Here is a 72,089-nt window from a genome sequence, read left to right on the forward strand (position 1 = left end):
TTCTCTGTGTGTAGTTCTGGCTGTCCTGGAACTCATTCCATAGACCAGGCTGGCCTCAGTCTCACAGAGATCCACCTGTCTCTGTCTCCTGGGTGCTGGGACTAAAAGCATGTGCCACCACTGCCTGGCCAGTTCTCTTCTTGAGAAAACAAAACTTCCAGATAGGCAAGATGAAATGGGGTAAGAACTATTCAAAAACAACACTGGTGTACTCTGTTTAAATCATTCAATATATAGGCTGGAGCCTGAACCTAAAACAGATTTAAGGATGACAGAATTTGTGAAAGAATCTGTCTCATATGTACATAAATTATGGAAATTGTCTGCCTTCTTTGGGCCTTAGACCCAGTTGACTGTTTGCTTTAGTAATACCTTCTCCTCTTCTCAAAACATGCTAAGTGATTCTTTTAACTAGGAAGGCATATTATGTTGGCAACAAGTTCATTTCTTGGCAAGCACACCATACATCTCCCACCTCTAATATTCCAAGGTTTTCAAATACACTTGGGCTTCATGTTCACAATGTCATACACAGCCAACTTGACCCTGCTGCTCATTGCTTTACCTCAGCAAGGTTCCTGTCTGGATTAGTGCAAGCCTCCAATACTGTTTCATACATGCCTCTTATATTTCTATAAATCCAGATAACTACATGATCTACAGCCTTTCAGTAACATTTCTTCCAGCTAGACCCACTTTCCAAAGGCTCTACAACCTCCCAAACAGAAACTAATTGTAATCAAGTGCTTAAAAACATGAACCAGTAGCAGTTCATATCTAAGCCATACAATCGCATAGAAATGTCTTCTTTTAAAATCCCTATGATTTCATTATGTACAGCTTCAACTCTCAAAGGCAAAATGAGCAATTCCACTGCAGAGAGAGTTCTAAATAATCGATTAATTAGGGAAATCTCTCATTTGGTTAGTCTCCTTTGGGTAAGAATGTTGGGATTCTTGAACATAGTGAAGTTTCTTCCATTTCATGTTAAATTTATTAAGTACTTTACTTAATCAATGTTCTGTGGCTCTGAAGAGACACCATGACCATGGTAACTCTTAAAAGGAAAGCATCTAACTTGGGCTTGATTATAATCCAAAAGTTTAGTCCTTTGTCATCATGGTGGCAAACATGATGACACTTAGGCTGAGACAGTGCTGTAGAGTAGCTTTGAGTTCTACATCTGGATCTACAGGCAGGAGGCAGAAGAGACACTTGATCTGACTTGAGATTTGAAACCCAAAGCCTACACCCTGTGACACATTTCTTCCCCAAGGTCACACCTATTCCAATCAGGCCACACCTCTAATCCCTGTTAAGTAGCATCATTCCCTAATAGCCAAGCTATAGCGGGAAATTACCAATATGGAGTCAGGTAGAAATATAAGGGTATTTAATAGGGAAAAGCCTTACTTACAGAGCGACCTAGCCAGCTGGTGGGTCAGCAGCCTGTACAGCAAGTACCAAAGAGAAACCGAAACCGCAAATGCAGTCACCCTACGTCACTCTGACCTCACAAGCCTGGTCAGGCACATCTGTAGCCAGACCCTAAGAAGGCGCGGCTAGAGCTTCCCCTACACCAAGCCTTCAAAAACACAAGCCTATGGGGGCCATTCTTACTCAAACCACCACAGTATATATTTAAAAGTACAATTACATCTATACATGAAAATAATTCCCCCTACTAAAAGTCAGAGGCAAGGACACTTTATGCCCAATAGACTTGACCTTAATGCCTTTTAGGGAAAATTGCTGTGTTCAGTTGACTTTTCATAAAAAGCCATTCCTCGTGCTTTATCAGCTTTTGACAATAGGCCCTTATGGGCCTGAGTGATCTCAAATTGATTAATGATGCACTGAAGTACATTAATGAATAATGAAGCATTTAAATTTTATTTCCTTTTTAATTCATTTAACTGAAGTCAATTTAACAGCATCAACACTCCTCCTGAACATATTTGAAGGCATATTACATCAAGGTTACATTCATTTATGTTTCAATTCATCTATAGTTTATTCATTGTATTAATGTATTCACTGAAGTGAATTTTACCATGTAGCCATTTCAGAAGTCAATTATTTTACTGTGCTCTCAGTGTAGTGAATCAAGGTTTCAGCAGTCATTGGTACAGAGTGAAAACACAGTTATCACTTCTGAAATCAGCCACACACAAGAATTTTAATGGAGTTTTCAGATAACAAAATATATTTTGAGAGTAATCTAGGTCTCTTATGGGTTTTGTTTGTTTGTTTGTTTGTTTGTTTGAGACAAGATCTCACTTGTTGCCCTGGCCTTTGGGGATTCACTGTGTAGCTGAGGCAGGCCTTGAAATTCTGGCAATTCACCTGCTTCTGCCTCCAAGTATGGGATTACAAAATCATGCCAGATCATTCTTTCTATGTATTGCCTTTGATGCCCACTGTCACTTCTCTCCTGTCTGAGACATTCATTCTTTTTTTATTATTTATTTACAATGCTGCTGGCCAATTAACTAGGATATCTTACTTGCTAGCTTAGTCTTAAGTATCAACCATAAAGGCTTATCTTATCAGATGCCAGCTGCAGGTGTCTACTCTTGCTGGGATCACATGGCAGCTCTGTAGAGAGGAGAGCAAGAGGAAGAGGAGGAGCAAGAGCAAGAGGATGACTTCCTATTTGTCCATGCTTATATATGAGTCTGCCTGCTATGTCACTTCCTGCCTGTATCATAAAAATTCTTTTTACTGCATCTCCCAGAATCCTCCTAGACTCTAGTCCCACCTAACTTTCTGCCTCATTGGCCAAACAGTGCTTTATTCAACAATCAATAAGATAAACATACACAGAAGGACATTCCCCATCATTTCCTCTTTTCTGTCTAAATAAAATGAAGGGTAACTTATAATGGAAGAAAACTAACCATAACTATCTCCATCAAAGACCACAGAAGGATAATATATAAACTCTAGAATTGACAGAGACATCTCGATACCTGGACAGTCACCCAAAGTTCCTCTGTAACATTGGGGCATCCATCTTCAGCCCATAGGCCACAGTGTATCTGGCACACTTCTCCATTTTAGCAGGAACCCTTCAGGACTGTTCATCTTGTTTTGCAAGTTCAGCAGTCACTTTCTTGTGGGTCCTACATGTCCAGTTTATACAGCAACAAACAGTCCAGGCAAGAGCAGTTTCTTGCCCAAATGGCTAATCTTGTCATGATGAAAGCAAACTCCATAATGAGTTTATTCAATGCCCATCTTCCTGGCAATTGGTGTGCCAGGATCAGTTGTGTATCACTATCATGAAAAAACCTAAACCATTTAAATGCTATATATTCTGTAGGTCTTTGAAAGGTTTGAAGAATATCCAACTCAAGTACATCTCTGTATATCTAGGAAACCTAACTAACATAACTGCAGGTTGTGACTATTATAGGTGACTATATAATCTGTATTTAATTGTTCATATCACAAAATTGACCTTAAATTTGTATCAATAAATGAAAATCCATACCAATGTAAAGTATTCATCTCCATATCCTATTTCCCCTTTTTTCCTTTAAAAGAAAATTGACTGTTATGTCCCGCGCGCTCTGTATTTCTCGCCAGCAAGAAATCATACGCAGGACACTCGGATCCTTCTGCAGGAAAGCTTTAATGCGTCTTGAGAGGAGAGCATAAGCTTACCAGAGCGGAGACCCTGAACCAAGAAGCCCGTCCCCTAATAAAGGAGGGCAACCGCCGCCTTGGACATGTCACCCCATGATTGGCTGCAGCTCATCCGGCCATATGACGCCACGGAATAGGCAGAGATCAAGGAATGGAAAATTACCCAGCACCTGCGCAATAATCTTGTTTACATTCGGTGCCTGCCGGATGCAGGCGCCATCTTGTAATGGAGAATGCAGGGACGGCTCCCTACAGACTGTGATCATTACCATTTATAACCAATCCCATTTAAATGAAAACAAACATTTATAAACAATATTTGGGAATTTGGGCGTCATTCATTCCAAACTGTTTCCTGCTGGTTAGGAGCTGATGTCCATAGCATGGAGATCATGATAAAACACAGAAATCTGGCCGCAGTCATCTATGGTTCCATCATCTCAGCTGTTTTGGATGTAGGATCAGTTGGGTCACTGCTTCAGGGGGTCTTGTTTGATCAAGCCATATTAGTTTGGAAGGAATCCACAGCTTTTCATTTTCTGTGAAAACACAAGAAATCTTTTCCCTAGTAGCCTGTCCTTAGACTCAAATTTTGAAGTCAAAGCATTTTTAAAATGTATAAGTTGGATTAATTTAGCAACACTTATAATCAAATGTATTTTAGCAGCTGTAGCTCTTTCCTCAGCAATCAAACAATTTAAAGACAACAATGTAGCATACAGTATCCACATTCTCTGTGTATTTTCCATCTTTACATGGCTATTTATTTATTTATTTTACTTTTATTTTTTTCCTTTTATGACACAGGGTTTCTCTGTGTAACTTTGGCTGCCCTTGAATTCACTGTACACTAGACTGACCTTGAAGTCACAGAGGTCTGCACAGCACAGAATGCCATCTTTGGAAAACATGCCCATAAGTGAACAAAACGACAGTGCAATATTTGCAAAACCAATGTACTTATACTACAGAGAAAACTAAATCCCATTCAGATTTAGTTGTAGTATGATGGTTTTCTTCCTACAACTATACGGTTCCTTGCATTACAGTAGTTGTATGTGTGTTCCTAGGTAAAGCTGGTTCATTAAAGCACAGTGAAAACATCAGTGCTTTTACAGCAGCAAGAACTTTGTTTTCCAAGAAAGGAAGTAACATGAGTTCATTTTTGAGCACAGCATAAGAACACTAGGGGTTGGGTAGGGTTAGAGTTTGAAGAACATGAGAGGAATAAATCATCAGAATATTAGTATAGGAGCCTTTAGCAGGACAGTCTTAATACACACACATACACACATGCACACACACACACACACACACACACACACACACACACACACACACACACACACACGGAGAACAAGTAGGCATGGCATATTTGCAAAAATTATTGTAGTCATACTTCAGAGAATCCTATATCTATTTTAGAGGGAAGTGACTGCTTTCCTCCTACTACTCTGAAGTTGCTTCATCACAACCGCTGTATTTATGTTCCTATGTAAATCAGCTTTGTTTTTTTAAAAAAGTGAAAACACTAGTACTATTCCAGGAGCAATAACTTTTTTCCAAGTGAACAGGAAACATGAATTTATTATTGGAGCACTGCACAAGGACATTAGGATGAAGGTTAGGTTTAGGGTTAGTGTTAGGGTTAGAAGAACATGAAAGGAATCAAAGATGCATGAAGGAATCCTTGACTTTGGCAGGACATTTTGTCATTTTAGGAAACACACTCATGAGTTAAGAGAACAAGTCACAGTGGCATATTTGCAAAGACCATTGCACTTAAACTGCAGAGAGCCCAGAATCCACTTCAGAGTGAAGTGCGCTATTTTCATTTTACAAAACTGAAATTGCTTGCATGAGAAGATCTGTGCCTACATTCCTAAGTAAAGGAGGTTTGTTTAAAAAGAAAGCAAAAATGAAAATGGCATTATTTTACAAGAACAAGAGCTGTGTTTCCAAAAAGAGCAGAGGACGTGAGTTTAATACTAGAACACTATACAAGGATAGAGTCAGGGTCAGTCAGGGTTAGAAGATCATGAGAAATAGGAGATCAAACATAAGAATTTGGAACTTCAGCATGACAGTCTCAATAAGCACATGCAGAAATGAAACAAACCAGAGTGGCACATTTGCAAAACCCTCATACTGCAGAGAATACTAAATCGTCTCACAGTGAATTCAAACTTGTTCCTCATATAAATCTGAAGATACACACATCAGAACAGCTGCTTATGTTCCTAGGTAAAGCACAGTTTTTAAAAATACAGTAAAACTGGAAGTACATTTATAAGAGCAAGACTTTTTTTTTCCCCAGAGAACAGGGACATGAGTTTTTTATTTGAGCCCACCACAAGGACATTAGGATTAAGGCTTATGTTGGTTTGGATTAGGTTAGAAGACATGAAAGGAATAAAACACCCATCATTAGAATGTGTAACTTTATGAGTCTTAAACATGGGAAGTAAACAAGTAATCAAGGCATATTTGCAAAAATCATTGTACTTCTACAGCATAGAATCCTAAATCCAATTTAGAGGGAAAATGACTATTTTTCCCCCCTACTACTCTGAAGTTGCTTGCATCAGAACATCTGTGTTTATGTTCCTATGTAAAGCACATTTAAAAAAAAAAAAAACATAGTGCAAATAGCAAGAATTTTGTTTTTGTTTTTTCCCAGAGAGCAGGGGCTATGAAGCAGGGCACAAGGGCATTAGGTAGAGGTAGGGTTAGAGTTAGGGATAGAGTTATTTTGAAGAAGTTAGGGTTGGTTTGAAAAGGTTTTTCATACATTAGTGTACATGTGGCTAAAACAGTATTCAATGGCATGTTTGTAAACCCAATGTACTGCTACTTTAGCAAACACAAATGGTTTGTAAAGGTGATCTCTTATGTCTCCATAGTTGCTTGCATCAGAAGAGCAGATGATAAAATCTGATGTAAACCGAATTTTTAGAAAACATTGAAAATGGTTGTATTTTACAAGCACAATAACTTTTTTCGGGGTTTTGTATTAGGGGAAGGGATCATAAAAAGGGGAAGGAGAAGGGGAGGGGTGAGACCAGCCTCCAGAGACAGGAGCAGCAGAAGAGAGGAGTGGTGACAATTTGCATGAAATCAGAACACAGTGCTTTATTGTTGTTGCATTTCATAAGGGCATTAGGGTGAAGTCGAACTTAGCTTTGGGGTTAGAACAAGAGAAGAACTTGAGAGATGAGTACAAGCGCTGTAACTTTAGCAACACAGTGACTTCATTAGAAACCACACACGTTTGACTAAAACACCACACGGTGTCACATGTGCAAAATAAAACAAACAAACAAACAAAAAACAATGAGCTTCTACTGCACTGAAAACTAAATGTTTAATACTGTTTGGAAAGAATTACTCAAACGTCTCTGAAGCTGCTTGCATGGGAAGAGCAGAGCATAAATTCCTAAGTGAAGTAAAAAAATAAAACAGTGAAAATGATAGCATTTTACAATAACAAGAATTTTGTTATAACAAAAAGGCGATTGGTGATTATTTACAAGAAGTCACAGCATCATTGTTGCTGTGAGTGAGAGTTTGGGTTAGGGTCAGAACAAGAAAGGAGCATGAGGGAAGAATATAAGAATTTGTAACTTTAGCAACATAGTGACACATTGAGAAACCACACTGACAATTGACTAAAACACCACAAGGGGTCCCACTTGCAAAAGCCATCATACTTCTACTGAAGCCAAAAAATACAACACACACACAAATACACACACACACACACACACACACACACGAATGGGCAAAAAAGTTGAGCCACAAATACAGGAAAAAAAATCATGCCAATAATATGGGCAGAAAAGCTGAGAGTTAAAATCTAGGCAAAAAGTCTCTACCCAACGCCTTTTGGCATATCCTGGAAAAATGCAAGGTGAGAAGGTAGGGTGAAAATGAAGGAGCAAAAATTTAGGAGAAAAATTAAATAATAAATTGGCCAAAAGCCCTGCATAAAACCAGGTGAAAATTTATGTAAAAATGCCAGGAGAAAAAAAAAAGGACAAAAAAAAATTCAGGCAAACAAAAATCAAGAAAAATAGCTGAGAATAACATCTAGGGAAAAGTCTGCTCTGAAAAAATCCTGCTAAAGAGGCCAGGTGAACATGCTGGGCAAAAAATTCAGGCCAAAAACAAGAAAAAAATCTGTGCTAAAAATATGGACACATCCATTGTGATCAAAGTCAAGATAAAAAGTATGGTACAAAGGCAGGATGAAAACTCCCCAAAAAAAAAAATGCAGAATGAAATCCTGTGTGTAAAAATCGGGTCAAATATGTAGCAGAACAATCCATGCAAAAATACAGTCATAAGAGCCTGGAGCAAAATCTTGGCCAAAAGTACAGCACAATGGTAGGTGAAATATCCTGCCAAAATACTGGGGGAAATTTCAGTACAAAAATTCAGGGGGCAAAAAATCCAGTTAATAAAATGTATAGCACAAAACAGAATGACAATCCTGTTAAAAATCCTAGGTGAAAAGGCTGGGCTAAAAGTCCAGGTCAAAAATTCAATCAAAATGTCTGGCCACTTAGGCCACCTGAAAAAACCTGGTAAAATACATTGTGAAAAATGTGGGCAAAAACAGCAGACCAAAATTAGAAAAATAGACCAGGCAAAAAAAAAAAAAAAAAAAAAAAAAAAAAAAAAAAAAAAAAAAAAAATACAGGCACAAAAGTTGTGATTAATGTCTAGGTGGAAAGTTCAACATAAAGCTTGGATGAAAAATAAAGTAAGAATTCTAGGTAAACAGACCGGCCATAAGGGTTCTGCCCACAATCCCGGAGGAAATTTCAGAGACAAGATATGGCCAGAAAAGCAGTGAACAAGGTCTTGAAGAAAAGTATAGCACAAAGGTTGGTGATAAACACAAGTAAAAATGCTGGTTGGAAAGGCCAGGACACCCGTGCCCTTCCCTCTGGCTTCACAGTACTAAAAAGGCAGCTGGCCCTGCCCCCAACTCTGGTGGAATTCCACCAGCTGGTCAGGACCCATGGTATCATTTCCTGTATACATCTACTCTCTGACTCACCTCCAGTCACAGAAATTGGATCTGTTCTCGGAAGAGCTTCTGCGGGAAGAAACTCTTCCTTAATATACTCTGAGATCTGCCATGGCAAAGAGCAAAGAATTAGCCTCCACTCTCATGTACCCCCTCCCATGCCTAGCCTGCATCGGGATACTCTCCACCAAGGTGCATGGCCTCTGCTACAGGCTACAATCACAGCAGCTGCTCTGCCACTCCCCCAAGGTTACTGAGAGGAAACTCATTTCATTATTATCAAAAGGGAATCCTTACTTCTTCCCACAAGAGGACTACTCAGTTCTAGTCCCCTGATTTGTGTAAGTCATATCACCATACTTTTCTAGCTGCGCTGTGATAACAGGATTGATGCAGGAAGGAGAAATGATCAGCACACAAGCAAGGGACCCAGGACTGTGTGCAGTGCACTGTTGTATGAAATCTGAATGCTACTCTCGGTCATGAATATTTTACTAGAACTCAGTTCAAAGAGGCCAGCAACAAATGCCTTTGCAAAGCTCTTCCTGAGGCTAAATGGTTTCAAGAGAAACCCAGGTGCCCATTCCATCACTGTGAATTTTAGCTCACTTTAATATTTTCTCTTTCATGTTTTATTCTTAGATAATTTATAAAAAAGAGATTCAAATTGGATTATATCCAGTTTTTAGTTAATGGTCTTCCAAAAATCCAAACACTGATCAGCACAGGGAACCTGCCCTCTGTACAGCAGACATGGCCAAACAAATCACAGGCACTCGCCAGCACAAGAACCACTGGACCTCAAGAAACAAGCCAGGGAACAGCTTCCTGATGGTCTTCGACTCCTTGACGATATCTTTGATCCAAGGCACACCCAGGATAATGGTCATGGTGGCCACTCCTGCAAAAAGAAATTATTAATGGTCATGTGAGTGCCTGGCTCACCAGTGATCTGTGCACAAATTGCACCAACAGAGGCCACTGCACAGCCTGGCTGCATCTGTGCCTGAGAAGGAAAGGCACAGAAAATGATGTGCTGCAACAAAGAAAAGGGCAGGAAATGTGCTGCTTATGGGCTTCTGGTTACTGCTTATTAATACGAAATAGATAGATTCTCTTGGGCTTAGGATGGCAATAGCAATGGGCTAGGCAGTGTTTGTGCCAGAGGAAGAGGGTGGCACAGTCTAAGAACAAACACCCCTAGGGGAATGATATCGTTAGAGGAACTCACAGTGTGACTAAAATCTGTGTCATCAGCAAGTGTGTAGTGGTGTGATGGCCACTATGTTCAGTAGTTCGGCATGGTCTGCTCTTATTGGATGGTAAAGATGGCCAGAGTGCTGGAACCTGACACACATAACCTGAGTTTCTTTAAGGGAAAAAGACATTCAGGAAATTCCTTTGCAAATCCTTTCATGTTTAAGAACATATAGCATAGGGTCCCACTGGAGACTCTAGATTCAAGGCACAAATCTTCAAATGATACTAAGGCAGAGTACTTGTTACTGTTATTATCAGCCTGACCCAAACTAAAGTCACCTGGGAAGAACTCTCAGAGAGGAACTGTCTAGACTAGATGATTTTGAACATATCTGGGGGACTTTATAGGTTGTTAATTGAAATGGGAGGACTCACTCTGAAAGGGGCAGAATCATTTCATTTGTTGGGACCTGAGTTATGTAAAAGTGAAGAAAGCTAGAGCACAAGAAGAGACATACAAGCAGCATGAGTGCATCTGTAGCTCTCTGCTCTTGACTTTAGATACAATGTGACTAGCTGACTTAGTTCATGTTATGAAATATTATTTTAACTAGGCAAAGATATGTTACATTTGTTTATGCTGGAGAATATTACTGTGTAAATGTGTGTTACTTTTGTTTATGCTTCATTTGTTTTATGATGTAACGATATGTGTTTAATTATGTAAAGATGAGTTGCATCTGTTTCTCCTTGCCTGCCTAAGACACCTGATTGGTCTCAAAAAAAAGAGCTGGTAAAAAGCTAGGCAGTGAAAGGATAGGTGCAGCTGCTGGGCAGAGAGAATAAGGGGAGAAATTTAGGCTGGAAAAGAGAAATGGGGGGGGGGGGAAGCAATAAGAAGAGAAAATGAGGAAGAAACCAGGGGCAAGAAGCCAGGCAGATTCCAGCTAGCTAGAAACAAGAAGCAGTGGAAGGAAGCTATACAGAAGTAAGAAAGGTAATAAGCCCAGAAGCAAAAGATAGATAAAGGGAAACAGGTTAATTTAAGTAAAAAAGATCTAGCCAGAAATTTGTCTAAGCTAGGAGCATTGAAAACTAATAACAAGTCTCTGTGCCATGGTTTGGGAGCTAGCTGTTGGTGTTCCAAACAGAAAAAAAAAAAAGCCTGCCATAAGTTCCTGCCTTGATTTCCCCAAAATAGACTGTACCTTTGAACTGTGAGCTAAAATCAATTTCCCCCTGCTAAGTTGCTATCCCTGAGAAATCAATGTAATAAAGATCTTGAGATACCACTCTGTGACACAGGGGTTTGCACAAGTCACTGAGATGTTAAAGTATTTTATAACGTGGTCAACAGCATCACATTCGTCCCAGAACAGGAGCCCCTGCTTCCCTCTGAATTCAACCTTATATTTCTTTCATTCACAGTATTACAAAGACACATAGACACCAGCCATTGTCTCAGACACCATGTCACCCTGTCCACAAATCACTACAGATAGTGTCTTACGATATTAAGTTCTACCCTCATTTCTTGTAATCAATTATTCAAAACAGGCTTAACTTCATTTGAAGATGTTTTTCTATGGATTTCCTGACCCTTATAATTTTGAAATATTGGGAAATTGATCTGAAATCACAGCCTTAGGAATGAATGTCAACCTTATGCTATGCCTTGGACGTCAGAAAAAACTCTTTAAATGTCAGACCAGAGAATCTGCTTAACTGCCAGGTGTGGCAGGTATATGTAATAAGTGGCAATCTGTCCACTTGTATCTTTAGTTCAGAGAGTAACCTGAGGGCTGATGCACACATATCATGTCAGGACTGCTAGGCTGCCCTCTAACTTCTCTGCTTCCTCAGAAAGACTTCTGGAAACATCTTTGACAAACTTGCTCCTTCAAAAATAAATAGTAAATCGAAAGGAGAAGTCAATTTGATGAGGTCCTTATCGTCCTAGGACATGTGACAGCCCCTTCTGCACAGCTTCAAAGGGCTGTCCAAGGTGACAACCAGTTTTGCAAAGGAACTTCTATAACCACATTTATAAGGATAGGAAGCAAGTCTGAGGAACATAGTGCAAAGGCCAGAAGACCAAGTGGGAGACATGTGGTTGGCAGTTTAGCCTTTGTATGTCAGTTTCCACCAGCTACAAAAAGGAGGGTGGAGATGATCTATGAAGAGTGTTGATAGAGGGGACACCTTAGAAAATCAATCCCCTCATAAGTACAGTTTTTAACAGCCACGTAAATGGGTCTCCTTAACCTCTGGCCAACAAGTTGCTAAGTGCATTTCTTTTTTGTTTTTTGTTTGTTTGTTTGTTTGTTTGTTTGTTTGTTTTTCCCAGCTCTCTTCATTCTCCTTCCTTTTACATTCTTGTCTTTATTTTATTTTGTGTTGATTCACTTAAAACTAAGACAGAAATGAGATGCAACTGCTCTTTATAGATTCTGAATGTATAAAAAATAGACAGTAATTCGCAACTTTGGCATTCAATTCTTCCTTAGCATTTTAACAACTGCAGGCCACAGCTGGCTCTCTAGCATTATGTCATCATCTTTGTTGTCTACGAGGCCCACTTCCACTCTCCCGAACTTAATTAGAACAAGTCTACCACTAGAAATAAACTCCTAGCAGTATCCCTGCCCTCATACACTTACCAATCAGTCACCTCCAAGAGCAAGAATACCACAGGGGTTCCAAAAGACACTACTCCAAGGGTCAATTGTTAGCTCTTCTCCAGAAATAACACAGCTCTCGGGGAAGGAACTGGGCCTTGTCAACCACCACAAGGAAATTTCCCATGGTGCAATGGAACTTCCTTAACTTTTCTAAACCATCATTTTCTAAAGAAAAGTAGGAAAGGTTTTGAGCATAATTCACAGCAAATCTGGGTGTGCTGAGGGAATGAGCTCCAGGAAGCAGGAAGGGAAGAAAAACAAAGTGAAAAGGCACTACTGCTCTCAAAACAGGTGGCAGGGATCAAAACATAGAGTCCCTTCTTGCTGATTGAAACATCTGGCTTCCAAAGGACTAGGAAATATTGAGGAACTTAGGAAAAGTGATGACCCACATTTTTCCAAGGTATCCCCTGACTTCTGCCTCAACACTGGATATGAAAAGCTCCTGAGGATCCTGAAGCAGTAGCAATTGCCACAAGAAGACAAGGCTTTGTTAAGGTGTTACTGTTCCCAAAGACCAGCAGGACAGAGGCAGGATGTGTAAATTCAGATCCAGGCCTCTCCACTGGTGGGCTAAGAGAAAAGGTTTCACCTTGGCCAGACAGGTAGAGCAGTGGCCCTGACCAGATCCTTGCCTCCCCCAGTGAACTGCATAGAGAAGAGGCAACAGGAAGGTAGGAGAGGCTTCATGGGACTGCAACTCATGAACACCCGAGGAGGACATGGACACCCTTCAGTCAGAGAATGGGCAGCTGATGAGGCAGCATTTTCTCCCTCATGGAACGCAGGTCCTAGAAACGGTCCTGGTCCTTGGTCAGGAATATGTACAGCAGGCACTCAGCTTTGGCACCTCCTGCCTTCTTACCCAGCTGCCTCCACTCAAAGATGCTCACAACTCCACACTGAGTTCCAGTAGCAGGAGCATGACCTCAATCTCATTCATGGCCTCGGCCAGGCTCTGCTGAGACTGGGCAAGCAGCTTCTGGCGCTGAGGCTTCATAGTGGCTGGGCATCCTGCCCTGTTCTGTCAGATGGTGCCAAGGCTCTGGGAGACCATGATGCTGGGGAAGAGCTGGTAGCAGTCTAGGGCTCTGGGAGCCACAAGTGGGTGGGTCCTATGGACCAGGGCCTGTGTGCCTGGGGCTCCAGCTTTCTGATGGTGTTCATCGGCTGCTGGTCTCCAGGGCCAAGTAGTCTGAGAGACTAGAAGAGGAGTCAAAAGAGGAGAAAGTGGCTGGAGGTTGTGATGGTGGCAGGCAGGCCTAAAGGTCCTCTTACTATCTCTATGAGCACCACTGAGCCACACATTGCATTGTTCTTGAGGAAAATCCCCGAGAGCCCAATGGTTCCAAGTTTACCACCTTAGCCAGCACAACTGTGGCCTATGCCTACTGCCTGTCTGTTCACTGGCCATCCTTCTGACTGGAGTCTAAAGCTAATGACCTAAAGTATGGGGATGGAGGGAAGGGTCCCACCCTTGAACATGATCTGACCTGTTCCCGACACATCTCTACCACTACCCCACATTGTCCCTTGAGTAAGTCCCTGCTTGAAGGAGTAGGTGATTGGAAAGGAGTTTGGCCAGCTTGTAAGCTATTTGAATAAACACTCCCCACCCATTCACCTACTTCCTCTAATCTAGGGTCTCCTGAGAATTCCAAAATAAACAGTAGATACAATGGAAAGTCTCTCACCATGGGCACAATGGAAACTCCCTCAAACCAAATTTAGGCATCTCTAATTTAAGACCTATATGGAATCAATGTCCAATCCAAGAATTTGTCAGAAAGAAAAGCTTCCAACAAAATCCCCCCCAACCTACCTAGCCTCCTGCTTATGTGAACTCCAGAATCAAAGGCAGTTGTATGTTTGCAGAAGTGAAGGTGTCCATAAAGAACTTTTGATGTGGGCTGTTGGAGCTTTCTGGCAAGAAATGTGCTCACCCACAATTGTAGCAAATCTTTGCTTCCCATAGTGACGTCAGGACCATTTAGTCAAGCATAAGGACACTTGTCTTCTCTGTCAGCCCTCTGTGCACAACTACTGACCCAGGACTGAATCGAAAGCATTTGCTCTCAGCAGCCCCCACACTCTTGGTGGGGATCTGCATCCCAGGGCACACTGCAAACATCTGCGTTGCAACCACTGACTCACTTGCTGAAACTGGTCAAGAACTCTTTCTATGGCACTGTCACCAAAAGCAAAGACATCTCAAATATCCTAATCCTTTGGCAGAAGCCACATTTATTTATGGGAAACAAACTCTAGATGGTGACCAAAACAGGAATACTAGACTTTGTCCTTAAGTTGCCCAGTGCCTTAAAATGATGTTTAAAGTAAAAGATAATCAAGGAAGATTCCCCTTTAGCTGTGTTCAAAGTGTGGGTAAGAGTGGGGATCTTTTCTAACCCCCCATCATTATCCCTTTAGCTGTGTAACAAAACCCATGTACATGTCACAGAAAATGAGGGAATGGGAGCCTGTACTGTGTGGTTCATGTTATGTGACAAAGGATTTTTAACAATTACTGAATAAACTTATGGGTGAATAAAATAAACTGAAATGTTTAACATTAGGGACCTCTTGTGGTGGACAAGGCATGAAACTTGGTGCTGAAGTATGATAGGATCATGAAGAAATAACAATGACAGTAAAAAAAAATAGTTTCTGTTGCTGCAACAAAATGTCTTGACCAAAAATAAAGTTGGATAGAAAGGGGTTTATTTGGCTTACAATCCCATATTGATGTTCATTATTGAAGGAATTTGAGAAAGGAACTCAAACCAGGACAAACTCCTGGAGATAGGCACTTATTCAGAAGCCATGGAGGGGTAGCTTACTGGCTTGCTTCCCCTGGATTGCTCAGCTTGCATTCTTACAGAACTATGCACAACCAGCCCAGGGATGGCACCATCTATCATGGGCGGGACCCACTCCCAGTGATCACTAATTGAGAAACTGTCATGCAGCAGGGTCTTATAGAGGCATTTCTTCCTCTATAAGGCTCCCTCCTCTCTGATGGCTCTATCTTGTGTCAAGTGAACATAAAACCAGCCAGTACAGAAGCTAACCTAAGAGAGACTATAGATGTGGAGAGCCACAGATACCTAAGATTTTTCTCAGAGGCTTTGAGAAGAGGACAAATAGAATTTTAGTTTTGTATGTACTTTTGTGTGCACTTGGCAAGGATACTCTAGAGTTGAAGTCAGTGCCCCAAAAGAATCAAGGTGGTGGTTTATGGGAACAAGAATCTTCACTCTGAACTGTGTTCATCACTCCTTAGGCATCTGTGTCTGAAATATTCCATGTTCTCTTTGCAAACATTGTCTGACTCAGATCTCTGCATGCATTGACCATTTTCCCCTATAAATAGCTTATATGATGCCAATTCTGTACTTCTTAATAAACATATTTGACAAAAGGCAAAGTTTGTGCAAGACCTACTGATCTAGCTTTTATCTTCTCTATATTTCTAATTTCCTGGCACCTCCCTTCTGGGACACTGTCACTGAAAAGTGAACTGCTGGGTCATCTCAATCAGAAAGAGCCTATGAGAGGTTCACAAACTCTCTGATGCCACAGAAAATGTTGTCAGGTTCAGGGCTTGCCACAGCACCAATAATTGTGCTGACTTCTTCACAGTTGCCACCCCTGGGGTGCAAGACATCATTTTTACTCTTCTTTCTAATCCAGACATACAGAAAAATTTGGACTAGGGGATTCTGCTAAAGATGTCGGTCTCAGTCACTGTTCTATTGCTGTGAAGAGCGACCAAGATCAAGATAATTCTTATTTAGAAATATTTAATTGTGGCCGGGCGTTGGTGGCGCACGCCTTTAATCCCAGCACTCGGGAAGCAGAGGCAAGCGGATCTCTTGTGAGTTCGAGGCCAGCCTGGTCTCCAGAGCGAGTGTCGGGAAAGGCTCCAAAGCTACACAGAGAAACCCTTTCTCGAAAAACCAAAAAATAAAAAATAAAAATAAATAAAAATAAAAATATTTAATTGTGATTTTTTTCCATTTCAGAAGTTTAATTCATTATCTTCATGGCCTTAGATCAGTAGCTGAGAGCTACCTCCTTATCCATAAGCCAAGAGGGAGAAGCTTGTCTAGTATTGGCTTTTGAAATCCCAAAGCCCACCCCCAGTTACTCACTTCCTCTAAAAATGCCACACCTACTCAAACAAGACACACCTCCTAATCTTTCTTATATAGTTCCACTCCCTCGCATTCAAATATGTGAGCCAAAGGGAGTCATTCTTATTCAAAACACTGCAATGTCCCTATTCAGAATGTAAGTCCGACCTAAGCCCAAACATAAACATATAGGCACTGCTGGGTAGCTCAGTAGTCTTATTTTTAAAATAAAATGATAATTCTGAGCATAAATCTCTTAGGAGAAAGATGCTTTGGATTGTTAGGAAGCCACCTGATACGTCCCCACATACTTTTTTCCTCTAACCTTAGTTCAGCTGTCATATAACCCACTTCCTCTTACTCAGCATACCTGGGATTAGGCTCCATCCCCTGGCCAGAAGACCAAGATCACAAGCCTTTTAGGAAATTCTCCATGTTTCAGCTTAGCCCTGTGATGAGAAGCAATGGGCTCAGAGGAGTTGGTTGGGCACAGGGCTCTGCTCTCCCATGTCATTTGTTTTGTCTGGTTTTAGGGGTTGTTAGCTGTACTCTGAGTTCTTTCACTCAGGGTGGCAGCTTCTACCTCCCTGGAATTATTTTGACCCAAAATGCCTTCTGCTTCACCACAGGATAAAGTGGACCTCGAATCTCAGGAGGATCCCAGTCTCAACAGCTTTCCAGCATCGACTCTCAGTCATCAGCGCCACTCTTTCATCTATGTACCACTATCAGCCTGTCCACTAAAAAAAGAGGGAAACTGAATCATGGAAAATCTAGAAATGTGGCTAAGAAGAGGGATTGAAATTCTGGCCCAGGGTAGAGCACTTGTCTACCATGCTCAAGGCCCTGGGTCCAGCTCTTAGGAAACTAAAACCCAAACAATAAAAAATTAAAACCAAACACACACACACACACACACACACACACACACACACACACACACACACACACACTTTTGTGAGCCACAAATATTCTAAACCCCAAGTTCAACTCTTTCCCTGATCCCTGTCCCTTCTAGGAATGTTTCCAAAACGATACGCAAAGTGAATATTTGGGGTGCTCCAGAGTTGAAACATTCATTTACATTTCAGAGAAATGAGTGGTTCTCACTCATCAATTCTGAGTCCAAGTTGGCCTTACAAACATGTAGGACTAAACCAGGCGTTGGCGGTCCACGCCTTTAATCCCAGCACTCGGGAGGCAGAGGCAGGCGGATCTTTGAGTTTGAGGCCAGCCTGGTCTCCAGAGCGAGTGCCAGGATAGGCTCCAAAGCTACACAGAGAAACGCTGTCTCAAAAAAACAAAAACAAACAAACAAACATGTAGGACTTTCTAGACAATGATATGCACATGTATCAGAGCACAATTATCTTTAGACTAAGCATGTCACACTAGAGGGTTGTGAGACATACAGATTCATGGGCTTTGGCCAGTCTGTGGAGAAAAAGAAGCCTGCTCATTCACCCTTGTCACTATTACCACTAACAATCCAATGAGACAGGACCCAATGAAGTCTCCTCCAGGAAGAATCAAAAATGCTAGTGACTGCTTGTATTTATACTAGAAGAGCTTCCAGGGACTTACACCTAAGGACTTCATGTTCCAAGGCTAAACAAGTGTCTCCATGGCCTGGGTGACTAGGTGGTGAGAGAGGGGTCTGCTTGCTCTAGGAAACCTCAGCTGGGCTTTCAGACAGATCAAGCTTTCAGATCCCCTACTGCAACCTCTTATGAAAGTCAGGTACCAAGTGCACACAGGGTCAAGTCAGGCCATGTTTCTTTCTTATTTTTAATATTTTTTAATTTAAATTAGAAACAAGCTTGTTTTAAATGTCAATCCCAGTTCCCTCTCCCTCCCCTCCTCCTCTTCCCCCCACTGACCCTCTATTCCATTCACTTTCTGCTCCACAGGTAGGGGAGGCCTTCCATGGGGATCTTCAAAGTCTGTCATATCATTTGTAACAGGGTCTAGACCCTCCCCCGTGTGACTAGGATGAGAGCACATCTCTCTGTGTGGAGTGGGCTCCCAAAGTCCGTTAGTGTACTAGGGATAAATACTGATCCACTACCAGAGGCTCCATAGATTAACCAGACCTCCAAACTGGCAGCTCTTAAACAGCATGCTTTGTATCTTGCAAGGAGGCAGAAGAGCAGGCCACCTTGCTGATTCCTAGTAGATCTTCCTGTCTCTCATGGTGTTAGTCAATGTGGTCAAGTACATCTTCAATGGCTAAAAGGTCTCCATTAGTTCATTGTCAATCTTTTCTTCTTGGAACTCAAACCTTCTGTGCTCCAGATTGAAAGTAGCTCACAGATAGGTTGGGGGGGGGGGGCAAGGTGCTGTACTTGTGCCCTGGAGACAAAAGATCCATTGGTTCTATAAGCAATAGCCACTGAAACTACAAACCTACCATATAATAAATCTTTCAGCCATCTTCTCAAAGAAGGACAATGTCAAACACTGTCCATGTTTGGCCAGGCCAAACCCAGTAATAACCAAAACTTTAACATGAGTCAGAAAAGAAATGGTAAGAAGGATCTCAAGCCACCGCCAGAAGTTCCAACATCAGAAACAACAAAACCAGCCAAGCAGCTATTCATAGTACCACTAAAGACACATGATCATTATTGCATTGTTGGGGAATGTTTTTTAAGATCCATTACTATTGTTTATGCTACATCTGTTTAACTCTGAGAAGCTGTGTTACTGTGCCTATCCAAAACACCTGATGCTCTAATAAAGCGTTGAAGAACAAATAGCCAGGAAGGAGAAAGGATAGGCAGAGCTGGCAGGCAGGAGAATACATAGAAGGAGAAACAAGGAAGAGGAGGAACAAGGAGAAGGAGAGGAGGAGCCAGTCATCAGCCTCCCAGACAGCCACGGATTAAGAAGGAAAGTAAGATATACAGAAGTAAGAAAGATAAAAGCCCAGAGGGAAAAAGTAGATGGATTAATTTAAGATAAGGAAAGCTGTCTAGCAACAAGCCAATCTAAGGCTGGGCATTATAGGTAATAATAAGACTCCGTGTGTGATTCATTTGGGAACTGGTGCTGGGCCCCTCAAAAAGACCTAAAACATTCAAAAAAGACAAAAGAGTAAAGTATCACATAACAGTGAAGCCTCATAACCAAGGAGGCAGTGGGGCTACTAAGGACATGGAGCTATCAATTGTACCTAGATGCTAAGACACAAAGAATTTGGAATCTGTGGTAGTTTGAAAGAAAATATGCCCCAAATGAAGTGATACAATTATGAGGTGTGGCCTTGTTGGAGGAAGTGTGTCACTGTGGGAGCAGGCTTTGAGGTCTCTTTTTCTCAAGTTTCCCTCAGTGTGACAGTCGATCGACTTCCTGTTGCCTGCCAGCAACAGCAGCAGCTCCAGCTCCACATCTGTCTGTGTGCTTCCATGCTCCCCTTCAGGATCATAATGGACTGAACCTCTGAAACTGTAAGCCAGCCACCCTCAATTACATGTTTCCTTCATAAGAGTTGCTGTGGTCATGGTGTCTCTTAACTCAAACAGAATTTGAGTTTAAAAAGTGGAGAGTTTCTTTTTTTACTCTGGTTCAAGAATCTAAAACTAGAAACAAATTAGGTACTTCCAGCCAAGGAAATACTGTGCTAAAGATGCACAGACCAGTTCTGTCAGCACCTTAACATGACAAAGCCATCCCTCTCACTGAGGATTTATAGCCAGTTAGTGCCTGATGTGGCCATGTTCCTGTAAATACCACTTCCCTCACTCCTGCTACTGTAAACAGCTCTATTGAAATTCACTGGGTCATTTAACAACAACAACAATAAAAGACATGAAAATATAAGGACTAGTTAGGAAGAGGATAGTGATAAAGAAGAGTGGGAAATGGACAGGAGAGAGCAATAGGAGGTGGATATGATCAAAATATGTTGCATACATACATAAAAAGGTTATAATAAAATCTGTGTAATGTATAATTAATATATGCTAATAAGAGCACTTTTTCAAAGTTCAATGGCTCATGAGGAACAGCACCTAAAGTTGACCTCTGACCCCCACACAAATACATGGGCATCCACTTAATTACACACCCAGATTTACCTACAATGAAAAAAGAAAGAAGAAATAAAACCTTAGTCTTAGTTAGGATTTATAGTTCTGTGAAGAGACATCATGACCATGGCAACTCTTATAAAGGAAAACATTTAATTGTGGCTTACAGTTTCAGAGATTTAGTCTGTTATCATCATGGTGGGACATGGTGATATGCAGGCAGACATGGTGGTTGAGAAGAAACTGAGAGTTCTAAATCTTCATCCACAGACAACAGGAAGGAATTTGAGTGTCACACTGAATGAAGCATGAGTAAAGAAGATCTCAAAGCCCACCTCCACAGTGACACACTCCAACAAGGCTACATGTACTCCAGCAAAGCCACACACCCCGATATTGTTGCTCCCTTTCAGCTGGACAAACTTGAAACCACCAAACCAGAGAATACACAAAGCAATAAACATCTGAGTCTTCTCTGGAAAGACTCACTCACGGTTGTTGTTTAGCTTCCCTGGCTTCCCGTACAGCCGGAGTTGTCCCCATGCACTCCTGTGCTTCTGTGCTTGGGGTAAGCAGCAGCACGCTGGTCACCTCACTGTTTCTTATGATTCCCCTTCTTATGCTACCCTGAAAGAGAGCTGATTAAGTTCTCTGATGTAGAGGAGAGTCTAGATACAAAAATGGTGGGAAAGGGAAGGAGAGGACAAGTTTGGTCAACAAAGCACTTTAACTTGTCCTTTATTAGCACTGTTGGGAACTGTTTCACCCTCAGTGAGAACTGAATGTGCTGTAAGGTACAAAAGTAATCAGCCACTTTTGATTGGATTTGAGGCCTGATCCATAGGTTATAAGTCATGATTGGTACTGTTAACCTGGCATAAAGCCCAGGGGTTGGGATTTGCCTTGCTAAGTGGACATGGTCTCAAACTGCTTTCTAAGTATTTATGTTTACTTGCATATTTATGCTTATTTACTTCTCAAAATAGTGGGGATTGCCATTGGGTGTGTTTTTCCTTCAGAGGTACTATGCAGCAACTCTTCCACAAGACCAACATTACCTTCTGTTTTTCCAGGAAGCCTACAAACTATCTTGGTTGTTTCTTTTTTGAAGGGCTGTCCCCAAGTATATACTATATCCATCAACATACCTCAAGAGGAAGTCCTGGAGGTACAAATTCTCTATCAAGTATCTTCATTGCTGTGTCTGCAGATGGTCTGTAGATACATTCTGCAGATGAGGTGGATGATTAGTTTGCTAGGTTCACTGGCTGATGTTCTGTTGTTATTTTTACTTGGAAGTACTTGTCTTCAAAATGACTTGGCAAAAATGAAAACAAATTAGTGTTTTAACAGTTAAATATTTCTGTGTATATGTAGCTATTCACAGGTGGCTCTTATTGAGAAGTGAGAATAATTTATATTAGTTTGGAATAGGAGCAAAACACAAACCAACAAACATAATCAAGTTTGGATTGGAATGAACACACCTAAGTATACATTTAGTTTGCAAAAAAAAAAAAATGGATTCAATGATTTTCAACATGGTAAAGCATTCTTTGCTTTAAAATATTTTACTCCACTCTATCTGAAATGTTGAAAACTGACTTAAGACAATTAGAACTATGCAGCATAACTAGTTCTATGAACTTGGCAGGAGTCCCTCACAAATGGAAACTACAGATTTAAGACCAGGAAGGAAGTCCTCTTTCTCAAATCTAACTCACTGGCCATCAGTACCACCTTGCTCATAACTTCAACTGTCTAGTTAGCACCTCAAAGTTGATCACACCATCTTATCAGGAAATGATACAAATGAGAGCAGAAAGGCTATTCAGAAAAAAGAAACTGACCTCCAGTATAAAGATTTCTGAAAATAAAAATTAACTTAGTTACTATAGATTATAATAGTTTATGTTTTTCAAATGCTTCTATGCTATAGGTAAATTTTTATCTAAAGTAAGAAAATTTTTATTTAAATTTTTATTTTTAAATTTATTTAAAATTTATTTAAAATTTAAATTTATTAAATTTTGTTGGCTATTTGAGATAATGTCAAATTTTATTTTTGAGTGAAAATGAAACAAAAATATGTCTTTGATATTCACTTGGATTTTTAAGATTGATATTTAAAAGTTATGTGTGTGGGTATATGTAAATGAGAACAAGTGCCTGTGGAGGCTTGCCTTCCCGGAACTTGGCATTCCAGGCTCTTGTGAGTCACCTGACATGGGTGCTGGAAACAAAACTTGGGTCCTCTGCAAGAACACTATGTACTCTTTCCCTCTGAGCCATCACTTCAGCTCCTCACTTAAAGTTTTTAAATATCTTAACTACATTGTAAAATATTTTTCCGAAGTCTGCAGGGATTGAGGAAAACATGCCCACCAACAGACAGGTCATTCACTGTGTCCTTACCTAAGGTATCAATTGGCTCAGAAGGTGTTTTTAATTTCTTGTCTTACTTTTATTAAAAGTACTTGAGATCTATATCCCTGCTAAGTCCTCCCTTGACCAAAAGTTACTGCATTTGATCAGGTATAGTAGCTAACATTAATTTGTAAATCAAATCTAAGTAGGCTTTAAAGAAAAAGCACCTTGGTTTGATTATTAAAGTCACAGTGATGGTTTCATTCATTAGGTGTGATAATTATGTCTAATCTGCCCCTTTCTCTCCTAATGAAGTCAGATGATTCAAGGCAATTAACTAGTTTGCCATGGAGATCAGCAAGTAGTGTAAGGAATATCTGCAAAAAGAGCTATCTCTTTTTGTTTGCTTTATACCTTCTGAGGACTGCTTAAAACAGAAAAGAAGGCTGTTACAGTTGTAGCTGCTGTGACAAAAATCTGACAAATTACTTAAGGGAGGAAGGCTCATGCCTGTGTGGGAATTTCAGTTCATTACAGTTACAGTGTTACAGAAGGTGAACAGGATGGCTTGGTCTGTGGCAGTGGTCTGTTGCTTCTGACATGCTGGTAGACCAGGAAGCAGACAACCCAGAATGGGTACCAGATTTGGTGATGACCATTAAGACCTGCCACCAGCAACCTTCTGCTACCAGGCCATATCAAAAAAGGTTAAATAATCTCCAAAATCAGAACAAAGTATTCAAATACATGAACCTGTGTGTGTGTGTGTGTGTGTGTGTGTGTGTGTGTGTGTGTGTGTGTGTGTCCATCTGCTGTGTTGCGTTAATGATAAAATATTTTTAGTCAAAGTGTAAATCTGAGGGTCAGTGAGGTGACTAAATGGATAAAGGCACTTGTCACCAAGACTAACAAGCTGAATATATTCCGTGAGACTGACATGGTGGGAGGAGAGAACTGCCTCTCATAAATTATCCTTTGATCTCCACATTTCTGCAATGGCACACATGCACATTGCCTTCCCACATTCTCCCAAATAAATGGTAACTAGGCTTTCCTGTACTCACAAAGAGCTGCCGGCCTTTCTCTCTAGAGTGATGGGATTAAAGATGTGTGCCAACATTCCAAGCCTCCTGTAGCTGTTCTTATTGTTCACGTATCCTCTGGATTTCAGTGTGTAAAACTGTCAGACCGACGATGCCTGGGCTCCAGAAGTTAGCAAACATCCTGAGACTGCCTACTTATTTCCTCTTATGATATCTTGGCTTATAGTCTAATCAATTGCATACTAAACACAGTCTTTCTGTGAGCTGGAGAGATGGCTCTGAAGTGAACAACACTTGCTGCTCTTACAGAGGACCTGGGTTCGATTCACAGCACCCACGTGGTAGCTGACAACCATCTGTTAACTCCAGTTTTAGAGAATCTAATGCCCTCTTTTGACCTCTATGGGCAGTGGCCACATAAATGTTACACAGACAGAACACAGGCAAAACATTCACATGCATAAGGTAAGTAAATCTAAAACACACAAACATGTTGGTTACTTTCATGTTGACTGCAACTACTCCAGGAGTCATTATTATTTATTCTCAGTATTTTGATGAGTTCTCCTGATTTTCACTTCTGTTGAAAGAATATTCACCTTCTGTTTTTTTATTTCTATAATCTAACTCATTTTCAATTACACCTTAGAAGATGACTGGCAAGGGTATTTGGGAACATGTTTGATCTGGGTTCCTCTTTTCTGACACCATCTGCAATGCTACAGACATAGGCACATATTTCCCCAATTCGCAAATATGTAACTTTCAAATTAGTGGGAATTACCTTTGGGGTTTTGTCATTTAGAGAGATTAGGTAGTGGCACTCCCTGAGGGCAAATATTAACTTCATATCTTCAAAAAGTTTTCTAACCCTCTTCTTTAATTGTTCCAGCTTTCTCCAGTATAAATATGTGATGTAGAATCATCAAGAAACAGACTGTATTTCTGGTCTGCAATAATATATTTACAGTCATTTATCTTCATTTTGGGATCTTTAGATATTTTCTACAATATAAAAGTAGAAAATTAACTGTCTTGGTTTGGTCCTGAAATTAAATTGCTTTGTTTGGGCATGCATGTTTTCAAAACTGCGTTATGCTTTTACACTCGTTAGTATTGACATATAAAAAGTAGAAACTAATACTTAATAATAAAATATCTTCAAATATGCTTATCTAGTCACAAATTACTAAGATAGTACTAAAAGGTAAAAAAAATATTTTGGTAGCCTAGAATAAGAGTAAATAAAGAACTAAGAATCTTGGCCTTGCCATTGTAATTTTCACTAAAATTAATTTACTATGTTTTAAATTTTCTAAATCTTCCATAATGTGATTATTAATATTAATAGCCCTTCTTCATCAATCTTTCTCTTCTTCCAAGGTTGGAAAATAAAAATGCACATTATTTTCCACTTTTCCTTTAGAAAAAGCACTGATTTAATTACTAGTGTCATCGAATATATAGTACTTATAAAACTGTTTTATACAAATCTATTTGTTCATTTGTTCACATTTAAAAATCATTAAAATGAAACTTATAATTTATATAACCCCTCACTCTGGGGCTCCAAGTTACACAAAAACAGGTTGACTAGTCTCCAGCAGCTCATGATGATGAAATAGCTTTAATGTTAATATGTATGTATATAATTAAAAGCCTTTTAATATTTCAAATGTCAAAACATGGCATAAGTGATATGAATGTATACTATTTTAAAATGAAAAACAAAAATTAAACAGAAATTTAAATGTCATTACATGGTAATTGAACCATCACATCCAGAACTGATGGCTAATTGGGTAAAAGCACATATTGTTTAGCTGGATGAGGAATTTAAAAAAATATATTTTTGATATCCTGAGTAAATTGGGAGCATAGAGGAGGGGAGAGGGAGCTAGGAGAAAGAGGAGGGGAGAAGAGGAGGGGAAAGGAGGACATGAGGGAGCAGGAAGGTTGAGTTCAGGGAAGAATAGAGAAGAGCAAGATAAGAGATACCATACTAGAGGGAGCCATTATAGATTTAAAGAGAAATCTGGCACTATGGAAATGTCCAGAGATATATAAGGACGATCCCAACTAACAATCTAAGCAATACTGGAGAAGCTGCCTTAAATGCCCTTCCCCGATAATGAGATCGATGACTACCTTATATGCCACCTAGAGCCTTTTATCCAGTAGCTGATGGAAACAGAAGCAGACTCCCACAGCTAAACACTGAACTGCACTCTTATAATTTGGTTACAGAGAGGAAGGAGTGATGAGCAAAGGAGTCAAGACCAGGCTGGTGAAACTCACAGAAACAGCTGACCTAAACAAGGGGGAGCTCATGGGCCCCAGACTGACAGCTGGGAAACCAGCATAGGACTGATCCAGACCCCCTGAATGTGGGAGTCAGTGAACAGGCCTGGGCAATCTATGTGGCCTCTGGTAGTGGATCAGTATTTATCCCTAGTATACGAATGGACTTTGGGAGCCCATTCCAAATAGAGGTATACTCTCTCACCTAGACACATGGGGGGCGGGGCTAGGCCCTGCTCCAAATGATATGACAGACTTTGAAATCCCCAACAGAAGGCTTAACCTTGTCTGGGAAGCAGAAAGGGTTGGTGAGGGGGAGGGGTAAGGGAACTGGGATTGACATGTAAAACAAGCTTTTTCTAATTTAAATAAAAAATAAATAAATACAAAAAATTCTTGTGGAATCCAATGGAAAATACAGTGCAAACTCTTCATAATGCAAATTTTGATGAAGAAATTACACATTCCAAGTTTTTACAATTTCTTATTATTCTAAATATAAAAGCAAAGGCAGAAACAGAGGAGATGTTTTCGTACATGATAATAAGACAGTAATGTTCAAGGAAAGAGAAAAACCTATATACATTTATACTAAAGTTAAAGGCACCTGGAAGATTTCTGGATCACTGAGATAGCTAACTGAGCCATTAACAGTCATGTTTTAAAGTCACTCCATCATGTATTTATTTCTGTAAACAAGCCTTGGTCAAGCATCTTCTCTTACAAAAGAACTGCACTCAATCTTCCACTCCCTATCTCTCTACAGCCCATTCTCTTATTTGACCACCACTGTCTGCAAGGACTTTTTGCTCTCTTGGAATTTATCAAGACAAAGTTCCACATCTAACAAATGGTTTTCAATGAGTTTCCTTATAAAACTGTGATAGATTTTTGAATTTTTGAGGAATAGAGGGCTGTCACAGTGTGTGTGTGTGTGTGTGTGTGTGCGCGTGCGTGCGTGCGTGCGTGCGTGCGTGCGTGCGTGTGTGCGTGCGTGCGTGTGTGTGTGTGTGTGTGTGTGTGTGTGTGTCTGTGTGTGTGTGTGCGTGTGTGTGTGTGTACACAGTGAACATCAGTGTCCTTCTTCCTTGGGTGCCATCCACCATGATTTTTCAGAAAAGGTATCCCACTGGAACAGGGCAATCAATTCCTCTATGCTGGTTTTTCAGCAGGCCATTGGAATAGCTATATCTCTGCCTTCCCAGTGACATGTGGACAAGCTTGTACAATCATGGCTGGGTTTTCATTTGTGTTCTTTGATTAAAATGAGTTCCTCATGTTTATAGAAAGTGCACTTCATTATATCCCCAGCCCCAAGATGGTACCTTTCAGTGGACATTTTGACATATGCCAGGTCCTCCAATTAGGTGGTCCAGACAGCAAAGGCATTTTCAAGACTCTTCTCAATTTATGGCTTTAATGTGCTTTTGTGATAATCATAGTATCTCTAAATCGGAATTTTAATAGTATTGTTGTCAAATCTGTCATGAACCCCATTATCTGCATCACTTTTCTAAATCTGTCACTGCTGCCCAAACTAATGTTCTCCAAGCAGCATCTTCCATTGTAAACTCATTTCCTTCCTCATTTACCACATTAAATTGCTAAATCCACACTTCCATCTTCTGTTGCCCTACTACCTGTGTTCTCCCATTTTATTACTAAACACTCATGTACTTGTGGATAAAAAAGGAGACTACCTGCTTTACTTCTGAGGAACAAAAATGGGAACCTCATTTCTGACACTTGCTGTGTTGACATAAGTTGTTTCTGTGCTGTGAACTTCAGGACACACAAAAGAACAATCATTTGGGCAGAAAGTTAAACATGAGAAGGACTAACAGGTATTTTGCAACATCTCTAAGAGTCTTTAAAATCCTGAAATTCTAGATAGTTTTAATCATCTATAAAAGAAAATGACTACTTAGCTCTCAAATATTAAAAAGAAAAGAAAGAAAAAGATGTTTTTAAAACAACCAGGAAAAGAGACATAGTTATAGCAACAGAAATCCACTAGAATATTAGAAACTGATTAATTAAAAATAACCTCTTAGACAGGATTTAGTACTGCATGCCTTTAATCCCAGAAGTCAGAAGACAGAAGAAAGTTTTTCTTTGTGATTTTTAGTCCGTCCTGTATTTACAGTGAGTTCTGGGACTCCCAAGGATACATAGGGAGACCCTATTTCAAAAAAAGTTTTCTAAGCCAATGCTAATATTCACAGGACATTATCTACAGGTTAATATTCTTCATTCATTTGTAGAGGTCACCTGATTCTACTTGTGTAAAAGCTATGGAGGTATGCCACCTCTGATGTGCATTAAAACCTCCACTGATAAAAACGAGGTTTGAGATCCATCTGCAGTTGCCAAAATTATTCGCAACCTAGATTATCAGGAGAAGTCTGAAACAGAGCCAAATCATACAACTTGACTTTCTGAATTGATTTGAAGTTATCTGCACCTCGAGGCCAGTATACATATATCCCAAATCAATCTGTGCAGAAGGGCAAGAGATGCACTGCAGAGCCAGAACCATAGGCCAAATAATCCAGCTCTCAGGACAGCATTGGTCTAATTAGTTTTAAAGAGATTATGAAAGTGTAGATATTTTACAAACTGGTTATGGTGACTATAAGACAAGGCAAGCATTGAGTGAGCACTTAGTATTGTGTCTGCCTCAAGGTACATTCAGCAATATTACTTACTTCATGTATTTTTAAATTACATACCCAGATAAGACTTCTGTTCAGTATTGTTATCTACTTATAAAGTTAAATGAGAAATATATTTTATAACAATTATAGAAAACTAACTATGAAAATGACAAAGTTAATATTTTGTTTAATATTTTCCTTTGAGAACACCAGCAGAGACTGATTAGGATAAATACACTTTTCTAGGCATTTAATAAATTGAGAACTCTCATCACTACTTCTCTAGTAATTTCAAATTCAAGTAAAAGTCATGCATTATCAACAGTTAATATCTAAGAATGGACTGCAGTACACAGTGTTCTTATTCTACCTTTATACTATCAGACTTCCAGAGAGTGACATCCTCACCAGGTCAGGCAATACATATTAACAGTGTGAAAAACAGTACATTGCTATTCTCATCTATTTATTTGCATTTTACTTAATTGCTTTTTAAATTTATTTTCATTTATCTATGTATTATTACCTCTGGACTAGAATCTGTATGTAGACAGATTCTAGAGGTGTACTTATTTTTATGAAGACATAAAGAAGCTTCAATTGCGAATGAATTGAAATTGTTCAGTTTAGAATGAAAATGGAAGGAATTTAAATATAAAATAATGTGACCATTGTCAATATGGAGAAATTGTAAGAAAGAAAACCTGATGATTTTAATTACTTCATTAGCATGAAAAATACTGAGAACAATTGAATGTTGCATCTTGTGTTTATGACAAAAATCACATTTTAGTGGTAATGAACTGTGTGATACAATATGCAGTACAAATACTATGATCTCATATTCTAGATATTGCATTTTTCCCCTGCAAAAAGTAGGGTGAATGTGTTTTCTGGTAGAATATATGCTTAGCATATGAGATTCCTCTAGTTAATCTCCACCACCATAAATTAAAAGACCAATGAAATTCATAATAAAGTGAAAGAATGGAAACCTGCCATAATATAATAACACTGACATTTTTTAGTCTCATCTTTTATGGGAAGAAGTCATTTGGATTCATTTAGAGTATCCACTCCCTGCTATGACATCCAATGGCAAGTTAGGAATGAAAGATGCTCTGATTATAGTTGATTAAAGCAGAAACATAGGTAGGTGTTCCTTCCAGACTCTTACAGTTTCCAGTCAGACATAAAGACCAGGATGGTATAATAACTGCTGGTTACTTCTAATACTGTCACTTTTCTCCATCTTCATGGACAATTGCTCTGGAAAATCATCTAAAACACATTTCAACATTCTTAGGCTAATTAACAAGACAAAAGTAAATAGCTATATTTGCAGCATCAGGCAAGACTTCCCCAAGGTGGAATAGTCCTCAATCTAATCAAAAGAGCATTTGGTTATCCACGTGACTTTCTTGCCACTATTGCACCAGTGGGCACACCTTGCCTGGTAAGTGATTATTTAACTTAATTCAATTAGAAATCATTTTTCTCTAAATATGGCTTTAGGTTTGAAATTTCTTAATAATTACTTCATAAACATGTCTTAAATCCAGTGTTTTAGAAAATAAGAAACAATACAACTGCAATTTATACATGTGTTGGCTAACTCATTTTGAATGTAGAGCATCCTACTCTTATTTTCTTCAGCAGGTACAACTAGATTAAATGTCCATCAAGGGTCTCACCCAGACTGTTTTGTGTATATTCTTTAGTTTTTGGTTTTGGCTCCTTTCCAGGTATTACTTCACCATGAAATATGGAAAGAAAAAAGAAATTCCTTTTAATATTTATATAAAAAGCATTTCAATCATATTTACTCCTTCCTTCCTCCCTCTAACTGCTCCTAGATTCAACATGAGCCCTTTAAAACCCTCTGGACTTTACATCCTTTTACATAAATGTTGGAGTCACATTTATTCTGCCTGTATATGCTAAAGTGTGGGGCCAACCTGTAGCCCTGAGTTCTTAACAGTATTTCAAACAATTTCAGCTGTATAAACACAAATTTCCACAGTGTGCTTAAAAATCCTAAGTTCTACAATTCTTAAAATTAAGAGAAATATGAAGATAAATGTCTTAAGTCACTCAGAACCCTTGCTTCCATTCTGTATGCATTGCATGTGTAAGAAGAAAAAAAAAACTAATCAAGCATTAATACCTAAAACTGTGCACAATGAGATCTTAGCAGGTCACTCTCAGACTGACAGAAAGTAACAGCCTCTAAAAATAACAAATAAATAAATAAAAATAAAAATTGTTGTGTTTGTCTCTGAACTAATGTTGCTGGGAGAATTTTGAGCTATTGTGCTCATCTAACCTTTGTAAAGAAACAGAGAAGCTTCTTTACCTATTTGTTTGAAATTGTTCTGCTTACAATAAAAATCCCTAACACAAGGAAACCAGATCTATGGTGACTGTCCTTTGTAGCAAGATGAAAGATGAAACAGGCAACTTAAACAGACCAGCATCTCACCTGCAGTGCCCTATACAGACTCTTCAGCTGTTGCTTTGCCTCTTTATCAGGTATTGCGTCACTAAAATATGAAAATCCTTTTAACATTCATGTGAAAAAAAACATTGACTAAATATTTTGAAACCTTATTATGGTTTCCTCATCTACCTCACATTAGAAGTTCTCAAAAAATTAAATTTGTGTTTCAAGCATTAATTACAGTTGGTGACTGCTTTCCTTACTATTTTTTCTTACATTGAAGACATGGGGAGAGTTTAGCTCCTGGCTAAAACAACAAAAACAACCACACAAACACATACACACACACACACACACACACACACACACACACACACACACACGCACGCACGCACGCACGCACGCACGCACGCACGCACACACACACACACACACACACACACACACACACACACACACACACACGGAACATGGTAATAATTCCACATGTTGTACTCTTATGGCTGCATTTTTGATGGTTTTCTATTTACATTCTCATGTAGTTGGTATTCCTCCTACTTCACTCTTCCTCCATGCTCCTACAGCAACACAACCTTGTGTCTGTCATGATAGTTTGCTGGCATTTCGTTGAGGCTGATAATCTTTCTGAAGAGATTGGTTTGGTAGACCATGAAATTGATACATGACTCTAAGCATTCCACTCCAGCACTCTCAGAAGCCACCACATGTTTTTATATTTTCAAGCTAATTTTTTAGCAATTCATTCATGAATAAGTGCTGAAAACATCACCTGGATGGTTTTATACTCAAAAGGCGTTTCTGTGTAACCCTGAGTCATTATAGCTCACAGACTGTGCCAAAGCTCACAGGGTGACAATACTTTCCCTCAGCTCCCAGCCTTCCTGACTACAGCTGAGAACTCCAGACAGCAGTTGTGCTTAGTAAACACCAAGATAACAGCTTTGTTTTCCTCTCTTCCACTTTGTGTTTCATCGCTGCTGAGGATCTGGTAGACGGGGTTTTGAACCTGCTCTTCCAAACCTTGTTCAGCAGAGTTGTGGGATATAAGATCAAGGCAGAAATATGAATTATATGTCTGTATGCTAATTTTGTAATACCATTCTAAATATTATTGCCAAAGAAAGAAAACATTAGGAGGAACTTTAGGCCACAATTGTCATACACTTATACTGTCTGTTTTCAGGATTTTAAAAAGCATGGACACAGCCAAGAGTTAAGGAATGCAAATTTTTAATTAAGCAATAGAAAATACTAGTAACAGGAAAAAATGGGTTTTTGCCTTATCTTTTTATAAACCAAAGCAAATAATTTTTTAAAGAGGGGGAGTGTATCTTGATACACTTTAACTTTAGGGGAAGGGAATGGCATGAGGGACTGATAAGCAATACTGACAAAATGTTAAGAAATACCAAAATAGAAAAAAGAAAGGAAGGAAGGAAAGAAGGAAAGAAAAGAAAAGAAAAGAAAAGAAAAGAAAAGAAAAGAAAAGAAAAGAAAAGAAAAGAAAAGGAATTGATCTGAGTAATGGGTCAGCATCCATCAGGACCTCTCATAGGATCCAGCCACAGAGCCTCAGGAGATGCAATCACTAGGCCTTCTGAGCTGGTGAGCACAGCAGGGCTGTGAAGGATCTGAACCATCATGCAGTTCCCCTCAGTGCTTGGCATTTGGAGGCCAGACAGGTAGATCTGCTCCAGGGCTGCAATCGACAGGGCTTTGCAAGTGAGCAATGGCTGGTAGGCTAGGCACCTCTCACTAGAGTCTATGACAGGCATGTGCAGCACACCATTGATCGGCTGCACACTTTCATGCAGGCGGGCATCCTTGTTGCTAAGTGACAAAGAGGGATTCTGCTCAAACTGAACCAAGGACCTGCCTTGGCAGGATGCTCCTGTGGTGCGGTGGTGGTGTTTGTCTGTTTCTAAGTTTTAGTGTGGGGTTTGGGAGGAAATTAGAAGCAAAGGGGGATGGCGGAGAAGGCATGACAGGCCTGAGTGGTCCTGGGTACAGGCCCATACCTGAGGACCTGGTATATGATGCCTGGACTCTGAATGCCTCAGAGAAGGCACACTGTTATACCTCTGCCTGTGGGCCTTCTACCTGGGCTATGGATAACTTGATTATCAAATTCAAGGGTGCCCATCTACCTCATCCTATCTGTGCCTGTTGGGCAGTTCCAAAGGGCAGACAACATGAGTGATGTGGCTACAGTAGAACACTTTACCTCCCTTGGATACTGTATGGATAAATATGACAGGAGGAACAGGTAACAGGGCTTGGGAGAGGATATGGGTAGGAGGGGCAGGGACTATTAGGGCCCTCAGGACTAATCAGGGAGAAGCACCACCTTCCAGGGCTCCTTCTAAGGGAGGGGAGAGGACAGGATTTGGTTCTGTTCTCACTGAGCTGCTGGGGTTTTAGCCATCCTTGGGCACCTAAACATCCTGGACCTGTACAGCCAGGAAGGGTCTAGCTCTTAGGTCTTCTCTAAGAGAAGCAAAGCAATAAACTTCAGTTGGTTTCTGAATTCTTTCCCGTTACCTCTTTTACAGCATTTTATTGGACACTTTAAAATTATTTAGCTAATAAAGCTACATATTTATTTTAAAGTATATATTTAAATTATTTTTTAGATTTATGTATGTAAGGGTTTTGCCTACATGTAATTTCTGTGCACTGTGTTCATCCAAAGAGAGCATTAGATCTCCTAGAAATGGCGTTATAATGGGTGTGAACTGCGATGTAGTTGATAGGAATCAAATCCAGGTTTCTAGAAGAAAAACTAGAATTCTTAACCACCAAACCATCATGTCTTTAATAATAAAATACATATTACAGAAAATTGTATCATGAGACCAATTTTCCCATAAGATATCAACAATGAGGCTAAAAAAAGTTAACAAAGAAAGTCTTACATCAGTGTGATCCATATTTGCTGAGGGATCTTATGAGGAAATTTTGAACATGGAAGATGACTCTGTTCACATGTACACACACACACACACATACACACACACACACCACATACCACCTTTGGTGTCCATGTTGTGTGTGCATGAGAGTATGTAAAGGCCAGAGGTTGATGCTGTCTTTATTGCTTTTCACCTCATTAAAAGAAGGTGTAGTGTGCGTGTAAATGAATGTATACCCCACACAGGCACAGGGAAGTGTTTGGAGGTCAGAGGGCAGTTCTATTTAGCAGTTATGTTTGGCCATTTTGTAGGCTTTGGGGATTGGACTCAAGCCATCAGCCCTCCCTGCTGAGCCACCTATGTGGTCCCTTTATCTCTGTTTTAGAGACAATTCTTTCTCTCTCACTCACATTCCCATTATATTTGACTTACTGTGTTGAAACTTACTCATTTATCTAGCTTCGTTCAGGCAAGAAACTCTGGGAATTGTCCTCTCTCCATAGCCCCAGAACTAGCTATTCAGGATGTTGGGGGTTCCATAATGCAGGTCCTCTGGATTACAAAATAAGCACTTTACCAAATGAGCCATTGCTCTTAGCCCCCTTTTTGTTCTTACTTCATATTGGGTTATCAAAGGGCACCAGTGTCACTCAACAGTATATTTTCCATAGTCTACATGCTTCTTTACTCATTAGTATAGGTCTGAGCATTCCTTAGTCTTCTTCTAACTTGGAACTTCATAAAAGTGAAAGATAGAAGAATAAATTATTGTTTCGAATATTTTCTTTTGCTTTATGAATGTTTTCTTTAAAAACACTGAATTTTTCCAACTGTATTTATTCATTCTGAATCTATTTATTCCTTCCAAACAATGCTTAGGTATCTACTATACAGCATATCCATGCTACTCTCTCAAAATAACCCCCATTCTTTTTTTTTTTAATTAGAAACAAGATTGTTTTACATGACAATCCCAGTTCCCTTCTCCCTCCCGTCCTCCCCTACCACCCCACCCAAATAAAACCCTACCTATCACATATCCTTTAAGCTCCCCCTGGATGGTGAGGCCTTCCATAGGATGTCATCAGAGTCTATCGTATCCTTTGGAATAGGACTAGGCTCACCCCATGTTTCTTGGCTCAGGGAGTATTCCTCTATGTGGAATGGGATTCCCAAAGTCCACACCTATGCTAGAGATAAGTACTGAACTACTACAGGAGGTCCTGTAGATTTCTGAGGTTTCCTCACTGAAACCCATGTTACTGGGGTCCGGATCAGTCCCATGCTGGTATCCCAGCTATCAGTCTGGGGAGCGAGAGTTCCCCAAAGTTCAGGTCAGCTGTTTCTTTGGGTTTCACCAGCCTGGTCTGGACCCCTTTGCTCTCCACTCATCTTTCTCTGCATCTAGATTCCAGTTCAGTTCAGTGATTAGTTATGGGTGTCTGCTTCTACTTCCACCAGCTGCTCGATGAGGGCTGTCAGGTGGCATATAAATCAGTCATCAATCTCATTATCAGGGGAGGGCATTTAAGGTAGCCTCTCCTCTGTTGCTTAGATTGTTAGCTGGTGTCATCTTTGTAGATCTCCAGACATTTCCCTAGTGCCTGATTTCTCTGTAAACCTAAAATATCTCCCTCTATTATGGTATCTCCATTCTTGTTATCTTCTATTCTTCCCCTGACTCAACCTTTCTGCTCCCTCATGTCCTCCACACCCCTCCTCTTCTCCTCTTCTCATTCTCCCAGCTCCCTCCTCCCTCTTCCTGAGGGGATCCCCCTCAGGAGATCTTGACCCATTCCCCTTCTCCAGGAGACTATGTATGTCTCTCTTAGGGTTCTCCTTGTTTACTAGCTTCTCTGGCAGTGTGGATTGTAGGCTGTAATCCTTTACTCTATGTCTAAAATCTGAATATGAGTACATACCATGTTTGTCTTTTTGTGATTGGGTTACCTTGCTCAGAATGGTTTCTTCTAGTTCCATCCATTTTCCTGCAAATTTCAAGATTCCATTGTTTTTCCCCCACTGAGTAGTACTCCATTGTGTAAATGTACCACATTTTCTCTAAAATACCCTCATTCTTAAACCTTTATATTTCCCTGCCTAGTCAAGAACTTCAGAGAGTTAAAACTGGCCTTGATTTTAACATAAACTTTTCTCCCTCTTTCTAAGAAACTCAAACCAATCCTGAAGGTAAGTGACTATAATTAAGCACATAGCTATTCTTTAGTAAAGTTATAACATGCTATGAAATTTATCACACAATTTTAACGATGTCACATTTCATTTAATGTATGATGACCGCTTGAGTGTGATAGTCATGGTTAGAAATATTGGATTTCCTTATATTCTATATATTCAAATATTGAATAAAATGAGCCATGCTCATTCAAATGCCTAGTTTCTTTTGACTTAAAGCTTCTTGAAAAACAGAAGCTAGAGAGTAAGCAAATTACTGTGATGCCATTCCCCTTATAGAGAGATTCCCCAATCTTGGTATGAGTCTGTGGACACATTGGCGGCTATAAGGCAATCCAAGATCACTTGCTTTATAGCAATCTGTGTCTGAATTATCATGGACACTGGGTGTACAGCCTTGAGATAAGGCTAAGTTGCTGTTGACAGCAAATATGGAAAGGTTATTTCTGGGCATTGAGAAATGGAAAGAGAATTTCAAATTACTGATGACTGTTTTGCCATTGTTGTTCTAAACCTGTTTACCCATAGTAGTCTTAAGAGCTAAAATTTACATATATACAAGTGACATGTGTATATAGATTTGTACAATGGACTGTGTGGTAACCTTTTATTTTTATAGTAAAAAAGTTAAAATATTGCCACTTATGGTAATAAAATATCATAAATATTCCAATGATAGAGATCCTAAAATAAGAATTAATAGTAAGGTAGGCACAATGGTACTGACTTGCAATCCTACATTTGGGGAGGCTAAGTTAGGAGGATTACCAAGAAAAAGCCAGTTTGGACAATAAGGTTTTAAATTTTTAGTAAAAAAACAATTTTAATAAACTTTTTAAAACATAAATTATTCTAATAAAAAACAATTGTATCTATAGATTAGGTAGTTGTGGTGATATCTTCCTTCTACTAATAAAACCTGTCTGAAGATCAGAGAATGGAACTTGCCACTAGCTAACCATAGAGGTCTGGAGGTCTGTACAGGAAGTGTTGGATGGAAACAGGATATATGCAGGGAGAAGGAACTCTCTCTTGTCTGCTGAGACACTTAGGAGGTAAGTTGTGGCAGTGGCTGGCTCCTCCTCTCTGATCTCAGCATTTTCCTCTATATATGACTCTGTTTTTTTTAATTACTTAGACCAGTTAAGAACTCCATGCTGTAGTGGTGCACACCTCACTCAAGAGTAGAGGTGGGTCTCTGTGGGTTCCAGGCCAGCCTACAGAGTGAGTTCCTGTTTTTAACTTCCCATCTATCTGTACCTTCAGACAGGCTTTATTTGTACAAGCAAGATATCGCCACAGATAAGTGTTCTACTTACTCTAATAGGATAATGGTAGGATTCTGTTATTCCTCTTCATTGAAATGCTGTGTTTGATATCAGTAGGAAGAGTAAATATTATTCATAATCCACCAAATGCTGAGCTATTGGGTGCTGGAAACACATGTACATGCCTTGTGTAGACTCAAACCAAAGCAGAACAGTATCACTATGTAAGATGGCTACAGATTAACCCTTATCATATGGGAGAAGAAATTCAGTTATGGAGCTCATAGAAAGCCCAAGAAGTAGCTACTAGGTAAAAGATTAGAGGAGGATACAAATGTAACCTGAATTTAGTTTATCATATTGGGCATTCTCCTCTTATTCAGACAGGGTACTCTCAGCACAGATGTAACTCCTGATAGAGCACTTGTCTTGAATGTGGAAGCCAAATACTACATCCCTAGTACTACAAATTAACACTTGAGTAGAGAATTAAATAAGGAAATTGCAGTTGGTTCTCTTACTTCAGAAGAAAATTAATTGAATAATACCTAGTATTTACAGTTGAATGTCCTTTGATGTAGTATTCCATAATTTCCTTAAATGCTCTCTCAATTTGTAGGAGTTCACTACTCTATGCATGTGCTTATAAAAATCCAGATGTTGTTTGTTTGTTTAAATCCTTTATTTACTACTCATATTTACATATCCATCCCCCATTCCCCCACCCTCCCAGCCTCCCTTGTTCCCCACCAACCCCCCCCAACCCATACCCCAACTCCTCCCCAGGGATAGTGAATCCCTCCACCAGGGACCTTCAAAGTCTGTCATATCATTTGGGGGAGGGCCTAGGCGCTCCTTGCTGTATCTGGGTTGCAATAGTATCCCTCCATATGAATGGACTTCCAAAGTCCATTTGTGCTCTAGAAAAATCCAGATGTTAATAAAAAAAGATCTGCAACATTAATGTCCAGGATGACAAAGGCTGCACACCTTGATTAAGGTAGCTATTGCCCAGCATTTTCTGTATGAAATGGATTAGATCTTGTCCTTATTTTGGTTTCTATTGTGTGATAAAACAATGACCAGAACCAACTGGCTCACATTTTGACGTCACAGTCCATCACTGAGGGAAACCAGGGCAGGACTCCAATCAGGAACCTGGAAGCAGGAACTGAAGCAGAGACCATGGGGCAATGCTGCATTTCCATGGCTTGCTCAACTTGCTTTCCTGTACTACTCAGGACCATAGGCTCAGTTGTGCCACCATCCCCAGAAATCTGGGCCCTCTCACACCAATCTCAAAAAAAAAAAAAAATGCTCCACAGACTTGCCCCCAAGCAATATGATAGAAGCAATCCTTCAAGTGAGGCTCCCTCTCTTCATGTGTCTGGAGCCTGGGTCAAGTTGCCAAAACAAACAATTAACTCCCCTTCCCAAAAACAAACAACACAGCACAGATCTATAAATGTTTAGAATATCTAGATCTGGTGGCACATCCCTGAAATTCTAACACTTGGAAAACTAAGGCAAGGAGAGGGTTAATATTCATAACCTAAATAATTTGTCTCATCTAAGCATACTAGTCAATACAATTGTAGGAATGTTTATCTTGACTTCCTTGAATTGAAGATCTATTTCTTTGTATAATACCCACAGGCCACAGAGCAGAACAAACTGGAATATGTTTCCACGTTACTGAATCATGGCACTGAACAACACATGACAGATTTCATTGGGACTGCAACCCTCTACTGTGATGTGTACAATGGAAACAAAGCAATTGCTAGTGAACTGTTTAAGCACAAAGTAGATATTAATGCCAAAATGAATGTAAAGATAATTTAACTTCATCCCCAATACATTTGTAGCAGTGACACTTGTATCCATTTTCCACATGCCAAAACTCACACATTCTCACTCAATTAAAAGTAAAACCTTTTCTCTGCAAATATGTTTGTCATATTTTTTGTAGTTAGTGTAAAAGACCAAAGCACAACACATACTGTCTCTGCATTGGGCTTTACTTTTAAACTCAAAACATGATGGATTTTTTGCCCACACACATAGCACATATACACAAACAATAAAATTAAATACTTTTTAAAATAAGTGTTTTAAAAAATAAAGAGAAATCTGTTGCAGTTGAGAGGACATCAGGGTGGTCTGTCTCTCAGAGACAAGGCAGGAACGGAAAATAAGAAGGAATGTAGTCAAAGCCATGCAGGCAAATTTGAAAATTTAATCATTGAAGAAAAATACCAAGAAAACCTTTTGAACATTTTCAAATGTATGTGCATGTTAAGAAATACTGCTCAGTTTAGGACTTAATTCTTAGTTTAGGAAAGAAACATTTTTGAAATATAGATTAAGGAACTTAAGCTCTCCAGAGCTGCCACTTGAGCTCATCCATTCAACAGGAGCATGCCGAACCTTTACTCCATGATCAGGGATTAGACAGTGGAAGCAAAACTCCATGAAGCTAAGAAGCTTGGAACCAGTGGTGGTCACAGGGGTGTTGGACAGGAGAAAGGTGTGTCAAAGGGGGAGTGTACAGCAGAGGATGAAGGAAAACATAGCCTTTGTGATTCTTTACAGTGTGAATTATGTTCACAGTATCCATGAGAATTTTTCAGTTGAGAAGCACATTTTGTAAAACAGTATTTTTTTCTTTTATGCCATGACTTCACACCACTTTCCCTTGTTGTATTTGAAAAGAAAAAGCAGATGGCAGAGTTTTTAAAAGAACAGGATGTAACTGTGCCTGCAGTGATTGAGCCGAATAGGCACAATTTCTTCCTTTTTTGCAATCTTTGTGATGTTCTTAAGGGTGACAATTGCTTATCTCAGGAATACTAAATTGATAGAAGGAAGACTGGCTTACACTCAGAGGCAAGAGGTAACCCAGACACACTTTAGAAAAAGGCTGTACAGACCACAACAAAAGAACAGTGTGCTCTAGGACTAAGCTCTCCTTTAATACTCTTCCCTTTTAATGCTGACTGATTTTGTTATCCATATTCTGACTTTACTGATGATTTTATGTTAAGACAACTGCACATTAATGTTATTTATTTTGAAAATTATTGACTTTCTTTAATTGGTGACAATACATTTTACTGTCACATTTAGTATTTTCAGTCTTTAAAATGCTATATTCAACACACCTAGGTTTTAAAAAAAAATCCTGCTGTAGCTTTAATAACTCATTGCTTTAAGTGGTTTTTGAATAGTAAATTACATTATCTATCATGACAATTAAATGCTATTATCACATGGTAGGTTTTTTTTTTTGTTCCTGTCCTCTCTGAATTATGTTGATACTATGTTAGTCAGCTGTGCACGCAAACTCCTGACAGTTATCCATAGTGAGTACAAGAAACTAAGACTCAAGTCCCTTGGCTTTGCTTGGGATCCCATCAGCAATGGCTTTTGTGCATAATTCTGCAGAGTAGCTTCACACAACAGGGGTAAAACCCAACATGGAAGCAAGGGAAACACAGCTATTGCACCAGAGTTCTTCAACTACAGAAACCAAGAATCTAGAGCTTAGCCATAACCAGGAAAGAATGGAATTGGAGCAACTGTTTCCCTATTGTGAGTTTAGAACAGGCTCTTACTCAACACCAGAAGACAACATTTTGAGATGATTTGATATCAACTAGAAAACAGGTAAGTAACAACAGCAGTACTACCTGTAAGATACCAGAAATATGGTGGCTTGTGAGAGTGTTGGCAGAGTGATACTTAAAGGCAAGGGTTGATTTCCCATTCCACCTAGAATATCTCTTGTAGGGGGCATAGTTGAACTCATGGTAAAAGATTGAAGCACAAATTAAAAGTTATTTGTAAATAAATGTCTAATGAAAGTTTTATTAGGAATGTGAAAATAAGGAATTTAGAGCATTTGGAAAATATCTCTCATATGAACATTAAAATAATCAATTTCTAACTATATCACAGAGAAGCTTATTTGAAGAAGAGTCATTGTGGAATGCAAACATAAGAAGCTGACACTTGTGAGGTAGACATTTTCATATGTTTCCAATGCTTACTATGCCTTAAAGTCATCAGGACTGCAGACTATGTATGCTCTATAACCTAGTTCCTACTCCTTAACTTTACTGACCAAGCTTGACTAATTGGCCATGATCCTATACTTAACCTTTGCTTCCCAGTATATCTTATGTCCCTCTGAACAAATTGACTGGGACCCATGTGCTCTAATATCAAGTTGCAGTATTATATCAGTTTAGAAAGCTTGATTATGTTGGAGCATTTGGCTCTGAAAGAAACCCAGGCTACATAACCCAATAGCTTGTCTGAATATTTCTGACAATTGCAGCTAAAATCAACACCCTTGTTTTTGTCACTAAAGTTTTTAAGGCAAGTCAAACTCAGCTCCGGACAGATCTTTATAGATTTTGCTATAGCAAAATCAAACAAATTCTGTAGAAGAATTTCTATAAGTGAAGAAATAGTTGCTAGCATCTACTTAGAGGGCTTTTTCCCCATTGGTTTCTCTACTTACTAAGATCCCCAGGGTTTTTATTTTGTCCCCATTTCTAGCTTGCTTTCTCATTTTATAAATATACTCCTTGAGTTCGGCTTCAGCAGGTTCCGAATACCAAACACCCAGAGGCAGCCAGGCCTCCATCCTAAGGCCCAGGTAGGCCAGGAGCTGTTTCTGGTTCCTGTTCGTTGTCGCTGCTCAGACACATCTGACACAAGCGACCTGCATACCAGACCGAGTTCAGCTGCGGAATCCGAACACCGAACACCCAGAGGCAGCCCAGCCTCCATCCGCAGGCCCAGGTAGGCTGGAGCTGTTTCAGGATCCTGTTCATCATCGCTGCTCAGAGTCATCTAACACAAGTGACCTGTGTGCCAGACCCAGTTCGGCGGCGGGATCTGACACACCAAGGCCCGGTGACGGCTCTGCCTCCAACTATGGGCCCAGCGGGACACTCGGGTAACAGTGACACCTCCATCCACGGGAAAAAATACAGACATCAGAGTATTGGATCTGTTTGCATCTACCAGAAGAGAACCTTGGTCCCACACACACCAGGAGAACAAAAAACTCTTGCTATACCCACAAGAAGAAAGGATGAGAAGAAGAGAAGGTAAAAGCACATCCAACAACAGAATACCCAGTAGGACACCACCAAAGACTAGGAACCATAGACCAGTAAGACCTGAATGTCACAATGCAGATGAACCAGAAGAGAATGACCTAGAAAGCATCTTAATGAAAATGATAGAGGACATGAGAAAATCCCTTAAAGAAATGGAAGAAAAAACTAACCAAAAGATACAAGATATCAACAAATCTCTCAAGGAAACAGTTCAAGACCTAAAAATTGAAACAGAGAAAATAAAGCAAGCACAATCTGAGGGAATACTGGAAATAGAAAAGCTGGGTAAATGATCAGGAACTACAGATGTAAACATAACCAACAGAATACAAGAGATGGAAGAGAGAATCTCAGGAGTTGAAGACACACTAGCAGAAATAGATTCATCAACCAAAGAAAATCTTAAGTCCAACAAAACCCTATCACAAAATATCCAGGAAATATGGGATACCGTGAAAAGACCAAACCTAAGAATAATAGGTATACAAGAAGGTGAAGAAATCCAACTCAAAGGCACAGAAAACATACCCAACAAAATCATAGAAGAAAACCTAAAGAAAGACATACCAATGAAAATAAAAGAAGCCTATAGAACACCAAATAGACTGAACCAAAAAAGTCACCTCGCCACATAATAATCAAAACACCAAGCATACACAACAAAAAGGAAGTATTAAGAGGAGCAAAGGAAAAAGGTCAAGTAACCTATACAGGCAAACCTATCAGAATCACACCTGACTTTTCCTTGGAAACTCCGAAAGCCAGAAGGTCCTGGATAGATACTCCACCTACACTAAGAGACCATGGATGCCAGCCCAGACTACTATACCCAGCAAAGCTTTCAATCATTATAGATGGAGAAAACAAGATATTCCATGACAAAACCAGATTCAAACAATACATATCCACCAATCCAGCCAGAAAGTACTGGAAGGAAAACTGCAACCCAAGGAAGTTAACTACAACCAGAAAAACATAGGCAATAGATAATCCCATTTTACCAACAGCCAAAAGGAAAAAGGGACAGAATCCCACACATAATCTCGCCACCATCACCAAATGAAAAACAAACAAGAATGAACAATAATCAATGGTCATTAATATCCATCAACATTAATGGTCTTAACTCCCATATAAAAAGACACAGATGAGCAGAATGGATAAGAAGACAGAATCCTTCCTTCTGCTGCATACAAGAAACTCACCTCAACCTCAAAGACAGACAGTACCTAAGAATTAAAGGTTGGGGAAAGATCTTCCAATCAAATGGACCCAAGAAACAAGCAGGAATAGCAATTCTAATATCCAATAAATTGGACATTACACTAAAATCAACCAAAAGAGATGAAAAATGTCATTTCCTACTCATCACAGGAGAAATCCATCAGGATGAAGTCTCAATTCTGAATATTTATGCCCTAAATACAAAGGCATCCACATTTGTAAAAGAAACATTAATAAAATGTAAATCACACATAAAATCGCACATGCTTATAGTGGAAGATTTCAACACCCCACTCTCACCAGTGGACAGGAACACCAGACAGAAACTTAACAAAGAAACAAAAGAACTAATAGAAGTTATGGTGCAATTGGACTTAACAGATATCTATAGAACATTCCACCCAACTACAAAACAATTTACCTTCTTCTCAGTGCCACATGGAACCTTCTCCAAAATCAACGACATACTTGGCAAACCTCAACAAATACAAAAAAAATGAAATAACACCCTGTATCTTATCAGACCACCATGCTTTAAAATTAGAATTCAACAACACAAACTACAGAAAAGCTACAAACTCATGGAAATTAAGTAACACCCAATTGCACAATTCATGGGTCCAGGAAGAAATAAAAAAGGAAATTAAAGATTTCCTAGAATTCAATGAGAATGCAGACACAACATATCCAAACCTATGGGATACTTCGAAAGCAGTGCTAATAGTAAAGTTCATAGCGCTAAAAGCCCACATGAAGAAAGAGGAGAATAATCACACTAGAGAATTAACAGCACAACTGAAAGCTTTAGAAAACAAGCCAATACACCCTGGAGGAGCAGACACCAGGAAATAATCAAATTGAGGGCTGAAATCAATAAAATGGGAACTGGGAGAACAATACAAAAAATCAATATAACAAAAAGTTGTTTCTTCAAGAAAATCAACAAGATAGACAAACCTTTATCCAAACTTACCAAACAACAAAGAGTGAACATGAAAATTAATAAAATCTGGAATGAAAAGTGGGACATAACAACAGACACAGAAGAAATCCAGAGAATCATCAGGTCTTACTATGGAAACCTATATTCCTCAAAATTTGAAAACCTAAAGGAAATGGACAATTTTCTTGACAGATTTCACTTACCAAAATTAATTAAAGAACAGATAAGTAACTTAAAGAGACCTATAACCTGTAATGAAATTGAAGCAGTCATTAGAAGTCTCCCAACCAAAAAAGCCCTGGGCCAGATGGCTTCAGTGCAGAATTCTACCAGAAATTCAAAGTACAGCTAAAACCAATTCTCCTCAAAATATTCCACACAATAGAAGCAAAAGGGTAATTACTAAATGCTTTATGAGGCTTCAATAACCTTGAAACCCAAGCCACACAAAGACACAACTAAGAAAGAGAACTACAGACAAATATCCCTCATGAACATTAATGCAAAAATTCTCAATAAAATATTGGCAAATTGAATCCAAGAACACATTAGAGAAATCATCCATCCCTATCAAGTAGGCTTCATTCCAGGGTTGCAAGGTTGATTCAACATATGAAAATCCATCAATGTAATCCACCATATAAACAAACTGAGAAAAAAATCACTTGATCATCTCACTAGATGTCGAAAAAGCCTTTGGCAAAATCCAACACTCCTTCATGATAAAGGTCCTGGAGAAATCAGGGATAACAGGAACATACCTCAACATAATAAAAGCAATATACAGCAAGTCCACATCAAATTAAATGGAGAGAAACTCAATTAAATTCCTCTAAAATCAGGAACAAGACAAGGCTGTCCACTCTCTCCATCCCTCTTTAATATTGTCCTTGAAATTCTAGCTAGAGCAATAAAACAACAAAAGGAGATCAAGGGAATACAAATCGGAAAGGAAGAAGTCAAACTCTCACTATTTGCCGATGATATGATAGTCTACATAAGTGACCCAAAAAACTCTACCAGGGAACTCCTACAGCTGATAAACACCTTCAGCAAAGTGACAGGATACAAGATTAACTCAAAAAAAATCTGTAGCCCTACTACATATGGATGACACATTGGTGGAGAAAGAAAGCAGAGAAACATCACCCTTTACAATTGGCACAAACAACATAAAATAGATTGGAGTAACACTTACCAAATAAGTGAGAGACCTGTACTGTAAGAATTTTGAGTCTCTAAAGAAAGAAATTAAAGAAGATCCAAGAAAATAGAAAGATCTCCCATGCTCTTGGATAGGCAGAATCAACATAGTAAAAATGGTAATCTTGCCCAAAGCAATCTACAGATTCAATGCAATCCCCATCAAAATCCCAACACAATTCTTCACTGACCTTGAAAGAACAATTCTCAACTTTTATATAGAGAAACAAAAGACCCAGATAGCCAAAACAACCCTGTACAATAGAGGAACTTTCTGGAGGCATCACCATCCCTAACTTTAAGCTCTATTACAGAGCTATAGTCCTGAAAACAGCTTGGTATTGGCACAAAAATAGACAGGTAGACCAATGCAATAGAGTTGAAAACCCTGATATTAACCCACACACCTACGGACACCTGATTTTTGACAAACAATCCAAATATATACGCTGACACAAAGAGAACATCTTCAACAAATGGTGCTGGCATAAGTGGATGCAAGCATGTAGAAGACTACAGATAGACCCAAGCAATTCGCCCTGTACAAAACTTAAGTCAAAATGGATCAAAGACCTCAACATAAACCCAGCCACAATGAACCTACTAGAAGATAAAGTGGGAAATACCCTTGAATTAATCAGTACAGGAGACTGCTTTCTGAACATAACACCAGTACCACAGACACTGAGATCAACCATTAATAAATGGGACATCCTGAAACTGAGAAGCTTCTGTAAGGCAAAGGACACAGTCAGCAAGACAAAACGACTGCCCACAGACTGGGAAAAGATACTCACCAACCCCACATCTGACAGAGGACTGATCTCCAAAACATACAAAGAACTCAAGAAGCTATTCTCCAAAACACCAAACAATCCAATTAAAAATGGGTACAGACTAAATAGACAATTCTCAATAGAGGAATCTAAAATGGCTGAAAGACACATAAGAAAGTGTTCAACATCCTTAGCCATCAGGGAAATGCAAATCAAAACCACTCTGAGATACCATCTTACTATTGTCAGAATGGCTAAAATCAAAAACACTAATGACAGTTTATGCTGGAGAGGATGTGGAGAAAGAGGAACACTCTTCCACTGCTGGTGGGAGTGCCAACTTGTACAGCCACTTTGGAAATCATGACTCCTCAAGAAAATGGGAATGAGTCTACCACAAGATCCAGCAACTCTACTCCTAGGCATATACCCAAAAGAAGCACATTCATACAACAAGGACATCTGTTCAACTATGTTAATAGCAGCATTATTTGCAATAGCTAGAAACTGGAAGCAGCCTAGAAGCCCCTCAACCAAAGAATGGATAGAGAAAATGTGGTACATTTACACAATGGAGTACTACTCAGAGGAAAAAAATGGAATCTTGAAATTCCCAGGAAAATGGATGGAACTAGAAGAAACCATCCTGAGTGAGGTAACCCAATCACAAAAAGACAAGCATGATATGTACTCACTCATTTGAGTAAGGGATTACCATCCTACAATCCACACTGCCAGAGATACTAGTAAACAAGGAAGACCCTAAAAGAGACAAACTTTGTCCCCTGGAGAAGGGGAAAGGGTCACCATACCCTGAACAAATTGAGAACATTGGAAGAGGGGGGAGGAAGCTATGAGAGTGAGAAAGGAAGAAGAGGAAGGATGAAGAGTTCATGAGGAAGCAGAAATTTTGAGTAGGGTGTACATTAGAAGAAAGGACATATGACAGGTAGGATTTTAGTTGGGGGGGTGGTAGAGGAGGAAGGAAGGGAGAAGGGAACTGGGATTGTCATGCAATTCAATCTTGTTTTTAATTCAAATATATATAAAAAACTTACTCTATGAAACAAAAAAATCAGTAAATAAACTTCAATAGTAGAGACCATGCAGATAAGAAACTAATGTATTTTTCTGTCAGCCAATACATTAGAAAGTGATAAGAATAATGTGCTTTCTCTTCATTTTTTTCTTCCTATAGATCATGTTTTTCATGTGCTCTGAATATGAGTCTAATTCTTTACCTGCTTATTCCTGCTAGGAAGACCTGTACGCCTGTGTTACAAACTCCTAAACATGGAAGAATTGAATTCTGTGATGTGTCTAGGACCCTATAAAACATAGTCAATAAATTGTAAAACTGAAAAAAAATACTCCTTTTTAAAATGTTTAACATTTATTGTTTATCTGTTCTCCTGAGATACTTTTTCTCATTTCTAAGAGCTAAGTATTCATTTTTTTTTTCTGAAGACAGAAGAAATAACCTAGAATTTCAGGATTTTAAGGACACTTAGAGACTTATACCTGAAGTTCAAACACACTAAAGTAGCATATGGATACAGTGAAATGCAGAAGTGAGGTTTTTTCACTCATTCTCCTGAATTGTAAGGCTGGAAGTCTCCTTACTTATCTGCCAATATTTCAGTGTCTAATAATAAGATTAGAGTGCATGCATTGAAGCCATGGAAGAAAACAGGTGTGAAAATAGCAAGTTAATGACATAAAGGAAGATGGGCATGAGTTAATAGTGCAAGGTGGAGTTTAAAGAGGAACAAGAGCAGTTTGTGCAGAAGAGAGCATTTTAGAAAAATAATAATATACACAAGAATACATTACAAGTTTGAAAGAGATAATATTGGAATTCAGATTTTAAGCTATTAAAATTATTTCAGAAAGCAGAGTCAGAGCTGGGGCTCAGTGGACAAAGTTTTGACAAACAAGTTCAAATCCATGGAACTGAAAGGTACGTATTGCTAACCACATTTGTGATGATAGGAGACTGTCATGACTTCTACAGCACCCATCCAAGCTGTAAGTCCTGGGTTTAATGAAAGTCCTTGTGAATTAAAAAAACAACAACAAAAAAAAAAAAAAAAAAAACTTGGGACAACTGAGTAACTCAGTAACTCACTTGCCATTCAGACCCACTGCCTTGAGTTTAGTGTTGTTTAGGCACTTTTGCAATTGCAGTTAGTTATGACTTTATGAGCAAGCAACAAAGTAAAAAGATAAGCCAGATCAAGGCAGCCGGATGCTGTAGTGCAGTACCCCTGCTCTTTGACCTTGTGAGGCATGAAATTCAAGGCCTCATATATGCTCCGCACATGCTGTACCATGTATTTGCATCCACAACTATTATATCCGAAATTTTTATAACCTCTGTCCCTAAGGATCCCAACATTAGCTATTTATTTTAAAATATACAGTCCATGTACATTGGTAACAAATATGCTTTCCTAATTATCAGTTTGAATATTGAAATATATAAGTGGGCAGAAAATTAATTACCTTTCCTTGGGAGCTATCCAAGATAGCATCATCCTAGAATTACCCAGAACTTTCAGAGATTCTGCAGTGTAGTGAGAGATCTAAACAGCCGCACCTGTGGCGCCGACCACCCACATTTGGGCATCGTCACAGGTGCATACGTGAGCAAGTGGGATTCGGTCTGGGGTCCGGGACAGGCTTTCTCTCTCTTGGTTCCAGTCGGGTCTCAAAGAGCAGCTGGACGTAGATCCTCAGAGCTGGAACTTGTGGGTTATCGGTTTCTCGTATAAGTGACTTCTCCCCGAATAAAATTAACCTCTATTTCAGTCCTGTGTATCTTAATCTGTACATCCACATTGCAGTCCAAGACAAACAGCGTTCTTCCACATTTCAGGAAGAGCTTTCAAACTGGAAATATGAGCAGTTACTTTCTATCTGCAGATAAATATTGGTGCTTAGGCATTATACAACTCACCTTGAATTCTGGTGATGTTTACCTATGAACCAGGTTGCTCTTATAAAGCTAAATGGCACAGACAATGAAATAATTTTTTGAGGCTCAGAAGTTCTTTTTAGTTCACATATACATATTATGTTTAGCCATTATTTCCAAAATAACAGATTTCTGCTTAAAGATGAACTTTCTAGTGTTAGCCACTCTCATCGATGGCAAAATAACTCTCTCTACTTATTCAAACCATATTTTTTTAAAGCTTATGTACATGAATATGTGAAGGAGCATGTTCCCAAGAATGTAGTATCTGAGGAGGTCAATAGAGAGCATCATATCCTCTGGAGTTATGGATGGATTTTTTTTGGAAACTTTTTATTAGTTCAAATTAGGAACAAGCTTTCTTCATATGTCAATCCCTTCTCCCTCAACCTCCCCTTCCCCCCAACCTTTCCACCCAGCTCCCACCTACCCCAACCCCATCCACCCTCCACTCCCCAGGCAGGGTAGAGCCCTCAATGGGAGCTCCCCAAAGTCCACCACATCATCCTGGGCCCCGGCCTAGGCCCTTCCCCATGTATCCAGGCTGAGAGGGCATCCCTTCACATAGGATGGGCTCTCAAATCCCTTCTTACACCAGGCAAAAATACTGATCCATTACCAGGGGCACCCTAGAGTGCGGAGGCTTCCTAAATGACATCCATGTTAAGGGGTCTGGATCAGTTCTGTGCTGACTTCCCAGACAGCAGTCTCGGGTCCATGTGCTCCCCCTTGTTCTGGGCAGCTGTTTCTGTGGGTTTCACCAGCCTGCTACGACCCCTTTGATCTTCATTCCTCCCTCTCTACAACTAGGTTCCAGAGTTCAGTTTAGTGTATATCTGTGGTGTCTGCCTCTGCTTCCATCAGCCACTGGATGAGGGCTCTAGGATGGCATAAAGAGTAGTCATCAGTCTCATTATAGCGGAAGGGAATTTAGGTTATCCTCTCCACCATTGCCTAGATTGTCAGTTCATGTCATCATGTAGATCTCTGGGAATCTCCCTAGTGCCAGATCTCTCCTCGGACCTATAATGGCTCCCTCTAATATGGTATCTCTCATCCTGCTCTCCTCTATTCTTCCTCCAATTCAACATTTCTAATCCTCCATTTCCTCCTTTCAGTTCCTCTTCTCCTCCTCTCATTCTGGCAGCTACCTCTCCCCTACCCTCATATGCCCAATTAGCTCAGAAATTCCTACCACTTCCCGTTCTCTGGGGTCCATGCATTTTTCCCTTAGAGTCCTTCTTCTTTCCTAGTTTCTTTGGTAAAGAGGCGTGTAGAATGGTGATCCTTTGTTCTATGTCTAAAATTCCCCTAAAATGAGATTGATGACTACTTTTTTATGTCATCCTAGAGCCCTCATACAGCAGCTGATGGAAGCAGAGGCAGACATCCACAGATATGCACTGAACTGAACTCTGGAACTTCGTTGCAGAGAGGGAGGAATGAAAATCAAAGGGGTCGTAGCAGGCTGGTGAAACCCACAGAAACAACTGGCCTGAACAAGGGGGAACACATCGACCCCAGATGCTGTCTGGGAGGCCAGTACAGGACTGATCCAGATCCCTGAACATTGATGTCAATAAGGAGGCCTCTGTACTCTAGGGGGGCCCTGGTGGTGGATTAGTATTTTTCCCTGGTGTAAGAAGGGACTTTGAGATCCCATCCTACGTGAAGGGATGCACTCTTGCCCTGGACACATGGGGAAGGGCCTAGGCCCAGCCCAGCATGATGTGGTGGTCTTTGCGGAGCCCCTGTGGAGGGCCCTACCCTGCCTGGGGAGTGGAGGGTGGATGGGGTGGGGGGTAGGTTGGGGTAGTGTAGAAGGGTGTGGTTGAGGGAGGGAGAGGGAGTAGGGATTGACATGTGAAACAAGCTTGTTCCTAATTTGAACTAATAAAAAAAAAAAAAACTGGAGGTACTGACTATGAAAAGGCTTATTTACATTATTTTTGTATAATTATTTTATTTTAGAAACAATCTTATTTTACATATCAATCCTCCCATACCCTTGCTCCCCTACTGACACCCCAACCCACCCCTACCCACTCCCCAAGGATAGAGAAGCCTACCACCTGGGGGCCATCAAAGTCTGTCACATTATTTGGGGGAGAGCCTAGGTCCTCTTTCGTGTTATTGGCTGCAATAGTATACCTCCATAAGGAATGGGCTCCTAAAGTCCATTTGTGCTCTAGGGATAAACACTGGCTCCACTGCTAGAGGTGCCATAGACTGCCCAGGCCTCCTAGCTGGCACCCATGTTCAGAGGCTTTGGTTCAGTCCAATGCTAGTTCCCAGCTTTACAACTAGGGTCTCCATGCTCTCACTAGGTCAGGTCAACTATTTCTGCGGGTTTCTCCAGTACAGTCTTGGCTCCTTTGGTCATCACTCCTCCCTCTCCACAACTGGATTCCAAGAGTATGGCTCAGTATTTAGCTGTGGGTATCTGCTTCTGCTTCGATCAGCTACTGGGCAAAGGCTCCTGCTTGTTTTTCTGTGATTTGGGTTATCTCGCTCAGCATGTTTTCTTCCCGTTCCATCCATTTGCCAGCGAATTTTAAATTTTTATTGTTTTTTTCCACTGAGTAATACTCCACTGTGTAAATGTACCACATTTTCTTCATCCATTCTTCGGTTGAGGGGCATCTAGGTTGCTTCCATGTTCTGGCTATTACAAACAACACTGCTATGAACATAGTTGAACATATGTCCTTGTTGCATGAATGTGGATTCTTTGGATATATGCCCAAGAGTGGAATTGCAATAACAGTCTGTGTTGGAGAGGATGTGGAGAAAGAGGAGCACACCTCCATTGCTGGTGGGAGTGCAAACTTGTACAACTACTTTGGAAATCAATATCAGGAAAAAACTTGTACAACTACTTCGGAAATCAATCAGGAAAAAAGAATCAGTCTACCTCAAGATCCAGCAATTCCACTCTTACTTACCTTCTTAAGAAATAACTGGGATGGGTCTGAGGTCACACAGAGATTCACCATGATCATGAATATAAATTTTTTATTTACTTGCTTTATTTTATGTGCATTGGTATATTGCTTGCACATATGTCTGCATGAGGGTGTTGGGTCCCCTGCAATTGGAGTTACAGACAGTTGTGAGCTACAATGTGGGAATTGAACTTGGGTCACTCTGGAAGAATAGTCAGTGTGCTTAACCACTAAACCATCTCTCTAGCACCAATCATGAATAAATTTTAATAAGAAGAAGCTCTATTAAATATGGGCGCCATATACTCATGGCACCAAGACTGCAGCTGAGAGTGCACCCACGATGCTGCATCTAGTCATATCTAGGCTTATAAGTCAAACCCCACAAGATTACATGTATTCTGTCTATGTGTAGGCAAGTTCTAATTTTATCATATATGTCTTGCAGTTACCCTAGTGACTGAACAGGGTAAGGAAGTTTGATTACAAAAGCAGAAATAGCAGTTAGTCTTATGACCTACTATCTTGCTAGAATAGCCAATTTTACCAGATCTGGCAATTTAAGGGCTGTCTTCAATGTCTGAGGAGAAAGAGGAAAGTGTGCTAGTAGGCTGTGCAAGCAAGGAACTTACATTTTAGAAGCAGTTATTGCTTTTTTGTCTCTCAAGCATAGTAAATCTAAACATTAACTGTAATGTTAACTAACATCACAATAACTACAACATTCCATTTATTTGATTTGAGTAAAGTAAATATTGACACTAGGCCTTACATTAAATGACAGTTTGTCGAGTCAGTCACATTGTAACAATGATTGTATTAAAATGGAGAAAAAGAACAAGGTTAAATAAAACTTGGAGGAAATTTCCCTGCTTTTCTTTTCAGCCCTGATGTACAGCAAACATAGGTTAATACCAAGTCACTTCACGCAAAAACTAAAGACAGCAAAAATGGAGAGCCACCCAGTTGATGATGTGCAACTCAAACACACATAGGGAGATCACTGGGTTTTCATTAAATCATGATTATCGTGTGTTTAAATGAAAGTGGCTTAATCTGTACTCCAGAAGATCTACTGTATATTTTCTCTTTACAAAATAGACTTCAAACAATTATTTACTTTAAAAAGGTAATTTTGAAGTTATGCATTTTGGAACAGTCTTGCAATAACTATACAAGAGGTACTTTGTAGGTCTTTTGTAGAGGGCCTCACTATCCCTGGAGATGTGGGTTGATTGGGTATCATGGAAGGAGGGGAGGGCGAGGGAATGGGGGAGATGGATATGTAAATATGAGTAATTAAAAAATAATAAAAAGTGAATACAAAAAAACAAACAGGCTGTCCCAATTATCAATAATAAAAAGAGAATTACCATTTGAGTGCTCAAACAAGAAATCTTTGGTCAACTCACTTTGAATGTGAATTTGCTCTACCTCATAACCAAATGAAGTCAATAAAAACTTATCTCAACAGATACAATTCTTCAATTAAACATGCTTAGAGGAACAGATGAGAGAAAAAAATCATCCTTTCTAAACTGCTGTATATGGGATGGTAACTTGTAGATGTACAGATTAAGATACATGGGACTAGCTTAAATATAGGTTAATTTTATTCAGGGAGAAGTCACTTACTTCTCCCTGAAACCAATGGCCTGCAAGTTCCAGCTCCCAGGATCGACACCCAGCTGTTCTCCCTGACCCGACCAGTACCAAGAGAGAGGACCCAAGACCAAATGCTCAGGTATGCACCATTTTGGCATGGTCAGCACATAGATGAGGCTGGTTGAATCTCTCACTACAGTAACTTGGCTTTTAAAGAAAACATTTCTCTTTTTTCCCCTATCTCAAGACCCTGCAATACCACTGTTGGGCATATACCCAAAGAAGGCATATTCACACCACAAGGACATTTGCTCAACTATGTTCATAGCAACATTATTTGTAATAGTCAGATCTTAGAAACAACCTAGATGCCCCTCAACTGAAAAATGGATAAAGAAAATGTGTTATATGTACACAATGGAGTACTACTCAGTGGTAAGAAACAATGACATCCTAAAATTCACAGGCAAATGGACAGAACTAGAAAAAATCCGGAGTGAGGTAAACAAAAAGCAGAAAGACAAATATAGTATGTGCTCACTCATAAGTGAATATCAGACATAAAGCAAAAGGTACCCAGCCTACAATCCACAACCCCAGCGAAGCTATAACCCTCTTCCAGAAACAGATGGAAGCAGATGCAGAAATCCACAACTAACCAACGGGCCAAGCTCCTGGACTACAATCAAAGAGAGGGAGGAGCAATAATATGAACAAAGGAATCAAAACCATGATGGGGAAACCCATAGAATCAGCTGACCAGAACTAGTGAGAGATCATTGACTCAAGTCTGACAATTGGGGAACCTACATAAGATCAAACTAGACTCCCTTAATACAGGTAACAATGGTGTGATTGGGACAATATTTGAGGCCACTAGCAGTGGGTCCAAGATCTAATCTAATACACAAACTGACTTAATGGAGCCCATTCTATATGGAGAGATACCTTGCCCAGCCTAGACACCTGGGTGTGTGGGGGTGGAAAGGTGCCTTGGTCCTGCCTCAATGAGATGATGGGACAGACTTAGTTGACTTTCTAGGGGAGGCATTATCCTTACCGAGGAGCAGATGGGAGGTGGATGGGGGAATGGAGGGAGTGGGAGGAGAGGAGGGAGGGGGAATTGGGATTGGAATATAAAAAATAAATTAATTTTAAAAAGTAAAAAAAAAGAAAGCATTTCTTTAAATACATGAGGTTTAGAAAGTTGCATTCCTGATGACTCAACAGTTTGGTTGATTGCAATGAAATTACAAAATTACACTTTTGCTCCCAGAAATATTTCAGTTTGCTCAAGAAAATATACCCTCTGATGGAAAGTTTTTCAAAGCTGATGTCCTTCACATCTTCAAATCACATAAATGCCAAACAAACAAATACATACTCCCCAATTCATCATTATCACAGAATATTTTCCAAATGTAGTTTCCTTTTTAAAGATCCTCATAAATAATGATCTAAGTCTTGTTCCCAATCACTCAGTCATTTTATAACAAGTAAAAATTGCATAAGTATGTATATTAAAATATATATCTATAAACATGAATATATGTTTATATCTGTTTATAAACATATATTCATGTTTATAGATATATACTCAAACTGATAGGCACTGAGCACACAGGGCTTCTCTTCCCACATTTCAGTTTGGTTGTTCAGTTTGTTAGTCATTAAATCAGAAAAATGAGCTATGTAGCCATCGGAATTCAGAGAAAATATCTATAAATTTATGATATAAATAATTCAGTGCATTATGAAGCCTGCTTTAGGTCACCATAAAATTCTAAATCTCAAAATACTAATTCAAAAATTACATAAAAAGCCATAAGGAAATTATTGCTTACAGTCAAATCAATTTACAACTTTATATGCTCTCTATAGACTCTATTTTCATATAAGTTAAAGCAATGACCATACAGTTGTTTTCTTGCACTTTGCTGTTTTAAGAGGTAAAAACAGAAGAAAATGGTTCTGCTTGTCCCCAGGGTGAATGAGAGGCAGCTTCTAGAGGAAGGACAGTGTACAGACTCAAGACACACTGTCACGGAGAAGCTCTGGCCAGACCTGGCACATACAGCACGATGGCTGTCACTGCAATCAGGGCCGCCAACATGGTCATCCAGGGCCAGTGTTTCTGTGTGGAAAGAGCCTAAGATTCAATACCCCCTCTTTTTCCATACCTATTTAACTCCTTGGTGAACTGAGTATGGTGTACGTAAAAGACCTTGGAAAGCTCTTTTCTTTGTATTGTAAGAGTGAGTTTAGAAGAAAGGAAAAAAAGGGAGAACCACACTAGCTGGACAATTGTGTGGAAGCAGCTTCAGGTTGTCTTTACACTGTTTGAGTTCATCTGTGATTGGTTGCTCTTCCTGCTCAGTTATTTCAAACTTCAATTCTGAGACTACAGTCTGTGTCTTTCCATACTAAAGACAAAGAAAAAACAAATGTACAGACTTAAAGTGCATATGGACTTATGCTTCTAGTTGGGTATATATATGAGGCCCTGTTTAAAAACTTTTAACAGCAAAGTCAAGTCTTTCTGTTTAAAGAATGATAAGAGTCCCTGGAACTCATAGTAAAAAAAAAAAAAAAATCTTTAATGGAGCAGCAGGTCAGCAGGTAAGACTCCTTCAGACAGCCCGCTCCACCACCACTACCACACATTGGACTCTGTAACCTACAAGACCCACCTAACCCACCATCCTCTCCCCCCACCCCACCCCTCATCCCTGACAACCATCCTCCCTGGCATCAGCAACCACAAAGGCACAGGCACCACCTGCACAGATTGAAGAAGAGGTGAGTGACTGATCTCCCCATAGACTGCCTCCAGGCCCTATGCCCCTGGTTACATCCATTTGCCCCTGCCCCTCTCATCTCAGCACCAGCAGTCAGCCAGCAGGTGGGAGTCCTGAGGACAGGCCACTCCACCACTGCAGGTACCCATTGGACTCTGTAACCTCCAAGACCCACTCTACTGCCCAAACCCACTTAAGCTATCATCCATCCCTTACAAGGCCAACCCCTCCCGCCACAACAGCCGTATCCCCTAGAGGCACAAGCATCACCTACACCAACTGGAAGAAGAGCCTCCCCATGAACAGCCCTCTCCAGCAATAACAGAAAAGCCTGTATGAACACGCACCACCCACACCAGTTGGAAGAACAGGCACAGGCAAAACCTATACTAATTGGAATAACAGACTCCTTAGGCACAGGCACAACCCACACCAGTTGCAATAACAGACACCGTAGGCCCAAGGAAAGCCCACACCAGTCAGAAGAACTGGATGATACACTTGATCTAGGCACCTAAACCCCCAGAAAACTTCATCTGAGACAACTCTACTCAACCTGTAACCAGCCAGTCACCAGGACCCCTGGCCATTCAGACCAAAAGACTAAAAAGGAACCAGACAATAAAGGAACAAAAGACCCATTCAATGAAGACATCACAAGAATAAACACCTGTACCTATAATTATCCCATCCCAGATGGGTAGATGGCAGTATAAGAATACATTCAACAACATCAAGAGCAACATGACACCACCAGAACCTAGTGGTCCTACAACAACAAGATCTGAACATCCCAACACAAAGAAGCAGAAAGAAATGACCATAAGAAATAACTTTATGAAGATGGCAGAGGCCCTTAAAAAGGAAATGAAAAATTCCCTTAAAGAAATAGAGGAAAAGACAAAAAAAATGGAAGAAATCAATAAATACCTTAAAGAACACCAAGAAAGCAGAGAAAAACAACACATGAAGGAAACAGTTCAAGACTTGAAAACACAAACCAGGGGAATTTGGGAAATGGGAAATCTGGGTAAATGAACATAAACAGATGCAAGGATAACTAACAATGCAAGAGATGGAAGAAAGAATCTCAGGTATTGAAGGTACAATAGAGGAAATAGATTCATCTGTCAAAGAAAATGTTAAGTCCACAAATTTGTCACACAAAAATCCAAGAAATCTGAGACACTATGAAAAGATCAAACCTAAAAATAATAGGGACAAAGTCATAGAAGAAAACTTTCCCAACCTAAAGAAAGCCATGCCTGGGAAGATATGGGAAGCTTGCAGAACACCAAATAGGCTGGACCAAAAGAAAATGTTCCCTTGACACATAATAATCAAAACACTAAACATACAGAATAAAGAAAGGATGTTAAGAGCAGCAAAAGAAAAAGGCCAAGTAACATATAAAGGCAGACCTATCAAAATAACACTCAACTTCTCAATGGAGACTCTGAAGGCCAGACAGTCCTAGACAGACAATTTGCAAACACTAAGAGGCCATGAATGCGACCCCAGACTACTATACCCACCAAACTTCCAATCACTATAGATAGAGAAAACAAGATATTCTATGACAAAACCAGATTTAAACAATACCTATACACAAATCCACTCCTACAGAAAGTACTAGAACTGCAACTCAAGGAAGTTAGCTACACCCACAATAACACAGGCAATAGATAATCTGACACCAACAAATCACAAAAAAGGGAAACACAGACACACATTCACCACATAGAGGCCTGAGGACTCAGTTTACCAAAGCCTTTGACAGTAAGCCAACAGAGTGGATTAGGATAGGGAGAGTTAAAATGGGAAAACTCCATGCCAAGCTTGTATATTGCTGTCAGACACCAGGACTGAGACCTAGCACTCACTTGTGACACAGGAGACTGGGTTCTGCTATAGCTGTGCAGCTCCCTCTCCTTGATCTTTCCCCACCACTGAAACCTTTGTAGCTTTGGCACAGTCTCTGTTCTCCATATGATTTGGAAATGTCCCCTAACTCTTGGCCTAGAGCCCTATAGCCCAACATTAGCTTCCACTGCACATTGGTGTTAGTTTAGCTCTTTGCCTCTCTGGTTCTATTGTCTTTGACACCAATATAGAATGCAGAAGCCTCTTGCTTGCTTCATGTAGAATCAAAGCTGTAGCACAGACCTGATACTCAGAGCTTCTAAGTGTTGAAGTGGAACCAGGAGTAGGAATCTGCTGCTGACCCTTCTACATCAATGGAAGCCTAGCTTTACAAGTGTTCTGTTAAGAGCACTGGTGCCCCTGGCCCTGTATGTTTGGCCTCATCATTATCTTTTCTTCTAGACACTAATCTAAGGATGGCAGGTAGCAAATTCACCATCTCCCAATCATCTTTAAGATTTCTGCTGCCTGAGCAGTTTCTCAAAGACAGAGCCTGTCTCCTCCTGCTTGACTCCTGTGGAGAGGGACTAACTGAGGTGAATTACCTCCAATGACTTACTAGGCTGAAATAGGCACTGTCCTTCTAGAAACAGCACCACAGGTTCCTGGTGGGCCCAGACCTGTGGCACAGACTCCTGGGAACTAGACTCTTAGAGAGCTAGCCTATTCCTCCAAGTCCTGGAGGAATGGGGCCAGGATAGTGTGTTTAATCAGTACCAGGAGATCTCAGTGCATAGGATCCAGGATGTGGTATACACAGGGCTGGGTAGTCTGGAACATAGCCTGAATTCATGTGATCCTTGAGGGCTGTGATTATGGGGTTCTTTGTTTCCGGGGCCAGGCCCTACTGCAGGCCAAATGCTAACTATGACAAGTGAGGATAGAGCATAGGTGGGTCATGTCAGACGTGCAGAGCTTGAAAAATGAACAAATAGGGCACACAGCAGTCTCTGGTGTAGAAAAGACATGAGGAGAGGCTACAGTACCTACTGAACAGAAGGAACTGGTCACCCACAGAAAAGACTTGGCAGTGAAGCAGCATCATTTCACTGTCTCCTAGATGAGGCAGGAGCCCAGGCTGGGAGGAAGAGATAGAGCCAAGTGGGTCCCCTGGACGTGATTGGGTCTTTGTCCTTTTTGGTTTCATGCCATTTTTATGGCTCTCAGCCACAGCCAGGGAAAGAACATCTCGAAGTATTGTGCTGGCCCAGTCAACAAGAATTTCTATCCAGGAAACAATATGCTTGATTGTTTCTCCCTTCTGATCTCTCTTGTATATTCTTAGAAACTCTTCCCTTAAGCATCCTCACAAATCTTCCTATGGTAGTCCCCAAGTCCCCAGTCTAGCAGGAGGAGGTGGAGAGCAGGGTGTCCTGCCACTGCATTTTCCTTCAGGAACTTATCTTTAGAGACAAGTTCCCACCCTTGAGCAGATTTGCAGACAGCACACTTTTGCTGGTTGTAAGCTTTCTTTGTTGTGCATTGGTTTCTTGTGAGGTTTCTCTGGTTATATGCAGGTTTAGTGGGTGATGGTTGCTCCCTTGCAGGTTTCTGTGTTGCAGGAATCATCAGAGTCTTCACTATAGTAATGTAGATGCTCCCCTAGAGGGCCTCTGTAGAGTGTCAGGTTTCTCACAATCACCTGGTATCTAATCAAGGCCAAGCACATCTCTCCTGAGCTATGACTCAGACATTGCTCTATTGTTTTTGTTGCTTTTTTTTAAATTATGTGTCTGGACTATTGGAGAACTGTGCTGTTTTTCTACTCCAGCATACTGTGTAGTTCTCAGTTCTAACCATTTTTAGAGTCTGAGAAAAAAATCCAGGCTGAGGTGTTGTCTGATGCTTCTCCCTTGAAGATGCAGAGAATGACTTCAGCTGAAAGGTCATGTTGGATTGTCCAACTGAGTAAAGCTAGTATGGACTCAACAGCAGGTCCCTACTCTCCTTTTTAAAGCTCCAGCATGAGTTGGAAGAGGCCACTGTCCAGGATGACAGCCCCCTGCAGACAGAGCTGCTGAAGCATGAGCACTGAGTGTGACAAGAAAGTGATCCACCATTGATACCTTACCCAAAACCCATGTGATAGGATTTCTTCCTTGACATTGGCTTCCTAATTTTGTCAATCCTGTGGCCCAGTGAGACTGCTTCTGGGTCTGACTGCCTTTCCTTCTCTGATAGCATCCTTGAGAGAACTGAGGAGACTGAAGGAAGCCTCTGACAACTTGAACACATGACATTCTCACTCTAGGATCAATGCCCCCTCAGAAAAAGACAGCTCCTTATAGTGGCAAACTCACCAGCGAGGCAACCATCATCCTATCTGCAGTGATACAACCACAGTCTGGTCCATGTGTCTGTTGGCTCACTATTCCTGGAGAAAATAACGCATCAAAAATAATCTTGAGAAACTGAGGAGCCACCAAGACTTACTCAGAACCCTGGCATGCACCTGCAAGCGGCCCCTGTGAAGGGCAGAGTAACATGGAGAAGGATATGTTGGTAAGCAAGAGTCACTCTGTCACCTTACTGTCAAGGACTTTGGTAACCTGACTGAGTCTTCAGGCCTCTTTGTGGTGAAAAAATCTCTCATGGAAGTCTGTGCTGATATCGTGATGCTATCCAAACAGGCCACATCCAAAAACATATTTTGTCTCCTCTAATGATATCTTGCTTGTACAAATAAAGCTTGTCTGAAGATCAGAGAATGGAGCTTATCACTAGCTAAGCATAGAGGTCTGGAGGTCTGTACAGACAGACAGGAAGTGAGATGGCTGGGCAGAAAGAGAAAGTGAAATGGCTGGGTGGAAAGAGGATATAAGCAGGAAGAAACAGGAATGTGCTCCCTTTTCCACTGGGAAACTAATGAGATAAAGGTGACTTTGGCTTACACCTTCTCTCTGATCTCTCAGCATTTTCCTCTATATCTGACTCTGGGTTTTTATTATTTAGAGCAATTAAGAACTCCATTTATAGTCTCTAGTCCAGTGCTGAAGTGTTCTCCATATCATGAACAACTGTTGCTGAAGATAATACACTACATAAATGATAACAGTTCCTTTCTCCTTGTGTCAGTCATGTGTTCTTCCATAAGGTAAATGACTTGGGATTCTCCAGTTTCACAACCTGGAATGAAGGGACCATTCCTAGGAAAGGATTTATAGAGGACTTCTGAGTCACCTTTGATTTCTTTGAAGAGCAGATACTCCCCATGGATTTGTTGGAACTTGAATAAGCATGCAAGCATGAAATAATTGTCTGGAAGAAGCACCTAGTGGCTCACATATTATAGAATCGGCCTGCGATAGGCTTAATTCTTCACAGGGCAGCTAGCAAAGGCTGTGTATATTATACCATCAGAGAATGATAATATATTCAAAAACATTCCTAGGACCACAAAGTGTGTTCTTTGAATTTCTACACAATCATCACCACAGCCATAGTCCCATAGCCAGTAGGAACTAGTGGTCATTTGACTAGGAAACTTCTCATAATGTCCTGATGCTCAAGAACTGGCAAGTGTCATTTGATAACGTGAAATCAGCTTTAAGGCATGTGTATTAAAGGTACCATTCCAAAATCATCAGGGGCACTATGGTGACCTACATCCAGTGCAAAGATGTCAACTCCCAACCACAGAAATTCTGATGAGATCAATCTGAGTATAAAGGAAATATATGAGTATAAAGGAAATATATATGGGAATCACTTGTGTATCATGTGGCAGTAAAACAAGATAGTAACCGCAGGAATGACCTTCAGGAAGCATGCCCTGAGCTTGCCACCAGAGTTGCACCTGTAGCTGGTGAGTTTGTGCATGACCATTGGATGGCCAAAATATCAAGGTCAAAGACAAACTCAAGTTCTCAGAACAATCAATACTTGATGGGTTTGGGGGAAAACCGAACCTAAGGACCCCTCAAATTATTCAACATGCAGCCCTGAATCCCAGTGGAGATAATAAAAGCAGATATTATCTGAACCCCAGATATGTCTGAAAATGGTGTAATTTGGGGGTGATGTCACGTGCTACAAAAGCATTCGAAAGACAGGAGGTTATGCTATCTTTGAAGATGCGTGCTCCTAAAACATGGAGTATAGGTTACTGTAGACTCATCTAGAAACCCACACATATCCTGTAAAGAGGTTACTTGATCTCCATTGTGTGTCACTTGCAGTTTATTCAGGATATGAAGTATATCCACCATGATATGGTTAAATCAAATGTCACAGAAAGAATCCTGTATTCCTATTCCTCTCTTGATAAAGCCCTAGATAAATTATGGATGATGGCATTTTAGAGTTTCAGAGAGGCGACATAAAAAGAGTAATTGCTAATCCCTCTGCAAAAGAGAAGTTCGGAGATTTCTACTGGCTCAACTTTGACCCTGTGTGTCTGCAGTTGTTCAATTATCAAGGTTATAGGTTGGGACCAGGTCATAATTGGAAATAATTATATAGGGACATGTGATGATTTGAAAGAAATATGGCCGCAAAGGGAATAGCACTTTTAGGAGGTGTGGCCTTGTTGAAGAAAGTGTGTCACTGTGGAGGCAGGCTTTGGGGTCTCTTTTGGTCAAGCTTCCTTCAGTGTGACTCTCAGTTGACTTCCTTTTGCCTGCAGGATGTAAGACACTCAGATCATCCAGAACTATGTCTGCCTATATGCTGCCATGCTCCCCACCATAATCATAATCTCTGAACCTGTAAGTAAGCCCCCTCAGTTAAATGTTTGCCTTATAAGAATTGCTGTGGTCATAGTGTCTCATCACACAATAGTAACTCTAACTAAGATGGGACAGTGAGAGCCTCTATAATGCTGCAAGCATGAAGCTAACCTGAAAAGCTAACCTTAAAAGCTCAGACTTGAGAATGGACAAAGCTCCAAATGGATGAGGCTCAACAGCCCTTTCAAAGCCAAGGGACTAATACTATATCCAGACCAGCACTGCTATGTGCAGGATATGTCATAAAAATGAAAAAGCAAAGCTATAAGCTTCTGGGACAATGCATCAGGAACACTTAGGCTGCTAGAAATTTAATTGTATACTATAAAATTATTGGTGTTCCATTCATTCAACAAGGACATCTGTTCAACTGTGTTCATAGCAGCATTATTTGTAATAGCTAGAACCTGGAAGCAACCTAGATGCCCTTCAACTGAAGAATGGATAGAGAAAATGTAGTACATTTACCAATGGAGTATTACTCAGCAGAAAAAAACATGGAATCTTGAAATTCGAAGGCAAATGGATGGAACTAAAAGAAACCATCCTGAGTAAGATAACCCAGTCACAAAAAGACAAACATGGTATGTACTCACTCATATATGGATTTTAGACATAGAACAAAGGATTACCAGCCTACAATCCACACCTCCAGAGAAGCTAGGAAACAAGGAGGACCCTAAGAGAGACATACATGGGGAAAGGGACAAGCTCTCCTGAGCAAACTGAGAGCATGGAGGGAGGGTAGAGGGAGCTAGGAGAAAGAGAAGGGTAGAAGAGGAGGGGAGAGGAGGACAGGAGGAGCAGAAAGTTTGTGTGTGGGGGGTGAAGAATAGAGGAGAGCAAGAAAAGAGATACCATAATAGAGGGAGCCATTATAAGTTTAAAGAGAAATCTGGAACTAGGGAAATGTCCAGAGATCTACAAGGATGAACCCAACTAACAATCTAAGCAATATTGGAGAGTCTACCTTAAATTCCCTTCTCCAATAATGAGATTGATGACTACCTTATATGCCATCCTAGAGCCTTCATCCATTAGCTGACCTGAACAACAGGGAGCTCATCCTTCCCATACTGATAGCTGGGAAATCAGCATAGGACTGATCCAGACGCCCTGAGCATGGGTGTCAGTGAGGAGGCCTTGCCAATCTATGAGGCCTCTGGTACATACAAATGGACTTTGGGAGACCATTCCACACAGTGTGGTACTCTCTCAGCCTAGACACATGAGGGAGGGGCTAGGCCCTGCTCCAAATGATATAACAGACGTTGAAGATACCCAATGGAAGGCCTCACCCTCCCTGGGGAGCAGAAAGGGAATGGGATAGGGGGCTAGTGGGAGGCAGAGGAGGAGGGGGAGAGGGAACTGGGATTGACATGTAAAACAAGCTTACTTCTAATTTAAATTAAAAATAGAAAAAGAATGATTGGTGCCCATCAAAGAGATGGTTATCTCCTTAGGAGTGGAATGGTTTGAGCTGAGGAAATGCCATGGCCCAGGTAGACACAGGAGGTGCATATCCATACAGAGCTTGGGATTCCCCTCTTTCTAAGACTGTTTCAGAGAAGTGTTGAAGCACATCAAAGCTGCTGGGCATCCAGGAGGAGTGTGGGAGTGTAAATTAGTGTTTCTCATGATGGGACATCAAGGATATTTAGTGGATATGAGTCAAGTGAATTCAACAGATTTGAACCAAAACCTATACCATGACTCATCCTTAGCCTTGGTGAGTGCTTGACCTACAAAGCCCCAAAGAGGCATGGCTATACTTCTCTTGAAAAATGCTATTCTAGGCCAGGAGGTGGTGGCTCATGCCTTTAATCCCAGCACTCAGGAGGAAGAGGCAGGCAGATCTCTGTGAGTTCAAGGCTAGCCTGTTCTACAAAGCTACACAGAGAAATCATGTATGGAAAAACAACAAAACAAAACAAAAATGCTATTCTAATATGTGACTGCCTTTCTATCATGTGTCCAAAGCCACACAGTGTAATTCAGTGTGACTAACCTACAGCAAGAAAATACTGTTTAATATTTTGTTCAATCTTTGGTTTGATTTTTGCTTGCTGTGAGTTTTGGGGGCTATTTGTTTGGTTGGTTGATTTGGTTTGAAAAGTTTTGATATCTATTTTTTCTTTATTTTGTTCTTGTCATTGTTTTGACATTGTACATATTGGCTGCTGTTTTAAAGCTCCTATTAAGTAAAATGACTGCATTTTTATGAATAAAAATGTCACTTCTGTGCCTCACACTTAAACACAGCTTTTTAAATCTGGCATGGTGTAACATTCCTGTAACCCCAGAAGTCACAGGCAGAGATGGCTCTCTGCAAGTTCCAGGCAGCATGGGCTACACAAGTGAGTTCCTAGCCAGCCAGGCTACACAAGTGTATGGTTACTTGGGTGTGGATGTCTTAACGTACTCTGTGGATCTCACTTCATGATGGAAAATGTATCATACTTGCTTTTCCAGTCATACATTCAGCTACTCCTATTATATGGTACTCTGTGTTCACATGTTCATGAAGTAGTCATTTATACCAAATTAATGAGAAACACAAGTGTATTGCCATAATGCCTCTCAGGAAATGAAAATTATTCATTCAGGGTGTACAAAAGAAATCAGGAAACCCAAAGCTATCTGCCCTTCATTTCGATAATGGCTTCCTAGACATATTGGGACACAGTTTTATTTTGGAGTACTATTGCCTATGATTATTCATTTGCTGCCTTTTGTTTTTGTTGTGTTTTTTAGATTTATTTCTTTTATTTATATTTATGTGTGCTTTGCCCGCAGAATGTCTGTGCAGTACATGCATGCAATTCCCAAAGACGCCAGAAGATGGCATCAGATTGCATCTAGAACTGCAGTTACAGGGCATTGTTAGCTGCCCTGTTGTTCTCTGGTAGAGCAACAAATGCTCTTAATGTCGGAGCTATCTCTTCAGAGCCTACACTTGTCTTTTGCCCTTCTAGCCTTGAGTGTTTTTTAGTTAAGCTGAATCACCCGTAACCAAAGAGAGAACTTTCTAGAGACAACATGCTAATTTTCTTAGGTTGCCAGGCATCCATGCAGGGCTCTCATAGGTTCAGGATCATACTCAAGCATCACTTATTGTCAGGGTTGGAACAGATCTGTCACCTCTCATCTAGGACAACCCACACAGATTAGGCCCACCCGATTAAATGCAAAGTTGAGAAGAACCTCCTTGGTGTGAAGGTTGAATAAAGAATCAGTTTTTGTGGCCAGCTAAACAGTGTTGGGATGAAGCTTCTGACTAGCCTGAGTAGATGGAGCCTGCCTCAGGGGCCACATGCCTCTGGTGGAAAGCATGTCTGTGCAAGGCTAGAAAGGGAGAGGGGTGGATACAGCTGCTCTTTTAGTACAGCAGATCTCAGGTTTAGAGTATATTGAGGAAATCTTTTTGTTTGTTTGTTTGCTTGCTTGCTTTTGGTTTGGCTTGGTTTTGGGTTTGGGCTGTTGTTGTTGTTGTTGTTGTTGTTGTTGTTGTTGTTGTTGTTGTTGCTTTAGATGATTACTTTATTCTTGTGAAACTCTCCTGGAAATGCTCTGACTTCTGAGACTGACATTGAGTCAGGGAGCTAATGCGTAGATGTTTGCATCCTCAGACTGGTACTGACAAACCATGGCTTTTAACAGCACAGCAGCCACTGGAGGAGATGGCAGTGGGGTTTATGTCCAGTTACTCTCTGATATGGTGACCTTCTCTTTCTAAGCCGACTGTGACACACTGTGTCTAAAGAACAACTTTAGACCCACAGGAAACTAGTTGAGACTTCATTCAGACCACACTACCAATCACCATCATATGATACGGGTCTCCTTGTCTAACTTTCCACTCTCTAGAAGGAGTTTGGGACTGGTTATGCCTTATTTACTTGTTGGTTCTAAGCATAACTCTGGTTTGGTAGATGTTACCAGGCAGGTAAATTAACCTGGCTTCTTTTACTGCCATCTGTGAAGGTAAATAACAGTATAACATCAGACTTCCCCAGGTTAAGCTGTCCAGAGTGTGCAGTATGGACTGGGCCCCTTCCTTTTCTCTCTCAGATAAATGTTCCTAGTCTTGTAGGAATTTTCACAGTCTATCAATGGTTGGCTTTTGGAAGAGTAAATCGTCCTGACAGAAGATAATGGATTGTGAGGAGCAGGCAGAGGCCCAGTATGGAAAGTTCAGTGGTTTCTCAGATTTTACAGAGGTTTGCCTACTGCCAAAAGTGTTTTGAATCTGGGGTCTATGAAGCATAGGAGAGCCATGAAAGTGGCTGTCTTGGAGGCTTTTCTCCTGAGACAATGCTCCCTTTGTGCTGAATGTGTTCAGTGGGATTGGCCCAGGGCCAGAAAAAAATGGCCATTGCTGCAGTTCACTCCTAGAGTACATTCCTGAGAGTGTGTTCTCCTTCCCTCTGGAGCCCAGAAGAGGGCACCATATCCCCTGAAACTGGAGTGAGAGACAGTATGACTTGCTATGCAGGTGCTGTGGGATGCAGCAAACTCAGGGAGAGCAGTCTTAAGCATTAAGCCATCCCTCCAGCCCCCTTTTCAGATTTTTCTTTTGGTTTGATTTTTATTTGTTTGTTTATTTGGTTGGTTTTTGTTCTGTTTCATTTTTGTTCTTGTTTTGTTATTTGTTTTTTTGTTTTGTTTTGTTTTTGTTTTCATTTTGTACTGTCAGGGGTTAAACCAAGGGCACTGGCTTGATTTGCAAGTGGTTAATCGCTGAGGTTCTCTCTCACACATTTTAACCACCATTCCCACCCAGATAACCAGCATCAGGCATGAATAAAGCCTCCGACTTGGAAGACATGAATTCAGTTCCCAGGCCCTACATGGTAGCTCATATATACTGTCTGTGACTCCAGTTCCCCGGGTTCTGATGCCATCTTCTGACCTTCTCAAGCACTACTCCTGCCTATAGTTTGCATATATATACTCTGGTAAAACACACATACATGTAAAATACTCAATACAAGGCTTGGAAGATAGTGAGAACAAAAGATGTCCAGCTGAGCATTGGAGACCATAACTACAATTCCAGCACTCCAGAGGCAAGAGGACAGGAGTCGGATGGCATCTTCACCTACATATGAAGTCTGAGGTCAACTTGGGCTGTGTTTTACCATGCTGTGTGAAAAGAAAATAATGAAATATGGGCATGGAAAAATGAAAAAAAAAGATTACAAATTGCACCACTCTAAGGAGAAAGTAAAAGCAGTTAATGTGGCAGAGAAGCGTGTGATGGTAGTAAATGCCTTGGCCCATGTATGGACTCCCAGCACGTGGAGATGAAGGCGGGATCACGAGTTCAGGATTATCCTTGGCTACGTAAGGAGTTTAAGGTCATCCTGTACTACCTTAAGACCTTGTTTAAAAAAAAAAAAAAAAAAAAAAAAGAGGCTAACAGGGAAGGAGTGTATTAGACGGGAGGGAAGACAGTAGAGAAATGTCAAAGAAATCGTTGAACAGAAAGTCTCCAAAAGCCAAAGGATATGCTTTTTTTTTTTTTTATTTAAAGGATCCAGTGAAGCTTGGGGTGTGGCTCAGTGACAGAGCTTGTGACTAGTGTGAGCCTGGCCTGGGACCAATGTCTAGTATACAGTGAATTTAAAAAGTCTCATGTCTGAACAGATCATTAGATTTTAGGTTACTAAGTACAAAGAGAATATTCCACAAGTCTGTAAAAGAAACAAGGAATGTGCCAGGAATTGGAATAACCCAGATGTCTCTATAGACACAATGTGACATACAAGAAGAGCAGTGTTTTCAAAATTCCGGATTATTATTATCATCATCATCAATATTATCAGAGGAGAGGGGGCATAGAGTAATACATTCCAAACTTAAAAGACAATTGTCACTCCAAACTACTAGATTCAGCAACACTAATGGTCACAACTAAAGAGGAAAGAAAATATATTCACTATTAAATAACCAAATGGAATTCATGACAACTAAGCCAGAAGCTGTCTATACAAGACACAGGAAAGGAACTGACTCTTCAGAAAGAGGCAGGAGCTGTTGGGATAGGTAGATGGGCAAGGTGGGGTTACTTTAACACTGTAGATCCCTTGTACACCTTTCTTTCCCTTGCTGTCCTTTTCATCTCTTGTAGTTATTGCAGATTCATTCACATTATCACTCAGAGCTGGCATGTATGATCCATCTCACAGAGGCTTTCTTGAGAGCCTCTGCTTCTGCACCACTAACTCCCCATGCTGGTGTTTGGGGCTTGAGTCAAAATGTTTTCTGTGTGTCACTAAGAGATGCAATGGCCCACTACTGGGCTGAACTCTTTTTCCCTTCAGACCAGGTCTCAGTAGCTCCCATGTTTGCTGATCATCTTAACTTACCCCCACCCTGTCCCCCGAATCCAGGTTTGGGCCACCACAGTCTGCCTGAAATTACTGGATTTGGGGGCATGAGGGCTTATTTAGAGAGCCCCAGTCCTAAGGGAGCTCCAGCCTAACCAGTCTTTAGCTTACCACACCTTTTGCTAACAGCACAGTGGCTGGAATGATCTCCTACTGAGACATCTCAGTGAAATTTTCATCACAACATATGTGATTTCACTACATATGTCCTGTCACCTCCCCAACAAACACACACACACACACACACACACACACACACACACACACACACAAACACACACACACACTGTAACAGCCCTATGGATCTTCCTTGTTCCTCTATTGCTTGTTCAATGGAGGAGACCAATCTTTGCTCCTCTGCCTTTATCTGGACCTAATTTATCAGTACCCCTTCTTCCCCCTCACTGTGTTGAAGAGGGAGATTTTAAGGAAGGGAAGAGCCATTCCTGGGCAGTGTTTGGAAAGTGAGTTTTCAGTCCCCCACAGACAATGTAGTGTGAGGTTTCTCACTGTTGAAATATCAGACTGCTGAGAATCACTCAGAAAGGTTGGGAACTCAGGTTTATTGCACCTGTGGGTACAACTGAGCTAATGTTCCGACAGGCTGGGCCCCAGTCCAGAGTGTTTCACAACATTTATAGGCTACTCATTGTCATTTTTTTTTCTTTCCTGCCCTTGATGCGTTTGAATGTTAGCGTATCTGACTGAGTACTATAAACAGGAGTTTCTCTTGAGCAAGCATGTTTATAGAAGTGGAAACAATAAGGGTAGAACAGCTGTTTTGCAAGTCTACATTTTTCAAGATAAGAAAGGGGTTTTAACTGATGCAGGAAGTCGGCAGGAAGTTCAGAAACAGAGCTCAGCATGTTAGTTTTGGCTGTCAGTGCAGCAGGAAATTTCAACCTATTTCATTCTTATCATGAAGGGGAGAAGCAGGTCTCTTGCTTTGAACAGGAGGGATGCTGAAGAGCTGTCCCTGTGTCCTAGGAAAGGCTTCTGGGAAAGACAGAGTGGCTTCTGGTGAACAGGGGCAAGCTTGTTAGTAGGGAGGGGAGGGCAGTTCCCTGTGACCTTACTGTTCCCTATGACCTTTTGTATCCTGGACAGCCTTTGACACCCTTTGTGATGTGACCAGTTTTGTGGAGGTACTTCTTTCTCTTGTAGCATTTATTCAGTGCCTACAGGTTTCAATCACAAACATGTTGTCAAGACTCAGGTGGCTACTTGGGAGAGAGAATGGAGAGTATAGAGAGAGGCAGAAGTAAGCTGGCCTTCTGTCACAGTGTAAAACAGCAAGAAATAAATGGTCTTGGAAAAGTACAGTTGATTCCTGGGCAGGCCATGAGGAGCTTCCTGGAGTATGTGGGTTTAAGCTAGGCCTCCCAGGACTGCATGCCCCCAGCCAGAGCTGGGGCTGGGGCTGGGGTGGGAGAGGGGCTCTGAGAAGAAACCTGACTTCTGTGCTTGCTTAGTTTCTAAGTCAAAGATTCTAGAACATTAAT

The sequence above is a fragment of the Cricetulus griseus genome, assembly GCF_003668045.3.
Source record: "Cricetulus griseus strain 17A/GY chromosome 1 unlocalized genomic scaffold, alternate assembly CriGri-PICRH-1.0 chr1_1, whole genome shotgun sequence".
NCBI lineage: Eukaryota > Metazoa > Chordata > Mammalia > Rodentia > Cricetidae > Cricetulus > Cricetulus griseus.